The 63448-nt window shown below is 41.4% G+C and overlaps 1 protein-coding gene across 6 annotated transcripts; it reads left to right on the top strand.

Annotated features, from left to right (window-relative positions):
* Positions 1–3019: 3019 nt before the first annotated feature.
* Positions 3020–31933, top strand: LOC110948707 (ATP-dependent 6-phosphofructokinase, platelet type-like). Of its 6 annotated transcripts, none has more exons than XM_051940313.1 (23): positions 3020–3296; positions 5928–6001; positions 8053–8130; positions 9300–9489; positions 9865–10030; positions 11107–11151; positions 11265–11373; positions 12004–12099; positions 12833–12925; positions 14210–14335; positions 15001–15065; positions 15379–15448; positions 17008–17154; positions 18295–18365; positions 19812–19899; positions 20676–20828; positions 22848–23000; positions 23647–23811; positions 25617–25678; positions 25961–26072; positions 26418–26871; positions 29062–29167; positions 31088–31933. In XM_051940313.1, the coding sequence occupies exons 1-21, from the start codon at positions 3203–3205 to the stop codon at positions 26541–26543; spliced, it is 2283 nt and encodes a 760-aa protein (XP_051796273.1). In that variant the 5' UTR covers positions 3020–3202; the 3' UTR covers positions 26544–26871; positions 29062–29167; positions 31088–31933. The 6 variants fall into 6 exon arrangements, with proteins under 6 accessions (XP_051796273.1, XP_051796278.1, XP_051796274.1 ...); XM_051940314.1 differs by lacking the exon at positions 12004–12099 and adding an exon at positions 11560–11655 and having other exon boundaries at positions 3021–3296; XM_051940318.1 differs by lacking the exon at positions 22848–23000.
* Positions 31934–63448: the final 31515 nt, after the last annotated feature.

Raw genomic sequence — 63448 nt, 5'->3', positions numbered from 1 at the left:
TCAATCAGAATCAGAAAGGAATTATTGCCGAGTAGGTTTTGACATAAAAGGAATTTGACTTGGTGTTTTAGTGCAAGTACCATAAACAGCAACATAAAGATGAAAAGATTAAAAAATGTTGCCAGCTGTATGTAATAAGTGTAACATGATAAACTAGAAAAGCACTTAGAGAGTGCAATAGTCTTCCAAACCTGCTCAGTCACTACATCATTTCAAACGTTGGAAATCTTTAAAAACTTATGGATTCAGACTATAAGCCACATCACTGCCAAGTTAGCTTAAACACCACACACTTGAGCGCCAAATAAACATTATATATGTTTTTTTTTGCCTCCACAGATTAAATAGGACTACTGTATTTAATATATATTTGATTAATTATCAAATATATATAATTAGTGCCACCGACTATTCATCTGAACAAACTAATTCCTCATAGTCACATAATGAAGTGAAAATTCATGATCTAAACTTAATTTTAAATCGGTTCTTATGTCATTTCTGACCTTCCCTGAAAATTTCATCCAAATCCATTAATCATTTTGAGTAATGTTGCTAACAGACAGACAGACAGACAAACCAATGCCAATGTTCACATAACTCCGCCTCTTTGGCAGAGTAATAAGAAGCACTGTTATAAGTCGGTAATAAGTTGCAGTAACTGTACTTCACCACTCAAAGTATTGCTGCCTATGTGTGTTTTTATCCATTAATGTGACCAGGTACAGCTCAGACTTGCCCCAGGTTGAAAGTGGAATATTACTGGGTCAGACCTAGCAAGATTGATGTTGTCATTTTTGCTGAAAAGTGAGCCTGGTGTGTGTTCAGACATGCTCAGTTGCCATCAGAAAGAACTGCATGTCAGAAAGGATCTAAAGTAAGAGTATAAGAGCAGGATATGGTGTTGAAGCCATTTAAGGTCATCAAATTACATTCACACATTCAATGTTTCTCCAAAAAAGACTGAAAAAGGAACTATCAGTTAAACAAAGGCCTTTCAAACAGACAGTGGAGACAGAAAAGCCTGTTTAGTTATAGCTTATAGTGCCCGGTTAACACTGGCAGGATGAGGCCTGTACGTTCACATTCTAGCTTTTTGGTTTATTTGTTTTTGTTCTTTTCCAGATTTCTACAGCTCTACTCATGGTCCTTTCATTCTACAAAGGCTTGTGGTTGTATTAAAGTCCACCAAGAAACAAAAACTGAAAATGGGGAACAGTGTGGTTACATTTAGACAAATCTATGTGAGAAGAGAGACAATGACATTGGTGATGATGATGACTCAGCTTTTGATGATATATGCTAAATCAGCAGCCACTTTTACCGATGCACTTTTATAGTGTTTGAGCATTAAACACATTGGACAAGGCAACAGTTCAGTGTGTTTGTAGTTAGAGCTTTAAGCCACATGATGGAGACAGTGAGCCAAAATCTAAATCTAAACACATCAAAGGGCTACCTGGAAGCAAGGCAGTAATGACAAGGCTACAGCAGGTAGTTTCAGTGATGCAGTTATGAATACGACCATCAGGCATCGCTCACCATTAAACAAAACCAAGCAATCTGGTTTCTGAAAAGAGTCCAGCTGTGTTTTGAAGGTGTAAACATAATGTAGGGTCTGATAACATACAGTAAGAGAAGAAGAAGAATTGGAATACTTCTAAAAAAACAAACAAAAAAACACACACACAGTTAAGGGTCGCCCTGGTAGCTCAACTGGTTGGATTAGGTGACATATAAACAGGAGCTATCGTCCCTGATGCAGTGGGCATGGGTTCAGGTCTGACCCTTGGCCATTTGCTGCATGTCTTTCCCCCATTCTTCTCCCTACATTTCATGTCTCTCTCTTGCCACTGTCCTATATAATAAAAGGTGAAAAAGACCCCCCCCCAAAAAAAACACAAGAATGCACATTGGCTTAGACATCATCTGAACATTCGGGGTGACACAATAATCATGGGGTCTGGGGGTCAAAAACTGTACTTCCTGCAGTATTCTGGTGAATTTTTCAATATCACTGTGTGCCTGTTCTGCATCACTTTATGCTGGACATGCTATTTATTGATAGGAAAACACAAAAGTCAGGTATTTGAATCAGAATCAGAAAGGAGTTGTCACCAGTAGGTTTTCACATACAAGGAATAAACAGTAACTCAAAGATTGAAAGATTAAAAAGTGTTGCCAGTAGTATGTATTGAGTGTATGAAGATAAATAAAAAGTGTTCTATGCCAACAGTAAGGTGTAGTAAGTCTATAAAGGGTTTGTAAAACACAGTCTGTCGTTAATGTAAAGCACAGAATCAATATCTAGACTCATTATTGTAGGGAAAAAAATGTTCCTGTATCATGAAGTGCCTGTGCTATGAAATACATGACCGAGGCTGCATTTACTCACCTGTTTTCTTTTGTGTCTTGTGCGACCTCTTTAAAGCATGCATGTGGTACTTTTCCATGTTATTTTATTTCCATTATAAACACTTGCAGTTTGGCGGATCAAATGTGTTTCAGCAAGGTTCCTGCTGATGCTTAAATCTTTTTGTATATCCATACCATATCACACATAAATGTGCCTGACATATTCAAGAAAATAATGAAAGTCACTTGGTCCTGTCTTGTTTTGATTGGAGGGGGGAGAAATGCGAATGTTTTACATATTGAAGGGACCCCTCTTGAAATTTGCACCATGGGAATACACATAAATAACCGGCAACAACGCATAAGAAATAGCAGCTGGGGAACAAGACGATCATACTGCGTGATAATTACATGGACTACCACTACTACAAATATTAAAAAATAATATTAATAAAGGCGTATTCATTAAATTAAGCTTCGTTATTAATGTGGCTTTACATATCAGTGATTAAAAACTGGAAGTACACTGACATCTTCTAATGCTGACCCACCGACATATGAACTGCCTTTCCTCTTATTGGTTGAAAATCAAAAGAAGGCGATTAAAACTAACATCTGATTGGTCCGCAGTCACGTCACTCACTCCCTCCCGCTCAGGCTATGCAAATCAGCGACTCGATGCGGAACAGGGAGAAAGTGAGGTGAGGATAGCGGGCGTTCGTAGATAGAGGGGCCGACGACAGTTGCCCTTCATCATTCATAGCACATTTTGAACTGTTGTGGACCCCCCGGTGTTTCTGTTTTAACCGGCTGGACTGGGTTATACGCTGAAGATATTGCTGTGAAAATGGCGCAGCCAGACAGCAAGAAGATATTCTTTGAGAACCTGTCAGGAGCCGGGAAAGCCATAGCGGTTCTGACGAGCGGCGGGGATGCTCAAGGTAAAGTACCCGGCTAGAGTTCCACAGTATGTACCGCTGGAAGAGAGAAGGCAGGAGAACAGGGGGAGAAAACATCCAGCTGTGTGATGCTTGACTGTGTGAGAGGCTGCGAGGCTTTTATTTGTAGGAATATGTGAAGCACTGCACAGTTGATACCCGCTGAAATAATAACGCTTAGGACCGTTCATCCAGGAAGACTGTTAGCTCGTGTGCTAACCTGTCAGCTAGCTGGCTAGCAGCAGCATCCCCTGTCATTGATTTGGAAGCATTTCATCGCTGCATGCTTTGACAGCAGCCCGGAGAGGCGTCAAGGTCGAGCCGTGGCGCATTTTTCTTTTCACGGGGCATTAGTGGACTATAACTGACTGGTTTATTTCAGCTTTAATTATCAAAGCCCTTTTTATTTGGATGTAGAAGTGGTAAAAGTACAAGGCGCCGCATTACTGCACTCCCGGTTCTGTGGTTCTGTGTGTAGGCGAATGACAAGCAGGACAGAAACTCAGAAATCCTTTCGTTTTAACGTGTTCCTTTGCAATGAGCTGAGGCTGGAGGTTTAGGTTGAGCAGAGTGTGGCCCACTGATGGGGTGTCTGTATCCTGTGTACGTGATGAGCTGCATACTGCTTCTACTGCGTCTCTCCCAGTGCGTCAGAGAGGAAACCCTGGTCATGTGTTCCACTGTAGCACACACCTACCAACACATACCGCTGTGTATTAACAGCATCTCTCTGCCTTGTTGCTCCAAACCAACAGATTATGACTTTATAATTCTTTGAGAATTAGATTGCTCTGAAAATGCAAACTCTAATATTAATTCTGAGGACAGAGTCTCCCTATTTCAGATTTGGGCATCAAAACTAAACCTCGAAATCATCTTTCAAACTGCTGACTATCAATTATCTGCTCGTTTATTTGATCAAATGCATCATTACACTGACTTTTTTTAGCTTACAAAAACGCTGTTCACTCTGTATTGCAGATAAGCGATTACTGTAGCCATCCTGTGACTTTGCACAATTGATGCACATGTGCAGAGGAACTGCAGAAGTCAATTGATTTATTGATTACTTGTAGAATAACAAATCAATTGCCCACCATTGTGATAACTAAGTGGTCAGTTTAAGTATCTTTTTAAAGAAAAAGCAGTCAAAATTCTTTGGCTCCAGCTCTTTATATTTTATTTTCTGGTTTTACTCTTTTGCTACTGTAAAGTGAATATCTTTGGGTTTTGAGGGCATTATCTTGGGCACTTTCCCCCATTTTCTGACATTTTAGAGCCCACATAGCTCGAAGATTAATTGAGAAAATAAAGACGACATTATTTTATCACGTTAGCTGTAGCCCTAATGTATAGGTACAAAATGTTTATTTATGGAAAATCATGTTACACTGTTATAGAAGTGTAATTCTGACATAATTTATTTACGGCTATTTTCTCATGCCGTGACATGTTAGAAGAAAAAAATGAATTGATCTTTAGTAGGTGGCTTTAAAATGACAATTCATGACACATGCGATGCACAGAAAAAACACATGGAGCCGGCCCCAGAGCAAACCAATGAGGCCACGGCATGCATGACAGGAGCTGAACATCAGCGTCAGAGGGCTTTGTGTAGCCTTGGCTTAGTTTTTTCTCTGCACGAGAAAGTGTCAGTCATGCAGAATGCGAGATTGTCTGCTTGGATAAAGACGGATAAAGACTTCGAAAGAAAAACGACAAGAAAGAGATACTTGTGTGTGATCATTTTTAACTTCTGTCTCTGTCTTTCTCACATTCTGTTCCATGCCTTCCTGAGTAAACCGGGCTGTTCATCTGAACATGGTTATGTAACAAGTCAAGAGGTCAGACGCTGCTACACTGGGCAGTATTGTTCTAATAATTATGGGATAATTTGCCGGCTTCATGTGGAAGAAGACAGATGCGTAGGCTCATTTTTAAAGTTTTCTTCTATCTTCTCCCTTTCTTTCATGTTGGGCTCCTCTGCTGCCCTAATTGCCTAAACCTTTGTGTTGCTTAGTAACAGCTCTGCCTTGCTAGCATATGAGGTGTACTGCTCGCTGGTTTGTGGAGAGAAAGGAAACTCAGTCCTTTCTTCTGTTGTTTAGATCTCATCCCGCCGGCCAAGTTCCTGCTGGCCTGCTGAGGTTAAAGCACCCTTTATCTCTTTTATTGCCACTGTCGGTGCTAAAGCTAACCTGACATTGACATTCGAGTCTCAGAGCTGTGGTTGGTTAGTTCATTTGGACTTGAGCGGAGTTGTAGCTGAGAGGCTGGAGGAGGAGCTGGGGAACCTTTTCACCAAACATGGCAGTGTTCTGCGATGAGGGAAAAAAAAATGGTCCGGGCCACAGGCAGACAGTACAAACACAGAAAGGCTGCACTCACACACACACAAACACACAATGCCACATACATGCATGTAGAGAACATTAAAGATTTACAGCGACATGTCCTTATGTCAGAGATGAAATAAATCCATGCAGTTTAAACTGTTGGTCACCAAGCAGATAAGAACTTGAAAATGATTTGCTGAAGTTCTTCTTTTGACTCTTTGCAGCTTAATATTTTTACCCCGGAAACATTTTGCAGTCTTAACCAATTCCTCTCCTTTTTGAATTTTGTCTTTTTCAGGCATGAATGCTGCCGTACGTGCCGTGGTTCGAATGGGGTTATATGTGGGTGCAAAAGTTTATTTCATTCATGAGGTGAGCCCATACCGTCATCTTCACTGTTCAGGCATTTCTGCAACAGTTTACATGTAATTATTGTTATATTATAGTAAAGGGCCCTATGTAGGAAAGCATCACTCTGCATACTCACAACTTACAATATGGCCAAAATCATTTTGATAAAGACTGGGAGGCTCGTTATTTATTACAGTTATTCAATGATTTTTTTATGACAGCATATTTGTATTGCACTTTCACATTCATATAAACTGAGCACTGCTTTCTCTTCTGTGTTCTGATACAAATGTGCGTCAAAATAGGACTTTGAAGGGGAACTTCGTTTTTTTTCAACCTGGGGTTTGTTTCCATATGTCATTTCATACATGTGAGTGATGGAAAAATGAATTTTCGACATAGATCCAGTATTTAGCCAGGCAGGCAGCTTAGCAGCTCAGCTAGCAGCTCGGCTAGCAAAAAGTATGGGGCAGCTGGCCCCCCCGCGTCAAAGTCCGCCCTAACGTGCTCCCCCACACACACACACACACACACACTGACCGGCTCGGATAGTCTCAATGAGTGTCCCACAACATACTAGAGATGAGAAGTGAACGAAAACCTCCACATTACTTGGCGATCGCTATTTGTTGTGGTCTGTATCCAAATCTCAGGACGCTAGAAAGCAAATCTCGTTCCGAAATCGCGTGAGAGCTCTCGCGCGATTTCGGAACGAGATTTGTGTTCTAGCATCCTGAGATTTGGAGGTAATGTGGAGGTTTTCGTTCACTTCTCATGTGGGGCAAAAGCACATTAGGGCGGACTTTGACGCGGGGGGGGCCAGCTGCCCCATATTTTTCTCTAGCCGAGCTGCTAGCTGAGCTGCTGAGCTGACTGCCTGGCTAAATACTGGAGCTATGTCGAAAATTCATTTCTCCATCACTCACATGTATGAAATTACATATGGAAACAGACCCCAGGTTGAAAAAAAACGAAGTTCCCCTTTAAATAAGGTTCTTCTTCTCCTGAGTATCTCCTCGAAGCAGAATACAAATAAAAATTGAACTGAAAGCACCTCACTTGCTGAGTATCTGTTTTTCAAGAGGCACTCCGATATTCTGATGTACTTAAAATGCTTCACATGCAGCTTTGATAGATGCTTGCTCGGCCACTCTGTTGCTGCAGCACGAACCTCTGACAGCTGTGTGACCAAAAATGACTTCAGAAAGAGTGAAATAAGATATTCTAATGTAAGATTTACCCAAGTGGACCCAACTGATTTTACCTGCTTGGGCTGTTTTCTAGAAGTGGAGCTGTATAACTTATTTTTGTGTACCATTAATGCCTCTCACTTTAGGGCAGAATGTGTAAATGTCATGAAGTGTAAACACCGTGATAAAGGAGGTAAAATAAATGTGGATGTGTGCTCTTTTCTTGCACATTGACATCAGTATTATCCCAGTCTGCATATGTGAATGCAGGGATGTTTATTTTCATGTAGCAGATGTTGGAAGTGCTGTGCTCTGCCTGTTCATCCCGTGATCCCAGCACATCTGTGTATGTGTACGACCTGCTCTGTTACATAACTGACTTGAGGCTTTAGATGAGTCATGTGAGCCTCCCCTCCCGCTCAGGTAGCCCAGTACTATGGCTGTTCTCCTGCACATTTCTGCTGGTCACATTATCAGGATGGACAAACTTTTTCACAGTTAAAGATCTGCACTTCCTGTGGTTTTTTTAAAAAATATTATTTTTTGGCCTATTTTCGGCTTTTTTTCTTTGATAGTCGAAATGAGAGAGAGACAGGAAATGGGGGAGAAGAGTGTGGGAAAGACATGCAGCAAAGGGACCCCAAGCGGGAATCGAACCAGCCCCTATACGTGGTTCGCCTGCTTAACCCATTGAGCTATACAGGCGCCCCCACTTCCTGTGGTTTTGAGGTGGAAGAATTGATATCATGCTGAGTGATGCTGCCCTAATAATGCAGAGTCACTGAGTTCACTGCAGCTGTTAGCCTAATGCGGTTTAGAGTGTTTGTTTGCTAGGCTCCAGTATATCTTTTACTAAGAAGCTTAACCTTTTTTCTTCACCAGGGATATCAGGGTATGGTGGATGGTGGGGACAACATAAGGGAAGCCACATGGGAAAGTGTCTCCAGCATGCTACAAGTGGTGAGTAATTATCTTGGGCAGCATTCCAAACTTCTGATGAAATTACTGCAGTGGGGTTAAAACAGCTGCTTCCTCATCTGTGTACTTCTGTTTTAGGATTTAATGTTTGAGAACAAAAATGAAGTGTTTCTTTTTATTTTTATTCATCTGTATCCTAATTAAATTGCACCATTTATTTTTCAGAGTTAGGAACTATAAAAACAGAAAGATTTGTTGGATTTTCAACTTCGTAATTATGTGTGGAATACAGTTCTATCAGGAAAATTAACCAAATATAAGCTTAAAATCATGACATGTCAACAAAATCACTCTATTCTTCATATGCCATTTTAAAAATTGATAAAAATTTACCATAGATTGTGCAACTCCAAAAAAGTCTGCACTCCTCAAAGCAACTGAGAAGCCATGAGTGACTCAGCTGTGACCAACAGTCACGTGAATAAAAAGGTATTAATTATTCAACTGAACTGCAGGCTGTGTTTATCCAGAGCAAATAGAAGGCAAGTATGGAAACAAATTAAAGGGTTCAGAACAAAACGACACATACTTGAGCAATGAAATGAATACAGCAGTGTGAAAGACAGCTCATTTGTGAAAATGTAAGTAGAAAAATATCTATAGCATTTTAAGCATTTTTTTTCAGTGTTGGTACACCTGTAGGCACTTGGAAAATCTTGTACATATTGATTCCATTTTTTAAAATAAATAGTAAAATAAGTAATTCGACTTTTTTTTGTCACATTGCACTAAATATATTTTGAGTTCTGCCGTTTCCATAGAGGTGCAGGATTTTACATTGCAGTAAAAATTCAGCCCACAGGAGCAAAAACCTCTAAGAAGCTGCTGGGGGTTCACAGAGTTAAGCCGTCAAATATAAACTCAATAGAACAATAGACATCAAAGTTAGTTGTAACTTACAGACAGCAATGCGTTAAAGAGGAAGCTGTAAGTCATGTGAAATAGAAGATAAAGATGTTTTGTGGTTAGAAGTGTCATCTCAACAGCTGTGTTTATCCTGTCAACGTGTCCTAAAGCAAGACACTGACCTCTGCACAGCACTGAGCAAACAAAACTCAGTTGTAAAAAAACATGAAAGAAACTTCGATTCACAAGAAAAACAGTCATTTGGAGCTGAGGAGACTTTCACATCTTGGACTTCTTGTCATCAGGGTGGGACTGTTATCGGTAGTGCCCGCTGCAAGGAGTTTCGCAGTCACGAAGGACGCCTGAAGGCAGCTCATAACCTGGTGCAGCGCGGCATCACCAACCTGTGTGTGATCGGTGGGGATGGCAGCCTGACTGGAGCCAACCTCTTCAGGGAGGAGTGGAGCGGGCTGCTGGCAGAGCTGGTGGAGCAAGGTAGTGGAGGAACACAAAGCTCCTCTTTGTTTTACTCTAGGGCTGTTCTCAAAATTCAGAGCAGAATCATTTTGAGTATCATGTCAAGTATTCTGTTTGCAAAACTGAGCAGCTGCTTTGCCATCCCTAGTATCCGTCAGTTTTTGTGTTTGTAGCACATCCTACAACAGAATTTTACAACATGGGAAACAATCTTTAGTAAAAGAGTCTGATGGGCTTTCTGTTGTAAATAAAGTGCAGTTTTTCAGGATTTCCCCTTAGCTCAGCAGCCTCTGTTGTTGCCACTACTGTGATATTATGGCAACAAGCTGTGAGAATCTGTGGAAGCGGACTGTGAAGCGTAACAGTTCACCCCTAACCTCCGGATTCTTTCAGGTTTAATTGAGGAAGATGCCGTCCAGAAGTACTCGGCCCTTCACATCGTGGGGATGGTCGGCTCCATCGATAACGACTTCTGTGGAACTGACATGACAATCGGCACTGACTCTGCTTTGCACAGAATCATCGAGGTGGTGGATGCAATTATGACAACTGCACAGAGGTGAGGGGAGGATAGAGCAGCTATGCTTTTCTGACTAGTCAGGCTGTGAGAACCAGTGGCAGCACACATTCATTCAGTCCTAAACGGGACACTTACTGCTCTAACTTGATAATAGATAAACATTTGTGATGAATGTTTGTTTAGTTGTGTTTAACTTAGTTTGTGCTAATTTAAAGGCATGCAATATTAAAAGTGCAAAACATGTGTAGAGTCCTGTTTAATTCTGAATAAATAGTTGACTGTTGATAGAGTAACACACTAGTAAAAGTTATAAACAGTGGAATATACAGTACCAGTCAAAAATTTAGACACACCTTCTCATTTATTAGTTTGTCTTTATTCTAATGACTATTTATATTGTAGATTCTCACTAAAGGCTTCAAAACCATGGATGAACACATATTGAATTATGTAGGGCTGCACAATGGCTTGGTGGTTAGCACTTTCACCTTAGCTAGAAGAACGTCTCGGCCATCCCGTGCATGTTCTCCCTGTGCATGTGTGGGTTTTCTCCAGGTACTCTGGCTTCCTTCCTCTCTCAAATTCATTGGTAACTCCAGATTGTCCGTAGATGTGAATGTGAGTGTAGTTGTTTGTCTGCATATGTAGTGCAGGTGTCCCCTGCCTTCACCAGTTCAGTCAGCTGGGATAGACTCCAGCCCCCCATGACCCTAATGAGGATTAAGTGGTGTGGAGATAATGGATGGATGGATGGAATTATGTAGTTAACAAAAAAGTGTGAAAAAAGTCAAAACATGTTTTACATTTGTGAGTCTTTTGAGCTGTGAGCTTGTGAGCTGTGTGTGACAGCCAAATACTACTGAGATGTGTTAAAATTATTATTGATAAGGGGCAGAAATTATAAGCTATAGCTTCTTTCTGCTCCTTTTCATTCATTTAACATATGCAGTGTTGTATTGTTTTTAATGAATGAAATAAATAAAAAGAAAGAAAGAAAGTCTTCAATAGCCTTTGCTTTGATTACTGCTTTGCACACTCTTGGCATTCTCTTGATGAGTCCTGTGCCGTATCACTAAAATGCTCCGCTAAGTCATGTTTCTCTTCTTGTCTTTCAGTCACCAGAGGACATTTGTATTGGAGGTCATGGGCAGACACTGTGGGTAAGAATGCATAAACTTTGTAGCAGATCCAAAAGCATAATTCCTAAGGCAGACACAAAGCTGGTTTTGACCTGTGTATAAACAAAGTGTTCTGTCTGTGTGTATTATCTTAGCTACCTGGCGTTGGTGAGCGCTCTGGCTTGCGGGGCAGACTGGGTGTTAATCCCCGAAATGCCTCCAGAGGATGGCTGGGAGGAGAAGATGTGTCAGAAACTATCTGCGGTAACACAGACAGATTTGTTTCTCCAATGAAGCATATAATACCAGTGCCCATGTTGTGTGATGTTTTATTTAACTCGACAGTGTTGTTATTCTTCTGCAAGGAGGAAATCCTGACTTTTTCTTAATCAGAGAAGACTGACGAGAGGCGTTTTGTTTCTGCTTTGAAAACAATATCCTGTGATTCAGACCCGTTCCAGGGGCACAAGGCTGAACATAATCATAGTTGCAGAGGGAGCCATTGACAGGCATGGAAAGCCTATAACCTCTAGTTTTGTCAAGGATGTGAGTATTTGAGTGTAAAGAAAGGGGAAGCCAGAAGTATGGAGACCTGACTGATGGAGAGCAGTCGTCTGAGCCAGACTTACAGCCTCAATGTTCAAAGTTACAATTTACTTACAGTGTGTGCACTCTGCTGATCTTTTTATTATGGTGTGTTGACAACCAAAAACAAAGGCAGGATACCCATAATTACAAAGTGCCAACACAAGCTGTAGGCTTTTGCTGTCACAGAATCTGTCCTCGGCTTCCAGGCTGTCTTCATCGTCGGGCCCCATGCCTCTGAAAGCCCAAGTCACAGCCACGGTCTCAATTTTTCTGTCATGTTGTTTCTCCACCACGCCCTCCTTGTAGAACCGAGCAGGGATGAAAAGGCTGAATATCATAATTGTAGCCGAAGGGGCGATTGATCGTAGCAACAAACCGATTACCACTGACTATATTAAGAATGTAAGTACAGAGCTTTGTGTCAAAGTGCAACAAGGTTTCGACTCCCTCCTGTATGACCTCTACTACTGTACTGCTGCCCTGGTGTGGCTTTGACTCTGTTGCTGTGTTTCTGGAATGCTCTGTCAGGCACACTCTAGTTTGGTAAGACAGCTTTCACGATACTGTACTACCACTGCTGTAAGACCTCCTCACTAAACCTCACACCCAGACGTTTGCCAAATCAAATGTCATTGACTTGTAACTGCTGCACACATTGTTTTTTAGACATGTTTTGACACTTGCACTGTAAATTTGCTCAGAGGGATTATCCCAGTATGTCATGACTAACAGTTTTTTTTTTTTTATTTGTAAAGCATTTTATTTTATTTTCCTGCCCTGTAGCTTAGTACTTCTGTTTAATTTCTTGCCTGGGATCCTGTGTGAGCTAAGAGCTCCCTGCTAACATGACTGGAAAATTAGAATGGCTTGCTTGTGCTTTGCTGTTTCCCCTTCTCTTCAGCTTTTATATTGTGTTTGTGTTCCGGTGTGGGATGTGCCTGTTCATTTATGTGGGAATTTTTCAAATACAATTATTGCACAATGTAGTTATTTTGCAGTAAACATCATTTTACATAATTTTAGCCATTACCAATGTGCATTAGATGGATTAGTACCCTCTCATATTACGTTTACAGTAGAAATTTCAACATGATGTGACAATAACTGCTAAATCCTGTGTATTTTATCCTTCCAGCTTGTTGTTAAATGCTTGGGTTTCGACACGCGAGTAACAATCCTGGGGCATGTGCAGAGAGGAGGGACCCCGTCTGCCTTTGACCGCATCTTGGTGAGTGCAACACTTTGATCAGTGAGTCCACTGTTTTCATGACACGGAACATTTGCTGGTTCCAGCATCTGAAATATCAAGAATATATGCTTTTCTGTGTCATATTCTATCAGAATAGATCACTGTGGCCTACATTAACCTTATAAACCCCAAGGTGCTTCTTGCTCCTGTCATATTTTTACTTACTGTGAGATAATTTTTCACTGCGGTATGAAGTCCTGCACCTCAATAGAAGCATCACAGCCATGACTACAAGTACAGAGAACTAAAAAATGTGTTTTGAGCAATATAACAAAGTTAAAGTGTTATAGATCATAAAAAGGAAAAAACAAACCTTGAGTGTCTTTGATTATTTTTCAAACTGTTAGGAATAGAGGTTTTACATACTATAGATATTTTTCTGTGTAATTTTTAACCTTGTTTCCAAACTTGTCTCCTGTATGCTCTGTGTAAACACAGTTCAATTCAGCCAAAAAAAATCCCAGAATTTTTGTCACATGATAGTTGGTCGAAGGCTGATTCAGTGGTTGTCGGAAGGAACACAGAATTTGTATGTGGTGCAAATTCCAAATGAGATAGAATAGAATAAATATATTTAGATTAAATATCCCCATTTTAACATTACATTTGGTAACGTGATTTCAAATTAGACAATTATTTCTATTTTCAAAGTTTCTGACTCTGATGAATGATGAAATTTGTGATATATTTTTAATAAATAACGTGTTTCAAACCCACCAGCAGGTTTGGGGGTTATTGGACAGTTTCCGCTTTGTTGGCATTTTATATGATCAAAGTGAAAAAATTATCACAAGTTGCAATAACATTTCCCTTTCCTTATTTGCCTACACTTTGCATGCTTGACCTTCCATTAAGTGTGGCATTCTTGTAAAGTTCCATCTATAAATGTTCACACATTGAAGCTTCCACAGATGCATTTGTTGCCAGTGCAGCTACACAGAACGTTTGCTGTTTAGTCCCGTGTGTGTAGAAATGGCCTGAGGTTTTAGGTTAAGCACATTAACAGATTTGTGGCTCAGCATGTGAAGGACTGCATCACAGACGAGGAACCACACATCCCTTCATGCTCAGCACAAACCAACTAAACGCTGAAGAAGAGAAAAAATGGATTAAATAAAAAAATCCCTACTTTCAGATTCAAAGTGAAACAAAAAAAAAATTGAAGAACTCTATGTCGGTAAAGAAAACATAAGCGTGCAGGTTAAACAAAGTGATAATGATGCAGTTTACTCTGTGTGTGTGTGTGTGTGTGTGTGTGTGCAGGCCAGTCGTATGGGTGTGGAGGCTGTTCTGGCTCTTCTGGAGACCACCGCCAACACTCCGGCCTGTGTGGTCTCTCTGTATGGGAACCAATCGGTGCGCCTGCCTCTGATGGAGTGTGTACAGATGGTAGGTGCTGCACTGTGCTGGAAACAGTCCAAGACAACCACACATTCACACTCATGCACATATTTACAAAAGTATCGAAGCAGACGAGACAGAGAGACAGACGCAGAGTCAGTGGGGATTAGGAGCTGACATAATGATGTCAAAAAGCACAGCCGATTGGATTTGGAGTGGCACTAATGGTCGCAAGAGAGTTGTATTTTTTGTCTGGTTAATGATTATCTGAAGCATTTGGCAGCATTGGCGATGGCTCCCAGTATGATGATGTAAGAGAACCCATCTCCATAGAAACACACAAAGCTGCTTTGTGGTTGTACTCGCCAGTCATGTGTGGATTTTAACAGAACTCAAAGGAAGGTCTTGCTTCTGTTTTCTAACAGTTTGAACACATGTAGTTCTGTTACAGGTCAAAGCAAGGTTACATGTTAGTCTTTTTTTGTCTTAGAACAGATGATGACATGTTTACTCTTGCATTGTTCTTTCTCTCTACACTCAAAGGCAGCTAATCCTTCATTGTTACATCAATAACAGACACTTCAAAGATGGCAAAGTTTTTGTACGCAAATACTTAATGATAACTGATGTAACTTGCACAGCTTTGCATTTCCCGTATGTACAGTTTATGAATAGTGAATTCAGACAGTAAATCACTCTACTGTTTTCCACAGACTCAGGAAGTTCAGAAGGCCATGGACCAGAAACGGTTTGAGGAGGCTGTGAAGCTTCGGGGCAGGTATGACTGACAGACCAATCTGATGTAACAAAGTCATCACTTCCCTGAAGATCAAGGCTGGGAAATCAGTTTGATGTTGCTTCCTGTAGACAGGTGTAGTCTGGAAAGTGCATCACTATGCTATGTTAGAACTCCACTCCTCAATAATCAACATGAAGATCAAAGTGGGAAACCATCTATATCATCTAGATCATTTTTAAACTCATGTCTTGGTTTTGATCCCAGTCTTGTATTTTCTACTATGCCTCAATGCTGAACATGCACTACACAATTATTCAAACAGGTGGACTAATTATCCTTGGTTTTATTGCAGGAGCTTTGAAAACAACCTGAAGACATACAAACTGTTGGCTCATCGGAAACCAGAAACTGAACTGCCAACTGTAAGTCCTTTCATTGACAGTGACAGTGTTGGCAGCTTTGTTTGCTCACTTTGAACGCACCCAAACAAGGAGTTGTTCTTTTCACATGTATGGTGGCTGATCCCTGCACAGCCTGCCTGGAGAGCAGGTTGAACCTTGAGAGTTAAATCAGCTTACACAACCCGCTACGCAGCTTCAGTGTGTAAATGATCAGTAAACTAAAGAATATAGCTGGACTGTGATGCAGCTCATCATCAGTGGTGGTGTTAATATTGAGGTCAGCATGTCATGAGTTAAAAATGGCTCAACATGCCATCTGCTGTTTTAAAATTAAACCTTATACTGACATAGAATTAGACGTATGGGACTTTTCTATGTGTTTAAATTCATATAAAAAGAAATTTTAAGGCCCAATCAGAGATAGCTTCAAACTTTCCCTCTCAGTGATTTTTACATCTAAATATAGCTGAATTATCATTTAACTTAGATGCATGCAGTTAAAATAGCAGGATTTTTATGGTGCAGAGCCGCAACTGGGAAATCGCTAAAATGACTGCTGGTTAATGTGTAGTCTCTCAGTCGCTGTTTCATACCTGCTCCATTGTTTGAAAGGATACGTATGTACAGGAGACAAGCTTTATGTGAGTTTGGTTGAATTAAAGTGGAGTATAAGTGAGCATAGAAAACAGAAGCAAACAGGGGGGACTCGATATGACTTGGGACCATCGTGGTTGCATGCTTTTTAACACTATTCAGATTAGTGCAGTGGGTGGACTTAGGCTGTTGCTGAAGTTACACTTTAATTTTTTATTACACTCTCCTGAGGCTCTGCCTACAAGTAGTGACTCAGCTAGTGCCGTCGTGATGCATAGTGCTGCTGCTATTTTCAGGAATATCCTTGGCAAATGGCAAAACAAAGCTCACTTAGTGAGCAAAGATTTTCTGTAAATATGTGGTTTGGCCAAACTCTCATGTGGGTATTTCTCTGTACACAGGTGCATTCCAGCACGCTAGTTGTGTTGGCATTCATCACTCGTGTGATCGTTTCCTGTTGTTCATTATTAAAAACAGCAGTGAATTGTTTTCCCTGCTTCCTGTGTTTCCCTCATTTGCTGTGAAGCCTGTAATTGTAGCCAGTGCAGGCTTCATATGGGGTCCAGGTGACTCAGTGTTGGTCGGCTGAGTAGTGACATCAGATGAGACCTGGCTCCCCTGCAGAGGGATGACTTGTTCAACCCTGGCAGGAGCTGCTGCTGCGGCTCCAGAGGAGACAGCTCTGACTGAAGATCAGTGAAGTGTACAGGCAGCACGGCAGACTCCATGCTGTGGAGCTCGCCTCAGGGTTTGGCTCCCCCTGTATCTGTGATAATGACCACTGTAGGCCCAGCATGTAGCTGAGAGCGCACCAGAAAGCATTTATTGATTCCCTCTGTGGAGTGTAATCAGCTGTCCTCCAACACACAGTCTGTTATATTGTAGGATTAGTTAAGCTGCATTTACAATGATTACACTGTCACATTTAATGCTAGACTTGCCTGTGATGCATATGTAACCTGTTGCTGTGTGTTTTGTGCCCTCAGAGCAACTTCAATGTGGCTGTATTGAATGTTGGAGCCCCTGCAGCAGGCATGAATGCTGCCGTCCGTTCGGCCGTCAGGGTGGGCATCTCTGAAGGGCACAAGATGTTTGCGGTCAGCGATGGGTTTGAGGGATTCTACAAAGGACAGGTGAGTTTGTATAACACTGGTATACTGCTGCTGTGAATCATTAGACTCTGCCAGAGGAGTCGTCAAATAGAAGAGATTTCATGTTGATATTTTCATTTGTTCATAATTTACCCTAACAGTTTAATAATGCTCATATTACATTTTTTCATCAATAATGCAGAGAGAATTGGCTTAGCCTGATGAGAGTCTGGTAGTGCACAATCACTGTTAGCACCCTGACTGAAGCGTATTCAGGGAAGCCCCGGGGATAATCTCTCCAGATTAATGTAAACCAATTTCTCACACTGACTCTTCCTTCCCTTCCCTGCTCAGATAAAGCTGATGCAGCACCACACTAATCCAATAGAGGGCAGAGATGTGTTCACAAATGGACTGAGCCAGACTGTAACACCTTGGAATAATTCTCACCCTAATCTGAAAGTATCGGGAGTTTTGAAAGCAAGGTGAAAGCAGACGGTGCCTGTCTGAGCTTTATATGGAAACCTGTACTCGACTGTAATCTGAGACTGGGCTGTTTCTTTTAACCATAACTGGTAGAACTGGTTTCACACTCATCTCCTCTATCCTCTCCTCTCCTCCTCCCACGGAAAAACCTTAAGTCACCTCTCGACAGCTGGCTCATTCCAAGAACAGCACTTAACGCACAAACCGAGCATTTATCTTCATCAAAACGTCTCCAACGTCACTGGTTAGTTAAACATCCTGTGTGAGTTCTGGCCAGCTGAAATCCAATTGTGCCAACTGACCCTAAGAAGATTAAACCACGGGGAGTAATGGGTTTCTATAATTCAGTGCTCGGGGACTCTCTGCTACACACCTCTCTGTGTTTCCACTGGAGCAGTTATTCCACTATATAAAAGAGTCTTTCCAGCAAATTAACTCTGCTCTTCACAATCCCTGCACTGAGACCCCAGAAGGATGTGTCAGAAAACAGACAACTGAAGCTAACACACAAGGTTTAGAGAGTGCATTTTAAATGGACCAACAATATACAAACAGTTTTAGATGTAGGGTTTATACATTTGGATGAGAATACCTGTTATGGCAAACAGAAATGTTGATTGTCCTGTCATTTTTCTGTCGTATTTAAAACCGTCTGAGTAAGACATCAAAGAATGCATGTGTTGCTGTTCCTTACAGATTAAGGAGATTAAATGGGCGGATGTTGGAGGATGGACAGGACAGGGTGGTTCTCTACTGGGAACCAAAAGGTAAAGGCCTGAAGGACGAACAGCTGTTAAACATTAAAACCAAAGTCCATAAAGTTTATTGTCATGATAACTGATGAAGTTATGACTTTGAGTGTTGGAGACTACAGAAGCGCTATAGCAGAACTACTGCAGACGTTCTAGATAAATAGCTTTCAGCTTTAAAGAGCAGCTTGTAGGTTGATGATTCCAGTGAATAAATGTGTAGGAAAATGAAGCATGTATTTTGGAAAAAATATGTCCATACGGACAATGATTACAGAATATTTTTGTACCAGAATTCTATGCCTCAAAAACACAGCTGAGCCATGACATCACAAGATGGAGAGAAACTGAGCCAGTTTAGCAACAACAGATGTGGATTACAATGATAGTTTTGACACTGAGGACATTAAGAATATACATTCATACATGCAGGAAAGGCAGCTTGTATTTATGAGCGTGCTGAGTGTCACAGAGACCCGAAACAGATGAGAGTTATAAAAAATAACAGCCATCCGTGAGAAGTTCATTCATGCTGTGATGAGAGCCAGTGGAGAGCAGGTCAGAGGCTGTTTAATAACATGAGCTAACACTGTGTTACGTCTTGGTACTGTAAAGTGTGCAATCACATATCAGGATGTAACACAAGTAGTGTTAGCCGTTAAATACTTGAAGGAATATTGATCCTTGACATTTAGGAATCTAATGCTCAAAGATCAGTTGGAAGTAGTCGTGTATCGCTTTCTGAAACACAGGCCAACACTATCTTTTATGGTGCCACATGAGGGAGAGAGAGGAAGGAGAGGGCTGGGTAATATAGAAATCTGCAAACTTTAAAGAAGATTAACAGCACAGTTAGCATTTCAGGTGTGAAAGTTGGTCCTGCTGACACCAAGCTAAATCAGAACTAAATGGATTGTGTGTACTGAAAACAACAAATCAGTTATCCTTCTCATGTAATTGCATAGAACTCCATCGTATCTCCAGGAACATAATGCTCCTGTCATAAAGGAGTGCCACAGACAACTGCTGGACAGTGTTAAATCATTGTCCTGACAGGTCGGAGTTTATGCTGCATGCCCAGTCACAATATTTCAACAAGATGGAAATCTGTGAAATGCAAATAAATTATCAAAAAAGACCACCTTCTCAGTCCCAGCCACTCATACTCACTCCTACTGAGGAAGAGATGACTCCTTTATGTAACATGATTAAAAAAAAAGATTTTAAGAGCTGTTTCAAAGGCCGACTTTTTCATCTGAAATTCTGCCTTTATGTTTCTTTAGACATCAGACACAGACAATCATTCATTAGCTTTTTAAAACCATCATTTAAAAGAAATATTAAATATAAAGGTTGCGAAAAAATGTACCTGAAAGCTGCTTTTTAAGGAACATTCATATCTATGTGCTTAAATATCTAAATGAATTTGTACTTATGTTGAAATAATATTTCTCTTTTCTTCAGAACGCTTCCTGCAAAGCACATTGATAAAATTGCTGAGCAGATGCGAATGCACAATATAAATGCACTGCTGGTTATCGGTGGATTTGAGGTATGTTTCAAACTATTTGTCTCTATTAATTTATTAGATACTGTTTTATTAATGACGCTATTACTAATTACTTCCCATCTTTCATTTAAGCTAAGCTCATAAGCTGATGAATATTAGCGTCCATAGCAGCATTGTTATTGGTCATAGAATTTAAAAAGACAGAGTATCTGTTGGAACATTACTCATTGTAACTTGTATATATATATATTGCAGTAAGCAGTGTGATGTTGATCTTATCCATCATTCTTATCCCTTTTTATATCAGCACATCACCATATGGCCCCATGTGTAGTCATGTACATAACCATGCTTGAATCATTGCTCTGCCTGTGACAAGATTAACTGCAATGTAAAATTGGTAGCCTGCTGATTTCCAGTCCCTTAACTTTAAGTTTTTAGAGAAATGCTGAATCCTTTAAAGTTAATTATGTAACTCAAAAGTGAACTAACACCATTTAATTGAATTGGAAACAGAGACCACCTGCTTTTCTCCAGCCATTTCACGCACTCCCAGTTAGCCGCTCACCAGCTTTAATTTCCTGTGATGTATGCAAGTAAATGAGTTTTCTTGTCTATGTATTGTATGTGTATGATTTTGAGGGTGTATGTGGAGTGGTTCCTGTCTGTTTCGCTGCTGCCCGTTGTGATAGACCTGGCTCCTCCCCTTGGCACCCTCCACTTATGTCTTTCCCTTCCTTGTGGCAAGTAGCACCTCTCCACCAAACCAACCTGCCAAACCCCTCGCAGACACTAAAGCCCTTGGCTCTGCCCTGCAGGCCTTCCTGTCACTGCTGGAATTGTTAACGGCTCGCGGGAAATATGACGAGTTCTGTGTGCCCATGGTCATGGTCCCAGCCACTGTCTCCAACAATGTGCCGGGCTCAGACCTCAGCATTGGCGCTGACACGGCTCTGAACGCCATCACTACTGTAAGTGATGGGGCCTGGCGACAGGAATAGATTATCTCAGCAACACACAGACACAAACACTCCAGCTGACAAACACCAAACCTGCTGACATAAAACACCAGCCAGTTATATTTCAAGAGGGGAGAAATCGCTCACTCAGTCCTTTTTACCAGTCGCTGCATTTTTATCAGGGATTATTAGGGAAAAAAATCATCTTATTACAATGGCATCTGTCAGCCACATCTGGCATAAAGCTTCTCTAACAACATTACAAACTCACATCTGTACTGTGAGACATGACTGGTAAAGGTAAATGCAAGTTGCAGTGTAGCGTCCCTCCCTTCCCTTCAGGTAAGTAAGTGAGTGACAACATGGAGGCATGCTGTGAGGTGCACAAGCGTCGTGACCGCCATGTTTGCTCTGCCTGCCCTTCTGTGTCTTTGTATTTGTGTCCTCCCACCTATTTTACATCAAGATGAGTGGTTAACAGCATGCAGGTTTTGATGTTGTCGATGTAATTCACACATAGTGCACATCTACAGAGCACAAACTGACACGCACTGTTTGTATCATCTCGACAATTGTTTTTGCCAAGATCATATTTTAAACCATTGGTTCCCAACCAGGCGTCCACGCCAGAGATCAGAGAAAGGCGCAAAACCTTGTCTGCTCTGAGGCTGTGAGGTTATAAACATTAGATTTTTACATTCTGGGTAAAATCAGAGTAACAAGTCACAAGTCTACCCATACGACATTTTTAAAAAACATTTATTTGTTCTTTCCTCAAAATTCCTTTGCTGCTTTGATGACCACACCTCCTTGACCTCTCAGCTTCTGTCCACGCTTTCTTCAGGTTGACTCACTAGCTCATCCCGATTTATTGTCTTTGTGTGCAGTTAGAAAATTACTGACAGAAACGATGTCTGAAAAACGCAAGACTGCTGAAGATTCATTAGTACCTAAAAAAAAAAAAACTCCGGCTGTAGCTCGAGAGTTACCTCAGATTTGGTTTTGTTTGAAGGACAAGGCAGAATTCGACCCGAATGTGTTATTTTGTGGTGAAATGCAAATGACAGCATGAAGCCAAGCAAATTACGGCGACATCAGGAAACAAAACACAGTCTGGTATAGGTGGAAAGATATGCACAGATTTGGACTTCCAGCATCAATAACTCATTAAATATATGTTGTCAAAACATAAACGATTCCTCTTTCAAATGGTTGTAAGTTAGACAATGTGCTACAAGTCCAGTTTAATCAAAAGTAGCTGTCTTTTGAGCTGTGTCTATGTGCAGCCGGCTGTGTGACGAGTGAACAGGGACTGTCTGCAAAACCGCCACAACAGCGAAGAGAGACATAAATATTCAATAACTTCCTTCTTATACACTTCTTATAGTCTGGGGTGCAGCGTATAGGGGGGCTCCAAGCCAAATAGGTTGGGAACCACTTTTCTAATTCAACACAGAATCCGTGCCCATCCTGTTTTCTATAAAGCATCTTTGTAACTTAAATGAACATAAACCCCATATAACAACAAAGAAACAACATCAATACAAAGACTAACATCTCAGAGCCTGATCTTAGCTTGGCCATCGTCTTCTTCATTTCCCTCTCCTGTGTATGTTGATCTGATCAGTGCAGCTTGTCCTGCCTGCAGTGTGACTGCATTGAGCTGCTGAGGCTAGCAAACACACAGATCTCTGTCCCATCTCTACCTCTCTGTTCCTCCATCTCTCCCTGTCTGTCATTCTCCCCTCTGTTATCCTCGTACCTTCCTTCTACGATGTGTTCCCCTTATTTTCTCACCTCTGCTCTGCCACTTTTGTCAATTCTCCTCACTTTCCCCTCTTCACTTTCTTTTCCACCACTCTCTTCACACTCCTGTCCTCCCATCCTTTCTGCCAAAGGGAAGCCGCTATCACACGGAAAGAGCCGGAATGGCAGGACACGCTCTCGCAAACTGAGAGAGATTCACCTCTCTCTCAGCGGCTCGGCCCTCTGAGCTGGCTCTAATGCCTTTTTCATATACTGCCGCTTCAGGCGTTTGAGAGTCTGCTGCAGCTGTATGAGGCTCGTGCTACCTATGAAGAGTTTTGCATCCCGATGTGTATGCTGCCTGCAACCATAAGTAACAATGTACCGGGCACAGATCTAAGTATCGGGGCAGACACGGCCCTCAATGCCATTGTGGAGGTAAGGCAGTCGAACCGCCGCCGGCACAGCTTTGAGTGCTTTGTTCAAGATGCTTGTGCAGAGAGGATGAAAGTGACACATGATGTAAAATATATGAGCGGAGGGAATGGCCCAGTGCTAATACTTAAAAACTATCAGGTTACAGAAGCATTGCAGGAGTATTTTCTAGAGCTCTGTCAACTTAACCCTGACTGGAATTCTAAAAGTAACCTTCAGTATCTTTCATATTTTACTGATCTCAGAGTCGCCTGATATTTAACTGATGGTTAGCATTGGGCCATCAAAGTAAGATTTCACCTCCAGCTCAAGTAGAAAAGATCTCCAAGAATAATTGTACATTTACATTTGAATTATGAATACATTTTCCCGTGCGATGTGCTCTCTCATCCTTCGCAGGACTCCAGTGTGTCAAGTGAAAACAGCGTTTAGCCCGAATTTGTGAAGCCTTTAAATGAACGTTTTACTCAATAAGCATGCTGTTGTGCTGTTGTTTTTCTCTGTGGAATGTCTAATAGCATTTGACCTCTAATCATCACATGTGCAGTCTTGCTGGTTTGATTTCTAAACATATGAAAAGTTTAACCATTTAAATTTGTGTTAATTGGTGAACGTGTACTGACTTGGTGAGCTCATGTGCATGTGTCAGACTTGCGACCGCATCAAGCAGTCGGCCAGCGGGACCAAGAGACGCGTGTTCATCATTGAGACGATGGGAGGCTACTGTGGCTACCTGGCCAGTGTAGGAGGTCTGGCTGCTGGAGCCGATGCTGCCTACATCTTTGAGGAGCCATTCGACATCAGAGACTTGCAGGTAACACACTACCACACACATACCAGTCTGTACTAAAGCTGTAGAAACTCGATTTCCTCTTCTCTTTTCTCACTTTGTACACTTTCAGTTCCTTTCCTCACTTCCTCTCATTGTGTCTTAGTCTCTTTCCACATAGATGTAAGTAGACGCAAGGAAGAGAGGAGTCAGTTACAGACATTTCACAAAGTTAGACTTTTTTTTTTTTAAAGCAGTGTTAACCCTCTGAACCAAGCAGTTTGAGTGTTCTGCTTCTATCACATTTTTACTCACTTCATTTTTTACTGCAATAGAAAGTCTGGAACCTCTATGGAAACAGAACAACCTTAGCTACAAGTAGAGAAAACTCAAAAATGTCTTTCTTACTGTATAAATCTTACGTTGATTTTATTTTATAAGCATTTTGTTAGTTACTGCTGTGAAAGATGCCAGACAAATAAACTGTAGTTACTCTACTGACCTAATTTTATCACAGTTACAATGCCATAAAGCATGTATTACATTTCTTTAATTGCATATTATGCTAGAATAAATATGTACAACATTTTAAAAAATGCCCACAGGTGTTGCCATGACTGGGGCAAAAATGGATGCATTGTACATACATTACTATTGAGAAGTTTGGGGTCACTTAGAAATGTCTTAATTTTTGAAAGAAAATGAGTTTTTTTCAACGAAGATAACATTAAATTAATCAGAAAGGTAGTTGCTAGAGGTACGGACCCGTACTTTCCATTTGCCAATCAGATACGCGAGATCTAGTCACCTGACTCCTGGTGGACGCTGGTGGTACGGACCCGTAGCATCGGTACTACAGGTACGGACCCTAAACCTGACCCTAACACTAACCCTAACCTTAACCTTTGCTTACCTTTCAACAGTTTGCAGTGGTTAGCAGCTTCTTGACTCGCGAGACTCGCGTACGGGTCCGTATCTGTCTGGCAAATGGAAAGTGCCGTGGGCTACGGGTACGGGTCCGTATCTGTAGACACTATCAATCAGAAATACAGTGTAGACATAGTTAATGTGGTAAATGATTATTCTGGCTGATTTTTAATGGAATATCTCCATAGGGGTACAGAGGAACATTTCCAGCAACCATCACTCCTGTGTTCTAATGCTACATTGTGTTAGCTAATGCTGTTGAAAGGCTCACTGATGATTAGAAACCCTTGTGCAGTTTTGTTAGAACATGGATAAAAGTGTGAGTTCTCATGGAAAACATGGAATTGTCTGGGTGACCCCAAACCTTTGTTTTTATTTTACTGTTTACATCTTTAATTTGTTTCCATACTCAAGAATAACGGAATTTTGATGAAATTTCACAAATGTAGGCTCAAATTTAGTCTGACACACAAAAGAGTGTTTATACAAATAATAAGCGAATTAGAATTTAGTGATGGATGTTATATACACTCAGCTGTCACTCTTGAACTTGTTTTATGGCTCTTATCCCAGTTTTTTTTCCTGACTAGATCCTTGCTTGTGTTGGGTCTGCTCTCCGATTTGAATAAAAACATCTGCTAAATGAAATAGTGGAACTGTCAGTCCTGCTGCTGACATTGTTTGTATATTCCAGCCTCAATCGTTGCTTCTTCAGCAAGTCTCCTCTCTCCTCAAAATGCATTTTAGGAACAGAGATTTGCTTTCATAGAGTGACAAGGGGCTAACATTTCAGGCTCATTTCCTATCAGGCCATTTTTTCTGTTTCCTCCACCAGAGGGCATTCAGTCTTTCTTCTGATGCAGCTGTCACACAGCCACCTACTGGTGTTTATTACTTACAGCATGTACTGCTTGTTTCCACAGGCCAATGTTGAACATCTGACAGAGAAAATGAAGACCAGCATTCAAAGAGGACTGGTCCTCAGGTAAGAAAATGACAGTGCGTTTCAAGGCCACGTTCCTTCGGGAAAATGTGCCAAAATAAGGTAAAGGTCAGTCTGCTGTTGGATTTAGTATTTCCAGGCCTCAGAATTTGGCTCTAAGCTGCTTGTATGGTAAACAGATCTTGTGGTGATGTCAACAGTTTAACAGCTGACATTTTGCAGTGCTGCTCTCATTCCTGATGTCAGTAGAACAAAACCCTAAATCCGAAGAAATGCTGAAAATGTGCCTCTGGTGACATTTAGTTTCCCCGTGTGTGTGTGTAGGAATGAGAACTGCAATGACAACTACACAACAGACTTCATCTACCAGCTGTACTCTGAAGAGGGCAGAGGAGTGTTTGACTCCAGGAAGAATGTGCTGGGACACATGCAGCAGGTTGTTTTTTTGTTTTAGAAATCATCAGTGGTAGCATCTTCTACAGACTAAGGGAGATTTAACAAACTGTTCCCTATTTGTATCATGAATATGCATTTCACCAGTTTACGTGGTCTTTGTTGTATTTTGTTTTGTATGTATCTTGAGATTAGTGCAGATAAAACTGGAACAAACTAAATTTGAGTGGTCTCTGAGGATAAATTGGTTTGTGTATCAAATAATGGGATTCAGAAAAGAACGAAAAAGAATTTGGGGATATAGAGAAGTTTTAAAGATAGCACAACAGGCTACAAAAATAAAAAGGGGATTCAGTGAGCAAATGAAACCTGTTTGTTCCTTTGAAAGGGAGGAGCACCGTCTCCATTTGATCGTAACTTTGGGACCAAGATCTCAGCCAAGGCGATGCAGTGGATTACCAAAAAGCTGACGGAGACGTTCAGACAAGGTGAGGTTCATGTCTGGTGTTGTTAGCGAGCTGACCTGTGCTAGTGGATCCTCCTTCCCTACAGAAGCGTGGCCGTTGTGAAGCAGATCTGTCATGGAGTCACTGTGTCTGGCATTTTGATGTATTTTGTCTTCTCAAAGGAAATTAATTATTGATCATTTACACCCATCAATGTAACAGTTTAATGAGAAATTCCCCTGACTATATATTTTCATTTGACAAATAGCAACTGTGAATGATATATGATCAAATATCCTGCCTTAAAACCAAACTGCATGACTAAAATTAAAGTAAAAACTCCTCTTTGTTTGTTCTATGTCTATTTCTCTTACACATGGATGACAAAAGATGAAGGTAAATCTTTATTTTTCATGCTGGCTCCATGACCATCTACATCTTTTTATTTAGCTCCATGCCCCTGTGTGTCATGTCCACTTTGTGCTGTATTTGATAAAAGGCACACAGTCTGCCCAAGTATACACACGTGGACAAAATTGTTGGTACCCCTCAATTAAAGAAGGAAAAACCCACAATTCTCACTGAAATCACTTGAAACTCACAAAAGTAACAATAAATAAAAATTTATTGAAAATTAAATAATCAAAATCAGCCATCACTTTTGAATTGTTGATTAACATAATTATTTAAAAAAACAAACTAATGAAATAGGGCTGGACAAAAATGATGGTACCCATAACTTAATATTTTGTTGCACAACCTTTTGAGGCAATCACTGCAATTAAACGATTTCTGTATTTGTCAATGAGCGTTCTGCAGCTGTCAACAGGTATTTTGGCCCACTCCTCATGAGCAAACAGCTCCAGTTGTCTCAGGTTTGATGGGTGTCTTCTCCAAATGGCATGTTTCAGCTCCTTCCACAAATGTTCAATGGGATTCAGATCTGGGCTCATCGAAGGCCACTTTAGAATAGTCCAACGCTTTTCTCTCAGCCATTCTTGGGTGTTTTTGGCTGTGTGTTTTGGATGGTTGTCCTGTTGGAAGACCCATGACCTGCGACTGAGACCAAGCTTTCTGACACTAGGCAGCACATTTCTCTCCAGAATGCCTTGATAGTCTTCAGATTTCATCGTACCTTGCACACTTTCAAGACACCCTGTGCCAGATGCAGCAAAGCAGCCCCAAAACATTACTGAGCCTCCTCCATGTTTCACCGTAGGGACAGTGTTCTTTTCTTCGTATGCTTGGTTTTTGAGTCTATGAACATAGAGTTGATGTGCCTTACCAAAAAGCTCCAGTTTGGTCTCATCTGTCCAAAGGACATTCTCCCAGAAGCTTTGTGGCTTGTCAACATGCATTTTTGCAAATTCCAGTCTGGCTTTTTTATGAGTTTTTTTCAGCAGTGGTGTCCTCCTTGGTCGTCTCCCATGAAGTCCACTTTGGCTCAAACAACGACGAATGGTGCGATCTGACACTGATGTACCTTGGCCTTGGAGTTCACCTTTAATTTCTTTGGAGGTTGCTCTGGGCTCTTTGGATACAATTCCAATGATCCGTCTCTTCAATTTGTCATCAATTTTCCTCTTGCGGCCACGTCCAGGGAGGTTGGCTACTGTCCCGTGGGTCTTGAACTTCTGAATAATATGAGCCACTGTTGTCACAGGAACTTCAAGCTGTTTAGAGATGGTCTTATAGCCTTTACCTTTAAGATGTTTGTCTATAATTTTTTTTCGGATGTCCTGGGACAATTCTCTCCTTCGCTTTCTGTTGTCCATGTTCAGTGTGGTACACACCTTTTCACCAAACAGCAGGGTGACTACTTGTCTCCCTTTAAATAGGCAGACTGACTGATTATGAGTTTGGAAACACCTGTGATGTCAATTAAATGACACACCTGAGTTAATCATGTCACTCTGGTCAAATAGTTTTCAATCTTTTATAGAGGTACCATCATTTTTGTCCAGGCCTGTTTCATTAGTTTGTTTTTTTAAATAATTATGTTAATCAACAATTCAAAAGTAATGGCTGTTTTTGATTATTTAATTTTCAATAAATTTTTATTTATTGTTACTTTTGTGAGTTTCAAGTGATTTCAGTGAGAATTGTGGGTTTTTCCTTCTTTAACTGAGGGGTACCAACAATTTTGTCCACGTGTGTATGTGGGCTACAGCTGTGATGCCTGAGCTTTACAGCTTTATCAGCAGCCCCCATGTCAGGCTATTTCCAGTTCATCTCAAATCAATTATCTGGAAATGCACAAACATGGGATGTATTAATTCATGTAGTACATGTTTCTTTTTCCCGCTTTGCCCCACACTTTCTTGTGCATCTGTATCGCTTTATGTTGTTGCTTTTATTAGTGACAGTTTCTGTATCATCCCCTCCTTGTGTTTAGGTTCTCTGTAGTATTCCTGTAGCTATTCCATACTGTCTTTAAAATAGCCACTAGCTAGTAAAAAGAGCCATCATCACCCTGCACCACCCCTCACACACACTGCAATGTGTTCATTCTGGGCTCGTGTGTGTTTGCAAGCAAAAGTAACTTGTTGTGTTTCCAACTCTGAATGCTGTGACGTTTCTGTGCAGGCCGAGTGTTTGCTAACACTGAGGACTCCTGCTGCCTGCTGGGGATGCGCCGCAGGGCTCTGGTCTTTCAGCCTGTTGTGCAGCTCAAGGGGGAGACCGACTTTGTGTACGTATCACACTGTTGAACTGAAAGCAACACACAGACTGTGTTGACATGGGTGATGGATGAGTACAGTGGTCCCTTGTTGGAAATCCACGAAGTAGCGACCATATTTATTTTATTATTTGTATATATTTTAAGGCTTCTTAAACCCTCCTCACGTTCTTAAACACTTCCTGTGCTCTTAAACACTTTCTACACTCTTAAACCTACGTAATTTTAACAACACATATGATTCTATATGGATATCACCAGTGAATGTACTACAACATAAAGGATGAAGATGATGATTGTATCAGAGTGAGAATGGACAAGGTGAGATGCTGAACGCTGCTTTACACGGGAGACGGAGGAGACTGATGCTACGGTCACTGAACCAATCACCTCCCACCGCTGTATGCTACGCAGTTTATTTCGATTTTATATTCTTTTGATATGTTTATTGATTATTTTTTCACTTATTTCTATTATTTAAAATTTTTAGGCTAGAAATTGCTTATTTTACCACAAAAATAATTAAAGCAATAAATATATAAGAATACCTATATAAATCCGGTGATTTAGCAAAAAATCTGTGATAGCAAATACAATTTAAGCCTGAATATTCTACCTGGTGTACGCTAAAAAAAAACGGGATATCGCCGCGTGTACACGTTCAGTTCTAGTTTTCTGACACAGTCGAGGCTTTTCTGTTTCTGTGAATCAACCCCAAACTGCTTATAAACCAAGAAATATTTCCCATAACTGCCCTGTGTGCCCACTTTCTTTGGTATCAGAGCCAGGGCTTCATCTGTGTCACACATGGATAGAAATTTTCTTTACGCCCAGAGTCACAGAACTCCATTTTGGTGCCCTCATCCCCCCTTTGTCCTGGTCAATGTGCAGGACATGTCTAGTATTCACTGAGGGTCTCAATAAGGTAAATAAGGCAAATCTCCAATGCAATGTTGGCATTTAATGTCCTTTATAAACCAAAGTGGCCTCAGACAGATTGCCAGTCCTTCACAGGGTCGACACAAACAGCCAAGCACCCTCAAACTTTCTCTTACAGCCAATTTAGAATCATCAAACAACCTAACTTTATGTCTTTGGACTGTTGAAGGAACCTTCTACCTGCGAGGCGACAGCACCAACTACCCTCATTTTCAGCAGCCAGTCAGATTAATTTAATGCCGACAGTCACAGGAATGTCAGATTAAATTGTCAGTTCGTGTTATAAAGATCACAAGCACCTGCAAAAACAGCCGGAGTAACAGGGATAGTCGTATTTATCACGTATACGGAGATTTGAAGAACAAGATTAGTTTGTGTTCGTGTAAACGTCAAACTCTCACTGATCAAAACTGGAATGAGCCTCACAACTGGGCATGCAAACACAATTACAGAGATTAGGTTACACAGGAATCACAGGGAGGACAACGGAGCCTTGAAAACTGTTGTATAATGTTGGCTGAGACCCAAAGTTTGAGAAAGCCTGGAGCACAGACAGACACGGTGACCCACACCGTGGAGCTGAATTATGGGAAATGTAGGTCCCATCAGTTTTGAAGCTTGACCTTTGAACCACGTCTAATCTGTCTCTTTGCTTTATGTAGCTCTACATTAATGTAACTCCTCCTTAAACACACCAAGACCTACTGGCAGGAGTCACAAAGTGTAGAGGCATTTTTTAGTTTTTACATTTTATAGATCAAACAGTGAATTTATTAAGAAAATAGTTAGAAAACTGATGAAGAAAACAAGAAGTTGCTGCCTTCAGTCATGTCAGTTTGAGCATTCATGATGATCTTGTCAGTTTTGAGTCATTTGAAAATACTACATTGGTGTTACGTGAAAGGGAGAACACCAGAATAGAAAGATTCCTGCGTATTTTATGTGAACAAAAACTCACAACCACACTGCTGAGGTTTCTTTATGTGTCTGCAGCCACAGGATCCCCAAGGAGCAGTGGTGGTTGAAGCTGCGTCCTCTGATGAAGATCTTGGCCAAGTACAAGACGAGCTACGACGTCTCTGACTCCGGGCAGCTGGAGCACGTCGTACGCAACCGGCCCAAAGAGTCGGACGCTTCGGTAGCCATGTGAAGGACCGCGCTGTACGGTGGCCTGCAAAGCCCAGTCTGTGTGTAGGACTGAAAGTGTGTGAGGTGTCGCTCCGTGTGTTGTAAAAGAGCCCCAGTAACAACATGCTGTGTTCATCTCCTGCCTCTGTCATTCCCTTCAGTGTTGCTCCTTTGTTTTGTCTTGACATCACGACTTAAGAACTGTAACCTAGCCTCTGCCGTACTCCGACTATCAAACGCACACATGCTTTTGCACACACATACACGCACACACACACACGGCTGTCCTGCCATGCATCTGTGTGTCCTTGTCGCCCTGGATGTTTAGTGTCACCGTTTTTAAAATGCACTTTCTCTGTCTCCAGTCGCTTAGACAGGCTCTGATTCCAGAGCAGCACGAGGACAGAATAGACACTGTCTCTGAAGTAAAAACCAGCGTGTTTCTGCCTAGAATGAGTGTGAAGTTCAGCATATTTATGTGAGACTGATTCAGTTCAGTTCTGCTGCTGCTAGTCAAGAGAGCTGCGTGCTGTGCTTTGCACTGAAAATTAATATTTATCTTTTTGACATTGTTTATTTTGCTCGTAATCATGGATATATTATTAACTGTAGGCACTGCTGTACCGAGTAGCTGTCTGTCATGTTGCACCTACGAGTTAGATGTGTAAGAGACTAATGTTTCCCACAGAATAAAATCAGACTTGAGAAGTGTACGCTGTCCATTATTGTCCCTGGATTATTTCCATGTTTAGAATTCTTTACATTCTCTTTCCACTCTGACAGTATCATATGATGTATATTCTTTGTTGTGTTTTTCTAGCTCTTTATTGAAGCTATGTAGTGTTTATCCTAACTCAAACATTCAAACCCAAATCTAAGGCTCCATCAGTGGAAGTTATCTAGATGTCTTCTTCAAATGATTTCCTTTTCCCCAAAATTCAGCGGCTGTACAGCTGAATCTTTACCAAATTAAAAATACATGTTTGCAGTGACTGACCCACCAGCAGGTAAACAGACAGATTTAGGATTAGTGAAGACACCGATCAGGCACAAACCAGTGATTCAAAGTCTCAGAAGTTGCTGGGCCAGAGCTTTTTTCCTTTAAATTTCTTAGTACAAAGGCTAATCTAATCTAATCATGACAAAGATATAAAAGTGAACCACAAAGGAACCACAAAGATACAGAAAGCGGCTCCGATGAGATGCAAAACATCTTCAGAAACAGAATCAGGCTACAAAGAGATGCAAAATAACTGCAAAGACAGAAACCAGTTGCAGAGATTCAAAATAACTTCAAAGATACAGGAAACGGTTACAGAGAAGCAAAGTAACCACAAAGGTAACAAACTATAAAAAATATGTAATATAAACCAAGAAGAGAAACAAACTGATAAAGAGATGCAAAATGACTCCAAAATGAAGAGAAGGGGAAGAAGACATGCAAAGTGGCAATAAATGAAAAGATGAACATCTTTAAGGAGACCTAAACGTTACACTAAAAACACACACAGAATTAAAGAATGATACATTCGACTATAATAAGATACAAAGTAACCCCAGAGACAAAATGACTGCTAAAAGACACCAAAAGGCAGCACTGATTGTTGTCTTTTTGTGTCTGGGTGTCTTCCCATGAACCCATTATCTAATAATCAGTTCTTGTTGTTGTCTTTTTAGAAACATGCACAGAGGCACGAATGAAAATATGAATTAAAAGCTCAATAGTTTTAAATAATATGAGGATGTTCAGTAATGTGGACTGCACAGTGGCTCCGAGGTTAGTACTTCTGCCTTCTTGCAGCTAGAAGATCCCTGGTTTGCATCCTGGCCTTCCTGGGATCTTTCTGCTTGCAGTTTGCATGTTCTGCCTGTGCAGATGTGGGTTTTCTCTGGGTTCTTTGGCTTCCTTCCACAGTTCAAAAACATGCTGAGGTTAATTGGTAACTCTAAATCCGTAGGTGTGAATGTGAGTGTGATTGTTTGTCTCTATATGTAGTCCTGTGACAGACTGGTGACCTGTCCAGGTGTCCCCTGCCTTCACACTAAGTCAGCTGGGATAGACTTCAGCCCCCCTATGACCCTAATGAGGACTAAGTCATGTACAGATAACGGATGGATGGACGTTTGATAAATGGACGCAACTCCTGACTGAATTTGTCCTGCAATCAACTGCAGACTGTCTGACTGTTCACCCCATCATACTGGAAGGACTAAAATACTGATGGACAAATCATTCCCTGTGGTTTCCTTCTCCTATAAATACACACATGAAATAGATCATTACATTTGCCATTTAAGAAACGAACTCAGTGACACCTCTGTGAAAAAAAAGTCTGCACTGACACTGCTCCTTTCATGACTAAGCTGAGAGCCAGCAGATGGCGGCAGAGCACCGTCACATCCAGACCGTACACCGGTTCATCGGGTCCACTCTGACACGGATTCCCTCCATCAGTTGCTGTCCACTTCTTCCCATTTTCAGTGTACGGTGGCTTATTACTAAAGTAGATTAACTGTGTGAGGCCTTGTGCGAGTGTGCATGTGCATGTGTGTCGCCATAATTAGGAATTAATCTTATCATTTGAAAGAAAATTTCAATTTCCCATGGGTGTATTAATTGTGTATACATGTAATTGGGCTTCTCTTTCCTGCCTAAATGGACCTTTTTTCCCCTGTCTTAACTGGGAGTAATTACATACATATATGGCCGGGCTGAGGCCATTCGCTTAGCGACAGCGCAGTGACGTGAAATGTAATTTGAAGAAAAAGCTACCTGAATCACCTTTACTCCCCTCAGACCCTCCTAGAATAATTATCGTCCTTAACTTAGAGCAGTGCGCTTCATTCAGGTTTGCGCCCACACCGATGCACAAAGAGAAGCCCGACTTGTCTTCACTATAATTTCCTCAGACCCCAATGGGCACATGGTTCATTGTGGAGGCATTTTCATGTTGCTGGCTACTTCTCTCTAAGCATGAAATTAGAAAATCCAATAATTTGGGTTGATTTAGGAATGCAAGGGGAGACCAGGGGGTCATATGCACATAGGTAATCAATACTAATTACCATTTCATTTCTCCCCCTACTTTCTTCTCTTCTACAATCACATGCGAATCCGATCTCACTGGACTGATTAAAGGTTGCAAATGAAGGGTCCTCACTCCCTGATTCTCATCAAAGGCCAACCACACACCCAGTAACTTTGTCTTCATTTAATTCTACGTTGTCTTCAGACAAGGCCCCAATTATAAGCTTGCAGTGAATCTCCAAAATAGCTGGCGTACATTGACCTTTTTAGATTAAAAGCGCGTACTCTCTCTCATGGAGTCCCCTACTCTCCAATTTCACTACTAATGAAGCTCAGTGGTTGGAATTTCTAGTGCTGTAATAACTGGTGAAGAGAAGCGTTGCTAAAATAGATCTCTGTAAAGGTACCGTGATAACAATAGCAATGAGAGCCAATAAATCCAAGCTGGCAGAGATTGAAAAAGCAATATAATTTTTTTTTTCAAATAAATCACATATTTGACATTCAGGATGAATATTTATGAATAAATAAATCCATGCAAAAAATAAATGAGCCCATAATACATGCAGTGCGAGATGAAAAAGCAGAGAACAGCAGAAGTTATAGATTTTTGATATGAGCCTGCTGCAGTCCCTATTGGCTACATTGAAAACATACACTTTGCCGGCGCTGGCTGGCAGATAAACAAGAAGAGCGAATCACAGGACCTATTCCCAGACACAGGATAAGGGATTTGATCCACCTCGTACACATGAGAGAAGCTCTGCCTTAAAACAAGTCCAGTGAGTCGCACTCCAATTTAGGCTTCCCACAATCCAGCGGGCGAGCGCTGAAATGCTCATCTGAGAATCTCCTTTTGACAATTAAGACACCCATGGAGGCATGGAAAGCTCTCAATTCCATTAGCCTCTGTGCTGTTTCACTCTATCTGTCCACTGAGCCTTAACTTACTTATTAGTACAAGTCTGCCGTATTTTGTTGGGGAAGCGATTAGTGAAATCTACATGAAAAGGCAATTTCCCTCTTCTTTTCTTTTCCTTCACTCTCTCACACTTCATTGACATCAGACAGATCTAAAGAATGGCATTTGCGCACTAATGAAATTCGCTCTGCATCATTTCAGATGTTAATCTTTGGATGGAAGTGACTTGTGTCTTTATTTACTCGTTTCTGTGTGACAAATGGTCAGAGTTGGCAAAAATTACATCGGCGCTGTTTTGCTCCCCCTACTTAACCAGAGGCTGGGAGCATCGGCTGGCAGTCAGCTCAGAGACTGCAGCTCCACTTTGATGTATTGGAGTTAATATCTTCCTGACATTTCTCAGGACAGATTTTCATCACTGGATTCATCTGTACTTTTGGGGCTATGTGATAAATGAGTCAGGACATTCATTTTCCTCTTCTCTGTTGCCTCTGTGGAGGGAAGACGTGTGCGTGTGAGTGCATGTGTAAATACTGCATGGATCCACTGTTGAGACGCAGGGGTGTGAATGTCTGCATGGGGTCGTGCATGTGTGTGTCCCTGAGCGAGCGGGAGCCTGGCACGAGCGCGCTTGTGACACGAAATAGACGGCGGCATTAATGGAAGTGACATTAATTTGACAGAGCGCTCACTAACATGCGAAGTCACTCGCAGTTCATAAGAATAATATTAACTCGGCATTAACATGCGAGGCTGTCTGTTGCACCAGATGCCGAGCGTTTTGGAGAGCGGGTGCTGCAGCCTGTCTTTCTGGGCCACGACTACATCCTGGTTGGAGTATGCACAACAAGAAAAGCCTCATTCTTGCTGTCTGTATGTTGTAGTGGTGCTGACACACTGAAACTCCTCCGCTGTGGCTGATGGGAGATACTTCGCAGCTCAGGCACCATCCAGCAGCATTCTCGAAATAGCTCAAAGCAGCCAGACGGTGTAAAGGGTATAGTTTAGGGAGCAGGTTTATACATAAAACCTGTTCATCACTGCAGAGCAGATATAGCTTTGTCAACTTGATGAATTGCTAGCACGCCCTTGAGCAGAGCCGCAACACCCACACACACACACACACACACATAATAACAAGTGTAGCCAGTGGAAAAGCTGAAGGCTATTTAGTCGCAGCCATTAACACTAATCAAAAACCACTTTACCTGATAAGAACTACAGGGGTCGTCTACCAGCTCCCGGCACCCACATCCCTCTTTGCTAATATTGACTGAGCTTAAACAAGGTGCCACTAGTAGGAACCATGAAGGTGATGAAGAGATACGGGTGAGAGTGCTAATTCGTAGCTAAGCGAAACAGGGAGCGCTCATTTGCTGACCTGGACGATTAGTCTATGACAGTCTGCAAAGATTGTGACCCAAACAGGTAAGACACACACAAACACACACACAGAGCATGTCAGACACAAAAACAAGCATGCAAAACACAAAAAAAATGCAGCACCAGTACAGAAAATAGCACGCAGGCTTGCAGATGTCCACTTCACACACACACACACACACACACACACACACACACACACACACACACACACACACACACACACACACACACACACACACACACACACACACACACACAGTCCTATACAGTATGGATTGGGCATTGACCACATCTCATGAAAGATGCAGTTATGCAGATGGAGTCGGGGTGAGTGAATGCAGGCCATAGGGGGTTGGCATGGAGCAGCCCAAAGCTTCCCCTCTCTGCTGAACGGGCAGCTCTTCCAGGCGACACAAGCCTCCTGGTGTCGCATGGAGTCACTAAAATACAATAATGCACAGTGCTGATTTCCATCCATTAGCTTTATCTGCTTTATAGCGTAGTGGTTTGCAGGAATGTTGGAGCCTTTCCCAGTTGACCAGCGCCAGTTTTGTTGACAGAAATTTGAAGAAATTTAATCGTAAGCAGAAGGTTCGTCTTAATGAGGAAGGCTGAGAATTGACATGACAGCACTAACAAAATAAACATAATTATGAGATGAGGTGATGAAGTTGGAAATAAAACCTTCAAGCTGTTGTCAATACTTAATATTAACAAGCAATCACATAAACCTATCTTAAAGGGGTTACTATATTGATGAACCTACAGATTATTGTAACCCAGTGTTGCAATTGTTTTAGTTTCTTTTTTCTTTTCTTTTTTTGCTATGATGAAGCTCAAAAAACCCACCATGTACTGTACATCCAGCACCTTCATCTGGAAGTTAACCAGCTTCTAAGCATAGCTGTGAATATATTAGTTATAAAAACAGATATTTACCTCATGAGTTAGCAGAGGCTAACAGTCAAGCCTGGTGTGCACAAACGAAACACATTTGCTACTTAAAATGTGATAATAATGTCAGTGTTCACAGCAGAAACAGCAGATAAAACATGGATGTGGCCTCCAGGTCTGACAAGTGAAGCAACACAGAAGTGCCTTAAACCTGCATTCTTTAGCCAGCTGGTTGCAAAAAGAAGTCTGACTGTGTAGAAGTCCATAAGAAAACGACCCAACTTCTTGCTTGATCTGTTACCTCAGTAAATGTTTTCCTTGTGAGTTTATGCTCTCAATCACAAGTTCCAAGTCTCCTGCAATACAGCATGATGATTTTTTGGTAAATGATGCTTCTATGTAGAGTAAAATAGATGATAAAGCAGGATGTAGATTTTAGAATGGGAATACCTTGTGATTGACAAGTCGATACCATAACACCATGGGTGATCTGTCTCTTGGTCGTCGGTCAAATTTCAAACCACAGGTGGATGTCATGGTTGTTACGTTCATCTTTAATTGTTTCCATTGCCGGCAAAAGTTCAGGTAAAATCTGTCATTTAGAAATCGCTCTCAATGGCTCTTACATTGGGCTTTCTTGTCACACTCACACACCAGTGGAGGCTGAAAAACTACATCAATCACCCGACGTTGCAGAATCAACTTGTTCTTCAGTATCGTGCAGAAGAAAACTTGACATGTGGGAGGGATGAGCTGGCAACCGAACTGTTAAACCGCAGCTACTACAGACCTTTACAGTAGTCAGGTGGACTTTGAACAGCTAGGCTAACTGTTAGCTCCTGCCACACACATGCAGCATTGGTATCAAACTTATCTTAACAAGGAATCAAACAAGCATGAAAACAAAAGCAGCTGTGTGTGGAGGACTTGGAAGACATGGAAAGTTTTACAAATAAGAGCCAGAAGTGGATACCAGTGCACATGAACCCATATGGAGCATGGTCATGACTATAAATACATCAAATCGGTCTTCCTCATCAGAAATTAGATCATGCATTTAGGACACAAGTGAGTTTAAAACATTCCATACTAAGTGTTTTTTAAAGACTTGCTCTGTAAAAGCACAAGGGTTAAATTCATGTGCATCTCTGAAATACGATGAATGAAAATACTGAGCTATTCCTCTACTTCTGTGTCCAGATATTCTGTAATGCTACATTCTTAATCCTACAACATGCATTTTCCAGGATTCAGCACCAGTTTAACGCTGCCTTTAATGCACCTTCTTGGCACTGAATAAAAGCAGGCTAAAATGTTCGCCGAGTTTCTGTCAGCTTCTCTGTTGATACTCAAACAAAAGTTTTCCTCGACTGAAATGTCAAGACGGTATCACTACAGCAGTACATCTGTAGCTCGGCAGCGTTTTCGAAAGGAAACTCACAACTCCTTTCCACTGCTGTGTGCTGTTTCTTAAAGCGCTTCTTGTTTCATCCTTCAACTTGTGTTGGCTTCACCTCCTACACAGCCTGCACAACCAGGCTGTTTGTGTCTGCAGCGTTTTTGATGTTCTCACTCTTTACCGAGGAATACTGTAATTTGCCGTGCAGCGGAATGGACAGCAGCACCCACATATGTGCTGGAGTCTGGAGGTCGTGGGGGCAACGCATCGAGAGCAGAAACGAGGGATGCCTTGCTGAGATGATCATGTTGCAGAAACAGACAGCAGAGAAACTGCAGTGTCCTACTGCAGATTTCCATCGCTTCATACATGCATAATTCAATTTAATATTTTCCCATTTTATGGCCCTAAATATTCATGAGTGATAAGAGCTCAGGGCAAACTTTCCCAAAACTTGGCGAATCTGTGAAAACTCGCCTCCTTCTACTACGTGTGTTTTGACCGGAGCTGTTTTCGCCGCCGCCACTTGCTTTTTACAAGATCAATATCACAACATCGCTGTAGCCCTGCACATTGTGTTATGTTACACCAACACCGGCAAATGAAATAATGAATTCACGGCTTGACACAAAGGCAGATGAAGGCATATTTGAACATTCAAAGAGAGAACGAGGGGAGAAAGAGGGAGAGAACATTCCCAAAATTAATTTTCATCTCCAGGGTTCATGCATATTTAATAGAGAGCGCTTGAATATCATAGGGTAATACTAGCCCGGCGTGCATACAGAGGCCGGGCTGCGGAGAGAAAATAAACGACCGTGATCGTTGTCATGAGCAATAACTCTCTGTAGAGCTGGGAAACAAAATAGCCAGAAATGCTTTGATGAAGGAGAGTCGGAGATGGTGAGGAGGAGGGAGAGAGACGAAGCACGGCAGAGACAGAAAGAAGCTGTAGCAGAGGTTAAACACTGGAGGAGCGGCGGTCCCCTTGGATGCAGCTGCTGTGGCTGCTGCTGTCTTTGTTTTGTGGGAGGGGGGGTTGGAGCAGGGGATCATGGGATATGGGATGACTGAGTGACAGTAGTTGACAAGCCCCGTGGACTGCATCCCAGGAGGCTCTCTGTTCCCCCCTCCTCCTTCACTGAGTAAACACAGAATCAGCACATGTAAGCATGCAGAGCTAGTGTCAGCGTCCACCTCACACCTCCACGCGCACACATGCAGCCCTGCACACACAAAAACACAAGTTCTCCCACTGAATACAAAGCTGCAGCACCCTCTTTGAAAGCGCACATTAAAACCTAACAGCCTCGGCCATTACCCCAACACAACCTGCGCGCTGGTGTTGCTGATAAGCTTTGCGTCTGTTTTCCACCTGCGTGCTCGAGCTAGACCTTAAGCGCACACCGGCAGTTTCTATTTACCTATTAAAGTCTCCTCGCTTATCCCGTATTCATCCCACGTGCACAAAAAAATGAGGCATGAAACAGCGTTGTCATGCTGAACAGAATTTTAATTACAGACCCTCTCCTCCCTTCCCTTCGTGTGCGCTTCCAATTGGTCTGAAAAAACAGCGGAAAAAAAGAGATAGAGAGAGAGGCGAATGAAAGAAGAAGAGGCCTTTCTGAGGGGTAGACAGTGCCATTAACATATGACACTATCAGAGCGTGTTGGAAAAAGCCAATATCAGAGCGCAATATTAACAGCATACGGAACAACTCAGCCACCCAAGTGCATTAGAAAAGAGGAAATATATGTTAAATCGTTTTTTGAAGAACTGAGACCTGTCTTATTGTACTGGAATATTAAAATCAGGGAGAATCTGATGGAAAAGCCACTAAATATGTTAATTTTACATGCAGAACCCATGCAAAGTAACACCAAAGTGAAGTGAGGCCTTTGTTTCTCTGAGTTGAGTCCCTGGCTCAGGCTTCAAGTTGCTGAGATGTGAAGCGAAGCCAAAGACTGACGTTGATCTGAATAAACTTGCTTGATTAGGGCGGTTCTGCCCCCATCCCTCATCTCTCCCCCATTCCTCCCTCTGATCCCCAACCCCCACGCTGCCACGGCGAGCTCTCTGACAGCTCAGGGAGCCTCACTAACTCATCTCAGCCCCCGGAGCTCCGACACCCCGCTTGTTTTATTTCCCACCCGCTAAATTGAGTCGTAAAGACTTGTAAAAATAACGACGGGAGCGGACAGGCCGCGTTCTGTTTCCTACCCTGCACACGCCAACCCCTCCTCCACGCACCCACCTCCATCCGCCTTTCTCTTTCCCATGAGTCCCAGGTGGGCTGTTTGTCGACCCATTTAAAAGCCGTGACACGTTAACAAGAGCGAGAGGATATTTACGGAACGCTGACCTCCGGCTGGATTCGTCAGTTTGATGCAGGTGTGCGCTGAACTTAAATTTATTCCCCCCTGATCCGTGTCGAGGAGGAGGTCGAGGAAGATCTGAGACGTGCAGACAGATGTGGGGGGGATCTGTTTGTGCGCCTCCCTCCTGGGCACCACACTGAACATATGGATACAGTAACATGGACCCAGACCTCCACAAACACAGCAGCGTGAAGCATGAAGATCGTCTTCAGGTCCGGCGTGAGAATGCATACTATAAATCCCAGTTAGGGCAAATCAATCTTTCATATTCCCCCTCTTTCTCTCTCACACTGTTTAACCATTTCAGCATTGATTGCTATTCCTGTGGCAGTTAACCCATGTTTAACAGAGGCAGTAAAATGAAGGGGGGGGGTGTTAAATTCAGTCAGGAGCAATACAATTCATTAGGTGTAATTTGGTGAGTGTGTACCTCATAAATCATCCGGTGCTGGGTGGTAGCACTGCACCACCATACAGTATGGGCTGGAACAGGCAGAATAATGCAACCCAATCTGCAAAATCCTTTCTCCCCGAAGCATGCTATTGCTCTCAGAGACTAGAGCACAATAGAGCCACAAAGAAGGAAGACGTAAGTTATACAAGCCTGTTAACATGCATAAAAAATGTATGCATTAAAAAATGTATAAGTCCTGCAGCATTTAATGGCGCCCTCACTGAAGATTTTTTTTTGCTCTCCACTCGGAGTGTGGATACAGTCCGATGTAGAAATTAAAAAGTATTGTTTGGGGAGAGAGAAGTTTGAGCAGAACGGTCTGACAAGTTTGACGGAGAGTAAAGTAGACTGCTTCTACACAAATGGCCCTCTTGTGGACTGATGGAGCGTGCGTTCCGTTGTAAAGACCGATGTCCAGGCTCCCAACTTCTCCCCTGGGATTAAGTCACCACTTTCTCTTGTGTGCATGCTCACGTGTGTCCTTGTACATACAGACATGCCTGGCCCTGTCAGGTAACTCGCACTTTCATCTCCTTCAGGGCTCGGCCATGTGTGAAGGAGGGACACGCTCAGCCGCCGTCTGGTAAAAGCTTTACGCGCTGCCAGTGTCACTTCGGATCTGTTGTCACTCATCTGCACTGAGCAAAATGGACGAGTGACAGTGGTTTTCACGGAGAAACCGTGGATGACGCACTGCAGACCTCGTCATTTTAGAGGCTCTGATTGGTCGATTGTGTCTTTCACCGAAATTCAGTATTTATATGTCAGTATATTCAGTGTAATGTCAGTTGTAAACTACTCTGTATAAAAGAAGGACGTCGTCACCATGATGTCACCCACTGGTTTATGGACTACCTTGCTCTTTTGAAGCCGGACAGAATGAGTGAGGGCTGGGTCTGACTGAGCTCGAGGACACGACACAGAGTAGTGAAAATTACAAGCAGTCACACCATAAAACATTCTGTTTTATCGTCTATTTTCCTCTAAATGAGGCCGTAATTTACAAAACAAAAATTTTTCTGTATTTAAGGACACTTGAAACTAGTGATGGAGACGATAAACTCATGAGGAAAATGTTTACTGTGGTAGCAAATTAAATGAAAAGTCCATTTCTGATTGACATCTATCCAAACTGGCATCTCAGGAGTCGCCACCTGCTGGCTGTTAGAAAGAATGCAGGTTTAAAGTTCGTATTTAAACCTCACCTTAACCCCTTAGTCCCTACAGCCCCCGCCGGCGGGGGCTGTAGGTGCCTCAAAAACAGGCTCAGGGACTAAAAGGTTAATTAAAAGGTTACCTTTCTGAAATAAAGTCAGCTGTAGTATGAGTGCCTACTCTTTTTTACTGTCTATTGGCTCAGCTAGCCAACAATAAACTGATTGCCTGGCTGCGTTTCCATAAATCTTTATGTGCATTTAAATTATTACATCAGAAAAAAATCAATGGAAAAGACAAAATAAAAAACAAGAGAAGCACCCAGAGTGCAGTACTCTGCCAAGGCTGCTGAGTCCTTGTATGATTTCCGACAGATAAGTCCCAAAAAGTCCACAGTGGTGGATTCTTAGTGGGATCACAACCATGTGATCAGCAGCAGGCAGCTGACGTAGTGTTCACTTGTTGTCATAGTTACAGTGACACCGTGCGGCTATCTCACAATTAGGGCTGGCCCGAATAGTGGTTTCTGGTCTCCGGATATTCGGGCCCTATTAAAGACGAATATCCGAATATTCGTTCCGCTCCTGACTGTACATACTCAGATGTATACACATTTTGTTGAACTAACATCAGTCATCCACATGTCTGTATGTAAATTTGTTAAGTTGTGTTAACTGTAAAGTATGTTGTGTTGCTGAGTGATTGGAGGAGCTTGTGGCTCACTGCAAAAGTGAAAATTAATTTGCAGCTTTAGATTGTTTCCATATTCTTATGACCATTGGGAGAACAAAACAAAAAAAACTGTCTGTATACATTTCACTAAAATTAGGGCCACATTTTTATTGTTCATCTCTTGAAGAAACATGCAGCGCAAAGTAATTTCCCTACTGAACTGCTGTGTGTGTATATATATATATATATATATATATATATATATATACACACACACACACACACATATATTAAAGCAAAATGCAAAATATTTATCAGAAATGTAATGTAAAAGAGAATAAAGTAATTGTGTCATTTTTAATAAGCAAGTCTAAATTCATTTTAAAAACTAAAACAAATCAAACAATGAAAGCAGTTTTACAATGCAGAAAATATATAAATATTCAATTATACTTCATAAGATTTGTGTTGGAGCATACTCCTCATGCACAAAGCATCACTGAAAAGTAAAGTCTACTGGGACTCACAACTAAAACAAGTCAGCTACCAGCTCAACCATCTTCTACTTTCTGCGAAGAATACAAACAAAGGTTGATGGTATACAGAGTACATTATAAATGCTACATGCACTGTTTTCACAAATATGCCCCAAACAGTTTTTCGAAGACATCTTTGGAACAACTAAAAGATTTGCAATAGCTGGAGCACAGGCTTTTTCCAGCACAGTAGACTTTTTGGTGTCCCTTAAAGAGATATTAGCCAGCCCCAGAGGAAAACTACCAGTGCTAAAATGATAAGAACTTAAAATCAAGATCGCAATTCAATTATTTATACATTTTTGTTAAAGAAAGTCAGAAATAACAAAAAAGGCTTCTGTCATAAGAGGTGACAGACTCATTGTCCTTATTGCTGCTGAACTGATCGTGCACACAGTCACATAAGGCCAGTTCTCAGTCTGTTAATTCAAACTTTATTTTGACTTTATCCAACAATCAGCTACAGCTACTTGTGTTGCATTTATTGTATGACTCCAGCTGTTGTTATCTTCTGATTTGCATGCTTTCAAACACTGGTTCTAGTGGCTTTGTGCTTTGGCACTCAGCTTACTCGCCAGTGTTTATTCAAGCTAAGTGAGCCAATGCTTCCAGCTCCGCTTTGTAGTGCTCTGGATGGTGATCAGGATCAAAGAGATGACAGCTGAAGACAACAGCGTTTACTGTCAGCGTAGCCTGCACAATGTCACAGTAACCCACTGTATACTTGGAGACAGAGCAACCTCGTCAGACAGTAGAATCCTGCAGAAACATCACAGGAATGTGTTTTTTTTTCTCCAGGATTTATTCTTTTCCTAGCCTAGATATTCAATTATGCATAAAATTCTCCTCTGGACCTCCACAATGGCAGCTGACAGATTGGTTAAGCAGATTTGTGGGACACCTACAAAGCCTTGAAACACAGAAAAGAGGAGGAAAAAAAACAGGAAGAAAGAAAAACTGTCAACTCACGAGCCATTCATTGGTCCCACAGAGACAGACGGGTCTTACAGTTTGCGTCAGAGACTGAATAGGCTGTGCTGCTCCGTCTTTCTTCTCGCAGTGAAGAAAGGGGCACACATGCGCTATCTGGAAGGAGAAAATAGAGTATCATCCTGAACTCGAGGAACGCGATTCAAAAGAGCTTGTAATATTTTCGGCACTTCAAAATCTTTGATTTAATCTAGAAGTAACTCTTTTTATCCTGTGTTTCCATGGAAACAAGTGAAGTTGGGGCAGGGGAGAATAGGCAGGGGGCCTGATAAGGGGAGGAAGGGAGAGGAGTGGAAGAGGAGGAGTGATGAGGGAGGGGTAGTTTCATTTAGGAATTGAGGAGAGGGATGAAGGGATGAGGATTAGCTGTCACGATGAAGAAAAGGTGTCTGTCCTGTCGCTTTCTCTGCGTCTCTCTCTCTCTCGCTCTGCTTCACAAACTCCCTCCCATCACCTCCATGTCCTTGACAAGCCCGCTCACAAAGGTATTTATCGGCCTCCATTCCATTAATTACCATCCAATTAGCTACTCCCACAGTGGAGCCGCTGCAATACTGCACAGTGTCAAGTCAGTCCACTTAGCGAGTCCTGACACCTTCATGTTTTCCGCTTTCCTCAAACTCGCAGTGATGGAGCGGAGAAAGTTTTCACAAAGAATCCCTCAGCGTGCTAATGCGTCGATTAAAACTGCATTCATCTGCTCACTTGTACATTAGACGTGGTTTCATTCGCACGTTGGACGCTTTGTCACTAAATAGCTATTTTAGCTAATTGGCAAGGCAGCTTAGCCTTGTGTATTTGATGTTTCTTCCTCGACGTCTTTCATGTCAGTGATACAGGCTTATTAATGCGCGGCCCCTTTACACTCCTCACGGACCTCCTTCATTCAAAAGCCTCCGAGGGAAAAGAGGAAAAAAAAGTTTAGAGTGACTTTTCGGGGGGGTTGACAGAGCCGGAGCGAGGCTGGCTAATTGGTTTGCTTTGAGACTGGCCCACTGGGCTGTGGGCAAGGACAAGCATGTGGCATCGCTGACTTGTTAGCATGGAATTAGCCTCTGAGAGTGAATTAGACTATCCGCCTCCAGCCACTAGCCATCACATAAGTGCATTACACTCGGAGAGAACTCTCCTCTTTGACAAGTGCAAAACAAACACACATTTGCTCTTGCACAAATGCTGACGTGCACACATGCATCACACACATTACTGCAGCACATGCTGCACACACACACATGCACACACAAACTCATTAAGCCTATAGCCAGAGACTAAATACCCCAAGAGCTTTTAGCTGTGTGCTTTGCATTCATAACAAATCAAATTCTAGTTTCTCATAACAAGCTCCCGCACTCCAGAATCTTAACCCCCGTTAAAAAAAATGCCCGTCCTCGTGGGTAACAAGCACATTTGCCGGATGAATGCAGACAGTAAGCATGTTAATGTGTGTACAGGCGGGTCCATGATGATGATGTGTTGGTGTGTGTTGTGAGGAGTTCTCTGGGCTGAGAGGCTGAGTCTGCAGCACATCATCCCACACACCGAGCACAGCGCCTGGGGTTGTTGATGAGTTCTTTAGCCATGCTGTGTGGACCCCCGCCTCCCCCCTCCTCGGACTGGGAGTATGCTGACAGAGCAACTGCTGATGGACTCACACACACACACACACACACTGAAGTCTGCTGTTTTCTCCTTTGATCAGGCAGCCGTACTACAGTATGTGAGTTCAGGAAAGATAAGATGTTGATGTTTAGGGTGATTAGGGTGTGTGTGTGTGTGTGTGTGTGTGTGTGTGTGTGTGTGTGTGTGTGTGTGTGTGTGTGTGTGTGTGTGTGTGTGTGAGACGGAGCAGTCTGTCAGCTTTCATTCAGATATAGGTCACTGTTGGCGAGTGTGTCAGTTGTGTTACACTTCGGATAAGTATATTAGGCTGATCAGTCTGAGCCCTGTAACATCACAAAAAACTTTACCTAAGGTTCTGCCTTAAAAAACCCAAAGTGTGAAATAGTCTTGGAGTCAAATGTGTCTCTTTAATTGCTAATTAGAAGTATATTTGACATAGACTTATTGAAGCTTCCTGAAACTAATAAACCAAATTAATGAATTTGTCCAGTACATAAACCAAAGGAAGAAAGAGAAATTAATTTGTGTAACTGATGATGGGGCAGATGAAGATGAATTAGGGGAGGTAAAGTTAAGGAATCACCAGATTTATTGCAGCTCATCCTGTGGGGAACATGAATGTCTCATCCAAATTCCATCAAAAGTTACATCCACAGGAATGCTCCACCTTTGAAAAGTTTGTACTCAGACATTTTCATGTTTTCTATGAAATTTCGTTCTTTCATGTGCTAACATAAGTGCACAAGGGTTTTCTAATCATCAATGAGCCTTTCAGCACCATTAGCTAACACAATGTAGCATTAGAACACAGGAGTGATGGTTGCTGGAAATGTTCCTCTGTACCCCTATGGAGATATTCCATAAAAATCAGCTGTTTCCAGCTAGAATAGTCATTTACCACATAAACAATGTCTACACTGTATTTTTGATTAATATTATTTTCACTGAATCATCATTCAATCATTTCTCTATGCTCTTACAATACACAACTTGTACCACATTTACGCCTTATGTCAGAACTACTCCAGTGATTCAGAGCTGCTAAAATTGAAAACTTCAGGAAACATTCCTGACCCCTTTTCAGTTTTGTGTTGAATTACAGTCTGAATTGGCGCAAATGGAAAATTCTGGAAAGAATGGTGCAAACAGCCATGTTGTCTTAAACCCGTTGCGCTTCAGTGTTCCGCCCACGGAACACTTTGAGATCTGCATAAGCATTTCCTTAAATGTCTGAAGCCGCAAACGCGATTATACAAACACTATACACCGATGGAAAGCTTAGATTCTCATGAATCCGCCGGTATAAACCACTTTCAGATGCGATTACCACAGCGGGTAATATAAACACATTTGTCCGACAAACAACGAATATCCATCCATCCTTTCTCTGTACACGGCTTTAACGTACACAGCGCGACTCACATTTCCGGGTTCATTATTACACACAGATGAAAATATTCCACAAAAAACGGCCATAATCCAACCTTGGACATTCAGACGAAACAAGCCAGTAACATATTTTGTCCAAAACATGTCTTGAAGTCGGTATATAATCCACAAATCGGTCGTTTTCGAGGAAATGCACCTCGCGATGCGCGTCCAATATTCCCTGTATTTCTCATGATATTTTTATTTACAAATAAAATATTAGTGATTTTTTGTACTGAAAATGGCTGGAATTGACTGCCCCTTATAGCGCTATGTTGACATATCCCTTGACTGGCAGAGGTTAAGTCAATATACTACACACGTGGACAAAATTGTTGGTACCCCTCAGTTAAAGAAGGAAAAACCCACAATTCTCACTGAAATCACTTGAAACTCACAAAAGTAACAATAAATAAAAATTTATTAAAAATTAAATAATCAAAAACAGCCATCACTTTTGAATTGTTGATTAACATAATTATTTAAAAAAACAAACTAATGAAACAGGCCTGGACAAAAATGATGGTACCTCTATAAAAGATTGAAAACTATTTGACCAGAGTGACATGATTAACTCAGGTGTGTCATTTAATTGACATCACAGGTGTTTCCAAACTCATAATCAGTCAGTCTGCCTATTTAAAGGGAGACAAGTAGTCACCCTGCTGTTTGGTGAAAAGGTGTGTACCACACTGAACATGGACAACAGAAAGCGAAGGAGAGAATTGTCCCAGGACATCCGAAAAAAAATTATAGACAAACATCTTAAAAGTAAAGGCTATAAGACCATCTCTAAACAGCTTGAAGTTCCTGTGACAACAGTGGCTCATATTATTCAGAAGTTCAAGACCCACGGGACAGTAGCCAACCTCCCTGGACGTGGCCGCAAGAGGAAAATTGATGACAAATTGAAGAGACGGATCGTTGGAATTGTATCCAAAGAGCCCAGAGCAACCTCCAAAGAAATTAAAGGTGAACTCCAAGGCCAAGGTACATCAGTGTCAGATCGCACCATTCGTCGTTGTTTGAGCCAAAGTGGACTTCATGGGAGACGACCAAGGAGGACACCACTGCTGAAAAAAACTCATAAAAAAGCCAGACTGGAATTTGCAAAAATGCATGTTGACAAGCCACAAAGCTTCTGGGAGAATGTCCTTTGGACAGATGAGACCAAACTGGAGCTTTTTGGTAAGGCACATCAACTCTATGTTCATAGACTCAAAAACCAAGCATACGAAGAAAAGAACACTGTCCCTACGGTGAAACATGGAGGAGGCTCAGTAATGTTTTGGGGCTGCTTTGCTGCATCTGGCACAGGGTGTCTTGAAAGTGTGCAAGGTACGATGAAATCTGAAGACTATCAAGGCATTCTGGAGAGAAATGTGCTGCCTAGTGTCAGAAAGCTTGGTCTCAGTCGCAGGTCATGGATCTTCCAACAGGACAACGATCCAAAACACACAGCCAAAAACACCCAAGAATGGCTGAGAGAAAAGCGTTGGACTATTCTAAAGTGGCCTTCTATGAGCCCAGATCTGAATCCCATTGAACATATGTGGAAGGAGCTGAAACATGCCATTTGGAGAAGACACCCATCAAACCTGAGACAACTGGAGCCGTTTGCTCATGAGGAGTGGGCCAAAATACCTGTTGACAGCTGCAGAACGCTCATTGACAAATACAGAAATCGTTTAATTGCAGTGATTGCCTCAAAAGGTTGTGCAACAAAATATTAAGTTATGGGTACCATCATTTTTGTCCAGCCCTATTTCATTAGTTTGTTTTTTTTAAATAATTATGTTAATCAACAATTCAAAAGTGATGGCTGATTTTGATTATTTAATTTTCAATAAATTTTTATTTATTGTTACTTTTGTGAGTTTCAAGTGATTTCAGTGAGAATTGTGGGTTTTTCCTTCTTTAACTGAGGGGTACCAACAATTTTGTCCACGTGTGTATATATATCAAATCCAGCCACAGATGTTGCTGACCTTGTTGCAGCTGTTGTGCAATTAAGGACATTTTAGGCCTTGGCTTCCTACATACAAGCAACCAACCCCCTGCTTCACATTCACACAGGCAGAACATGCTCAGTGTATGTCAACTGCTAATGCAATATGAGCTTTCAGGCGTGTTAGTATGCATAGAGATTGTTTCTTAAATGGAGCTAAAACCCTCATTTGCACAGAGATCATTTTCTCTCTAAAAGTCTCACCAAACTCATTAAGAGTCATCATTTGGTTCATGAATGTGTGCAAAAATGTGCTAATCTGTTGCATAGATGCTGAGAAGCTTCACTGAATGACTAAAAAACTTCAACCTGCTTGCAACACAAAAAGGAACTTCAACAGGGTTCAACCTCGTGGCTCCATTAGTAGCTCTAAATTTCATGCAGTAGCTGCTGAGTTGCCGTTACAATCAAACCTAAAAATCTCGACATCATGGCAGCTTTAGATTAAAAGTCCTGGGATCACAGGAAGACCTCCATTACATCTTCCAGGAAACAGGATCACCTGAACAAGCCATTGTAGACAATCCATCCAACAGTTTATTATGTTCATCAAACTGATGGGCTGATGTTGCTATGCTGCTACCTTTGTCCTCATCCCCTCTATCTTTACTCCAACTGGTGGAAGCAGATGACCGCCATCCCAGAGCCTGGTTCTGACAGTTTTATTCCTTTGAAAAGGGTAATTTTATTTCCTTCCACTGTTGCCAAGTGGTTCCTCAAAGGGATTCCTTAGATTGGCTTTGTTTTTTCTCTATAATACAAACCTTACCAAGTGAAGAGCTCTGAGGTAACTTCCAGCTTAAAAAGTAATGAAGGCTAAAGTTGTTGCTATTTGTTTAACCCTCTTATTAACTTCAAATGTACTAACATCTTATCCTAATTAAAATTGTCCTCCAAGTTTATGTGTCACATGCTTTATGTCTTTTTGTTGACGACCTGAATAGCCCTTTCAATAAAAACAACCCCCACCCACTCCCCTCATACATCCACAACACCAGAAATTTCCAGATCACAATAACATCAAGTACATATTTTTGTTCTCTATAAAATATAATAAAAACTGTTTCTGTTTTCAATAATAGTAACATGCATTATGTCCAGGGTCAGTTTGACCCCAGGAAAAACAAACACAATTTCAAAAAGTTCAGGATCCTAAAGCTTTTTGAAGATTATAAAATTGCATGTTATTGTTACCTCAATATCATCCAAAACAACCAGAACTAAACTGTGTAAAATATTGATATTTATTACATGTTTTATTGCTAAAAGCCTGAGGTCAAATTGACCCCAAAGAACACTGATGCGTACAACATGTGTACAGGACATCAAAAACATGTCATCACATTCTTTTCATATTTACCCAGTTGTCCCCATTTAATTAGGAAAAGTCATTAAATATGAAGAAAATAGAAGATATCAATTGTTTATTTAGAGATGTTGAATGGGGTCAAATTGACCCCAAAGAAAATAAGAGGGTTAAAAACAACAACAACAACATCTACCTCTGCTCTGAGTATTCTGTCCTTTTTGGTGTCACATCTACCAATATTTACAAGTGACAGTGACATAAGTGGGGTGTTTGAATGTAAAGTGTATGTGCTCAGGATCAGATTTGTAAAGGATAGAGGCAATCTGACCACACCTGAGCACAGCAAACAAGTGCAGGTATTAGTCAGCTTGTCAGTCTGTTTAAACTGCATATACAGTACACAAGATAACAGCTAACGGCCATCACTGAGCACATTCACACTGAAACTGACCCCAGCAAGGAGTGCTGACATGAGCTGGAACATCGCACATCAAGCCTTAGTCAGTTTGATCCTTTTTGGAAGATCGAGGAATAAAATTTAAATCAGGAAGCAGGGTTGTAATAAACAAAGCATCACCTAAAGAATGCATGAATGAAACCTTGTCACTCTCATGTTCGGTATGAACCATTTGTCGCTTTTAGGATTCACAAGCGAGCACATTTGTTGCTGGGGAGATGGCATTAGTTCAGAAGTGCAGATGTCCGTGTAGTCCTGGTCACAAAGTGGGAATGCAAGGTCATTAGCCATCCTTAGATGTAAAGCCAGATCTAGTGGAAGGTGCAGAGGGAAAAAAAGAAAAACATGTTCTCAAAGGACTGATTACAGTCGTGACCTTTTATCTGATGGCTCACTAATTGAATCATGTAGTAAATAGATGATGATGGTGGTGGCTGTGATGACGACGATAATGAAGAAAATGGCTTTTTTTTTTCTTTTTTACTAGAGGAGTGTTGGAGAGGTAATAGTAGTAATTGTGGTTTAAATGGAGGACGCTGTAGGAAAAGTCAAAGACACGAGGATGACATGAATAATACAAGAAGTAGCAAGATAAAACCAGAAGCCCTGAGCTTGCACTAAAATAGAACTAACCTCGCAATTATTACTGACACAGAGTGAAAATGATCATTATGGGGACCATATACAGGCCGTTAGTAATTTAGAATGAGCTACCGAGCTCAAAGGTAATAGCGCTGGAGGCGAGCAGAGCATGAATTTTTAAAAAGTTTTTCTACTGTAAAAAGAGAGAATATACCTCAAACAGCCATCAGACACATGAGGGAAAATAAAAAGCGAGCGGCTCGAGCTACTGCTATTTGATGCCACATGGAGCAGAGAGTGAAATGATTGACATAATCAGAATCATAATAATTGCCACGGAAATAACACTGCCAATCAGGCAATCATGTTGGTGTGCAGGCTATGGTAATTGGAAAACATGGTGACTGACAGTATCAGTGTGAGCCGTCCCCTCCAACACCTGCTAAATTGCAACTGGCACAACACAGACGTAGTATGGGCTGAGTCACGCAAGACAGACGGACTAACCTTTTCATAATGGCATCGAGGGGAAGTGCTGGCCGTTTCTCCAGAAGGAGAGAATTTGGGGCTGATTGGAATGTGAGCAGGACATTAAGTCATGAATCAGTACAGACACATCCTTGGAGCTGTGGGTGCACAAGCTCCTGAGCACCCACAGGAAATGGTGAACACCCTCGGGGAAATTGTACTGTGTGCTGGGAATTTTTCACGTTGTGTCGACCCAGGAAACAATGTAGTTGCCAAACAACTACACCTTGGTTGCTGCCCGTCAGTTTCCCACACGTCTTTGTTCAACTGGAAGACCATGACTTTATTGACTATTGGTCATGTGGTCAAAATCACACCAATCAAGATGGCTGCAACTAATATTCGTCATGTCATTATTGTCCAAATTAAACATTCTGGAAAATGATGGGTGCATGACTTAATTTAATGTGCTAATTTCTTCTTCTTTGTATCAATGTGGCTGTTTTTAGAAAAAGTCTTACATCCCAGCTCTGCTAGGGCAAAGGGAAGAACATAAAAACAGGTGTTTTTTGGTTTAGTAAAGCAATTTATTGCTCAGTGGCATGAGTCATTAAAGAAAGGGTGGTTAAACTGCTAGGCAGGGCTGGTGGGAAAACCAAACAGGGCTAACAGAGTTGCAAACTAGCTAAAACAAAAATATCACATGAAAACAACCAAACCCTTTAGCCAAACTTAAAGACAAGCTAGCAACACCCCTGGCAAACAAAAGTATTAAAGGAACTGGTGCAGATGCAAAGCATAAGCTAAAAGAACCAACGCCTCAGAACAAGCAACCATTTCTTAATGGCTACAGGAAACACAGGACAACACGAGGCACAGAAGCAAGCTGTCCATCTTAAATCACAGCAGCCCTCACTGAGAGTTTAGCTCCTGATTTGTACCTGATTTGATCCAATCAGCCAGGAAGGTAGGCGGGGAGACGGAATGAGGACTGGAGCGCAGGCTTGCTCATCATCCACGATTGGAGACAGGTGGGATCTGGAGATGCTCTTCAGTCAGCTGGAATGTAAAGTCCACAAAAACCATCTCCCCACATAAAGGCAACAAAAGATTCACCACAAAAAGGAAGGCACACATGTCCACCAAGGGCCATAACAAGAGTTTCATCAGATCACTATTACATCTATGGCTGTACAGCGCAAAGTTTATAGTGCCACTCTACAAACACCCAAAGAGAAGAAATAAAATCAGTGGCTATGAGACACAAATCAACGCCCGTTTCCCCCGATACTGGTGAAGATTTTATGGGTGCTGGGGAGATTCATCACGAGCAGGCACTTGTGATCAACCACAGAAAAAGCTGAATTTTAACTGTGCGCTGTTTCCTATCTCCAAATTCAGCTTTATTCATAAAATAAAGACTTCATTCCAAGTCCCTTTATCCTATAGACTCACCTTTGTGTAATAAAGTTTTTACATGAAAACAATCCCTTTCTACCTTGAAATACCTTATTGTAACTCTACATCTTTCTCTCCACCCACCCCTCTTCTACCACTGCAGCTCAAGCACACCTGTGATTGAACTCAAACACTGTTAAGCTGCCCTACACAGCTCAATGGCAAGTGGTAATATCTGAGACAGTTACCAGTATACAGTAGCTTCAAGGTGGAAATATTCAGCCATGGTGTTTAGTGTTTAATTTGCTTATGATATGTCTTCTGTCATGTGTAAACACGATATGAGCATGTTAATAAGAAAAAAGACGGACGCTCTGGTAGCTCAGCTGGTTGAGTGTGTGACCCATAAACAAGGGCGTAAAGTCCCATGCAGCAGTCACTGGTTCGAGTCTGACCTACAGCCTTCTGCTGCATGTCATTCTCCCACTCTTCTGGAGAGAGACTTTCCTGTCTCACTGTCTGATATAATAAAGCCTATAAAAAGGCAAAAAAAAAAAAAAAACTTGAAAAAAAGACTTGACTTTCTTACCTTGTGCACTGTACTCTTTGCTCCATAAAGGCCAATTCATGCGTCCTGCACCAGTAAACATATGCGTGACGTAGATTTCATCAGCCATCCAAATATGCACAAGGGTCCACAAAGGTCCTCATGGGGCTGTTCATGTGCAGCCCAAAATTTGTGACCTCGCAGACCTTGCATGTTATAGTGCACCTGAAACAAATGTTTGGTTTGAGTTATTAGAGTTGTAATGGAAGTAACTGACCTTGGAGGGACTTTGGTTTGGACATGACTTCCACTGACAGAGTCCAGACTCAACAGAAGTTCTAAATTCTCCAGAAATCCTGTGCTATGATTTCCCACTGTGATCGGAACAATCACTGACTTGGTGCTACACCCCCAGTGTGCAAAAATGTGTTTTTCAGTGTTCAATATGAAGGTCAATGTGACTGTCTGCATGGATCTGCACAATTAGTATGAACAGAGCTGTGTGTGGAAAGCATGAATTGGCCTTGACACTATCAGCTGCTTGTCTTCAACCTGCTAGCTTAGCATTAGCACGGGCCTCAGGTAACAAGCTAATCCTGACAGCTACATCTCTGAAGAACGTCTTCTATTCCTAGATGGCAGCAGGTTGAACTGGTTTTAAAATTCCTGCAGCAAACACAGGTGGCTCACAAGCACAACCTAGTGCCACAACTGGGTGCTACATGCTTCAACGCTTTCTGAAAGTTTTGCCACACATTCCCACATTTTAATCAATTAAATTATTTACAGCAGTTTATTACTAGTCATTAAAGCCGGCTCAGACACAAATCTGGAAAACTCAAAATCATGGGCTAGAGTTTCTTCAGTAGGAAAACAGAGTTAAGGTGTAGTTGTCTAGTTTCCCCTCAGACCACATCCATTACAATATGTTGAAAGGTTGATGCGGAATTTAAGCCCATGATGGAAAAAAAAAACCCAACCCACTGCTTACACAGTTTTAATATTCTCATCTTCACAACGCTACAGTGTCTCTTAGTCCGTGTCACTCTGAGAAGTTCTGCTATATCAGTCACATAATACACACGTGGACAAAATTGTTGGTACCCCTCAGTTAAAGAAGGAAAAACCCACAATTCTCACTGAAATCACTTGAAACTCACAAAAGTAACAATAAATAAAAATTTATTGAAAATTAAATAATCAAAAACAGCCATTACTTTTGAATTGTTGATTAACATAATTATTTAAAAAAACAAACTAATGAAACAGGCCTGGGCAAAAATGATGGTACCTCTATAAAAGATTGAAAACTATTTGACCAGAGTGACATGATTAACTCAGGTGTGTCATTTAATTGACATCACAGGTGTTTCCAAACTCATAATCAGTCAGTCTGCCTATTTAAAGGGAGACAAGTAGTCACCCTGCTGTTTGGTGAAAAGGTGTGTACCACACTGAACATGGACAACAGAAAGCGAAGGAGAGAATTGTCCCAGGACATCCGAAAAAAAATGATAGACAAACATCTTAAAGGTAAAGGCTATAAGACCATCTCTAAACAGCTTGAAGTTCCTGTGACAACAGTGGCTCATATTATTCAGAAGTTCAAGACCCACGGGACAGTAGCCAACCTCCCTGGACGTGGCCGCAAGAGGAAAATTGATGACAAATTGAAGAGACGGATCGTTGGAATTGTATCCAAAGAGCCCAGAGCAACCTCCAAAGAAATTAAAGGTGAACTCCAAGGCCAAGGTACATCAGTGTCAGATCGCACCATTCGTCGTTGTTTGAGCCAAAGTGGACTTCATGGGAGACGACCAAGGAGGACACCACTGCTGAAAAAAACTCATAAAAAAGCCAGACTGGAATTTGCAAAAATGCATGTTGACAAGCCACAAAGCTTCTGGGAGAATGTCCTTTGGACAGATGAGACCAAACTGGAGCTTTTTGGTAAGGCACATCAACTCTATGTTCATAGACTCAAAAACCAAGCATACGAAGAAAAGAACACTGTCCCTACGGTGAAACATGGAGGAGGCTCAGTAATGTTTTGGGGCTGCTTTGCTGCATCTGGCACAGGGTGTCTTGAAAGTGTGCAAGGTACGATGAAATCTGAAGACTATCAAGGCATTCTGGAGAGAAATGTGCTGCCTAGTGTCAGAAAGCTTGGTCTCAGTCGCAGGTCATGGGTCTTCCAACAGGACAACGATCCAAAACACACAGCCAAAAACACCCAAGAATGGCTGAGAGAAAAGCTTTGGACTATTCTAAAGTGGCCTTCTATGAGCCCAGATCTGAATCCCATTGAACATATGTGGAAGGAGCTGAAACATGCCATTTGGAGAAGACACCCATCAAACCTGAGACAACTGGAGCTGTTTGCTCATGAGGAGTGGGCCAAAATACCTGTTGACAGCTGCAGAATGCTCATTGACAAATACAGAAATTGTTTAATTGCAGTGATTGCCTCAAAAGGTTGTGCAACAAAATATTAAGTTATGGGTACCATCATTTTTGTCCAGCCCTATTTCATTAGTTTGTTTTTTTTAAATAATTATGTTAATCAACAATTCAAAAGTGATGGCTGATTTTGATTATTTAATTTTCAATAAATTTTTATTTATTGTTACTTTTGTGAGTTTCAAGTGATTTCAGTGAGAATTGTGGGTTTTTCCTTCTTTAACTGAGGGGTACCAACAATTTTGTCCACGTGTGTATATGTGAAAGCTATGCCTGCTGAAATACAAATTTGTTGCATAAGAAATGCCACAAACTTGACTGCAATTTTATTTACATCCTCTGACTAATGAAGCAGACACCAGAGATGTATCCTGGGACTCGTATGTGGCCACAGAGCGTAATGTAAGTGACGCCTGTTCTTGATTTAAGTCGACTCCGTCATCAGGATTTGAACGACTGTCAGTCAGCTGTACACAATCAAATCGCTCACACTGTGATCTGTCCCATTTTTTCAAACAAATTACGATGCTTTATGGTTGGTGTGTAGGCCGTTACAACATCTCCTCAGCTGGTACAGTACAATCTATTTGAAGTGAATGAGTGCAAACAACCAGGAAATTATGCATGCAGTCTGAACAGGTGTTAAAGTTATTAACCTGCTTGATAAAAAGTAAAAGTACCACATTGGCAGTATTCAGTTTTGCTTTGTGTTTGTGCAGTTTTTGTGTTGCAAGACATTTTTTCTGGCTTTGCTGCGCTATCTCCAGTTTTACAATGTTTTAGTAACACATTTCTCTATTTTCTAAATTCAATTACACAAAATGTTTCGCCTCTCTCCCTCCTTTTTGTCACCTGCCCTCTGCACTGAAAGCTTTACTGAAAATCGTCTCTCCACAGCCACAACAGACCATTGTGGCCTCAGGTTGACTCAACCTTAACTTCACCCCTCTCGCGCGCCCCGATTTCCTCGCCACGCTAATCTCCCGGGTGCATTTTACTGCACACGGCTCGCTGTTTGTCTCAGGCTTCAACTTCCAACCCCAGGGCAGGTAGCAGTAATGGGCTATACAGGAAACAACATTGAAGCCGGGCTCTGTGGTGTAGATCCTAATGAGAACAGGAACGAACAGAAACACGGCGAGAACACACAACACACACACATGCAGCCACACATATTTCCTTCTCAAGCCACGGGGGAATTTGATTATTAAAAATGGTTCTTGTGCAGCAACATGCCAGTCACTTGATTCTCAGGGCTTTTATGTAAAGTGGTGCTCTCAGCCCACCCATCACAGAGGAATATTCAGTCGACAGCCCAGGGTGTCTAAATATAAACACACAGATGTACTTTTATTTTTGTCTAAATTAAAATAATTGCTGGCAAAGGTGTTGATAAATATGCTTCACTGGATGACAGTAATCCAATAATTAACACGTCTACAGTAACACACGTGTGTAGTTATAGCTTCTTATGTACTTAGCATCTTTATTCATGGAAAAAAAAACAATAGCTCAGTTTTTATACCTGCTGTATAATCTGAGGATACAGTTACTCTACAAAACGCCTACATTGGCTACAAGATGGTATCACAGATTTCAAACAGTTCTCATATTCCAGGCAGGTACTTGTAACAAAATTTAAGTGGCTCCATCTGCTGTGACAGCCTTTATTGAGTGTGCATTTGTGAGTGTGAAAGCGTCTCGGTGTGTGTGTGTGTTTGTGCTTGTGTGTGGGCATGTGTGCCCACATGAGTGATTGAGTGTGTTCACCAGACTCTGTCATCACATGCTTTCATGGCTTTGTGAGCTCTTGAAGAAACCCACATTTTTCCAGTCAGCACTTTCGAGCACACACACACACACGCACACACATGCGCACGCATGCACGCACACGCACACGCACGTGAACGTTCGTGCACACTCGCACAGCCGCTTTGTTTCGGTTTTGTCTCCTCCACCATTTCTGGCAGGCTGTTCCACTACCTCACCAAGTCCACAAAAAAAAAAAGAGATCTGGCACTTTTTTTTTATATCTTCTCAAACATGTTGCCTTTTTCTGTTCCCATGTTGCCATGACAATGTGACACACTGCATGAGAATGCCCCTACTCCTGTCTCCCAATGAGCAGAAATGATTTGAAAGAGATGTGTAGGTCTGTTTCTGCTATAAAAACAGTCATCATTCTGCTCATAGTCACAAATTATTGCATGTCTGTTGTTGAATTATAACAAGTTTTTTCCCCTTCAGTTTTACACAGCATGAGAGTTAATTGTAATAAAAATATAATTTGGTATTTAAGCTGTCAAGTTCCAACACCAACGTGCTCGCACTTCTTCATAATTGCCTCGGCTCCACATTTTCTGCAGCAACGCCGTGGCAGCAGCATGTAATAATATAAAATACTGTCAATAAATGAGGGGAAAAAAGTTTTGAGGAGAGTTTTGTAAACTCCTCAACAGAATGGATTGGTGGGAATAGAATATTAATGCTAACTTTGTTTGGGGGACGTTATTCTAAATGGGACAGTCAAATTAGACGCAGGAAAAATACACCACAGACACTTCCTTGTGTTTTTTTCCTTCAGTGATCAGTGGCCTAAATGTAATTTATGTGAATAATTACAGATAATCGTATTCAATTATGCACTTAATGCTAATAGGACTAATAATACAATTTAATGAAGACAGCCTTGACAATTTATAATTTACCAAAGCAGACTGCTTAGCTTCGTAATTGAAAATCTGCTTTGGCAGTAAATGTGTGAAAACTCTTTAATCCTCATGCCGTCCAATTCCCCGAACTGCATTCACTCTAGTTGTTGACAGCACACGAAAAATACAGGTGGTCTGCTCCAGATGAAGAGGGTAATAACACACAGAGATGTTATTATCATAAATATTGATGTTGTAATATAACTTTGACCGGGCACACATACATTTCAGCCTCTGTAAAGGTCATGTGGTGTCATGCTATCAAATCCACCATGAAAGTGATTATCGCCATCAGCTCGTCACACTCTGAACACATCATTATTTAATACTACACACTGTATTTTGATCTCCGGTGAGGTTTGTTTCATTCAGTCACCGGTGGGCAGATGGTTAATGCAATGAGCGTGATTGGTTGAAATGTAGAATGTGACCTTTGCTAAGGAGTGCCAGCACCATTAACTAAAGGTCAAACCAGACGACACGTTTAACACTGGCCACAGCTCGGCCGGCTCTGACACGTAACCACGAAGGACCACAGAGTCTCTACAGGTCATGGTGCAGGGGGATTGATCTGCTTATGTATCCCATGTGGTTCACTGCAATAAGGGACACTGACAATGATGGACTGTCTCCTCCATGGCCATAACATGTGAAAGACACGCAGTTATAGAACTATATGCTGCGGCTGCTGGACAAATGGCTGAACTCTCTTGGTAGTCACATAATATCATTCAGTCGGAATGAGAGGGGGAAAAATCGATAGCATCCTAGTAATACCAAGTTGGCAATATTAAGAATTTCAGACAACTGTGGCAATATCCATGTGGTGCAAAAGAACTACAGCAAAGTCATAATGTCATCTGCCAAGTGAATTGGAAGTAAACTTTCAAACTGATGTAATTTCTATTTTATTTTTTTCAAAAAGAGTCTTGTTTCTATTAATTGAGGTGGAGCAAATCAACTAGACAGAGCAGAAGAAGCCAGAAACAAAACCAGTTGCTTGCTATTTGCTAAAGAGCCTCCAAGAAGAAGAAGAAACCAACAACACTTTGGGAATCTACAAGAGAAAATGGATAGAAGTCTTTGGGAACTGCTTTCAATCAAAAAAAGAAGTTGTAATTACTCTTTCTTGTCAGCTGGTACTGGCTATTTTTCCTGTGACGACAAAAAAGTCTGAAACATCTGAAGGGTTATGTGTTTGCTACGTCTGAACATCTTCATAAAAAGGAGATACACTTCCCAGTATGCATATCAACTCTATGAAAAAGGCAACAACGACTTCAAAAGGAGCATAAAAACTTTCATTGTAAAAATGGGGAAGTATTTATGAATGTTGTTGTTTCAGTTAACTTATTCTAATGCAACATCTGCATTTAAATAAATTCAATATGCATTACTAAAAGAAGATATACACCTTTGTTTTTGTCTGTTTTGATTGAACAGACCACCAGAAATATTTGGTACAGAAAAATAGTAATTTTACTAACATGACTAGCAGTCAGGGTTGGTTGCTGCTAAAAGGTGTATCACAGTGAAGAGGAAAAATCAAGCTAGCAAAAGTGGCTAACTGTCATGAAAACAACATAAATGCATACATTTTTAGCAGCACATTTTACACTACAGTGTTAGAAACAAATGTGTTTAGAATTTAAACAGAGAGCATCACATTTAAAGTTAAGTACTTTGTCTAGTAGTTTTAGTAGGTAGCAAGTTAGCTCACTGCTTCACATCACCTCAAGATATAGCTAATGGTGCACTTCTTTTTTAGCATTACACTACCTTTCAAAACTTTGGGGTCACTTAGAAATGTCTTTATTTTTGAAAGAAAGACTGTTTTCTTTTAAAGATAGCATTAATGAATCAGAAATCCAGTCTAGACATTGTTACTGCGTTAAAAAAACTATTCTAGCTGGAAAACGGCTGATTTTAATGGAATATCTCCATAGGAGTACAGAGGAACATTTCCAGCAACCATCATTCCTGTGTTCTAATGCTACATTGTGTTAGCTAATGGTGTTGAAAGGCTCACTGATGATTAGAAATCCCTTGTGCAATTACGAAATTGGGTGGGTGACCACACACTTTTGAATGGTCCTGTGTCTAATTTTCTACGGCTTATCTCCAAATTATTCATAGCCATGCCAAATTTTGATTCATAGTGAATTCGTATTTGAGAAATAGGTTTGTTCTGGCTAAAATGGCACAAACAAGTGACAACAGACAGTAAGACATTGCGTTAGAAATAGTCCAAATTCATCAATAATATCTTACTGTCTTTCGCTTACGTCATTTCAAGCCAGATGAAACATGTTGGTCAAATAAAAATTCACTAAAAACTAAAATTTGACATGACTGTGAATAATTTAGAGCTTATCTGTATGTCTGTTTTTATCTGGAGCTGGTTAGAGTGTGATGACAGTCCAAAACAGTCGACAATGAAATGCTAATTCCTACTACTTATAATACAATACCATCCTATTTTCAAATATTAAAATTTCACAGTCCTCATTAATTCTCCACATATGATTCCCTCCTGCGTCTGACACTAAGTGGAGTCCTGTGAAGTGTCTACATAGTTCTCTGTCTGGGTGGTTTCTGACCTGAAGGCCCCGTTAACACTCATGACATTGGCATGCTCAGACTGGTGTGGATAATGGAGCAAAGGGACGACCTTTATGATGAATTAATAATTGATAGAGTAATTGGGTTGGCCTCTTACTGGGCCGAAGGAGCCCAAGCTTTTGCCTTGTGCCGCTGAAAGAAGGCCATTATTCTGCACTGTGTGGCCGGCAAAGGGCAAACAGCAGATCAAATATTCACCATGGAGAACACACACACAATTATCCCTGACTTAATGGGGCTGACTTCACAAAAAGTCTTTGCTCTATGCAGCGAACTGGAGCTGACCACCGTTATTGGCAGTGACCTTGGAGAAGTTGGTCAACATTGGCTCTAATATGGCCGGTAGAAGCGACAGCGGTGGAAATGATGTTCATCTGGCTTTGTCAACAGAGTAGCAGGGACATGATTAAATATAAAAGGGTTGGGGGGGGGGGTGTTTCTTTCTTTCTTTTTTTTTTTTTTTTACCATAATTAGACAAGATAGCGCTTGACACAGAATTGCTTGATGGGAAATGATCTTAGAGAGGGTGGTGCCATCCACATCCCAGAGTGTCACTCCTCCATCTCTCCTCTCCCTCTCTGCCTGTCTTTGACATGGAGATAAATGTGCTCTGCCATCTCCCCTTAAATGCCGCCGAGGCCTGCATATCAATTTTTGACAGTGTGGCTTCACCGTCCATTAAGACGTAATTATGTTAAAGATCTTCTATCTATTATTTGGTGCTTAACTGTGCACGCAAATCGCAGCGAGGTCAAGCTCTAATCGAAGTGTGCCGTTTAGTGACTCTGAGTGCCTTGTAG

This window comes from Acanthochromis polyacanthus, chromosome 20 (genome assembly GCF_021347895.1).
Source record: "Acanthochromis polyacanthus isolate Apoly-LR-REF ecotype Palm Island chromosome 20, KAUST_Apoly_ChrSc, whole genome shotgun sequence".
Lineage (NCBI taxonomy): Eukaryota > Metazoa > Chordata > Actinopteri > Pomacentridae > Acanthochromis > Acanthochromis polyacanthus.
Note: the sequence above shows the minus strand (reverse complement) of the source record. Positions and strands in the feature narration are given on the sequence as shown.

Bases quoted from the DNA above. Each gene is read 5' to 3' on its own strand.
- LOC110948707 (XM_051940313.1), top strand. From the start codon at position 3,203: ATGGCGCAGCCAGACAGCAAGAAGATATTCTTTGAGAACCTGTCAGGA. The intron at 9,490-9,864 runs GTAGTGGAGGAA...GGATTCTTTCAG, and splicing joins GGCAGAGCTGGTGGAGCAAG to GTTTAATTGAGGAAGATGCC. The intron at 19,900-20,675 runs GTATGTTTCAAA...TCTGCCCTGCAG, and splicing joins TGGTTATCGGTGGATTTGAG to GCCTTCCTGTCACTGCTGGA.